We start from the raw sequence: 71208 nt of genomic DNA on the forward strand, positions 1-71208 counted from the left end.
ATTTTGAATGATGGCATAATTATGGTCAGTTTAATAAAATCTATATAAATAAAAATGGAATGGTGTTTGTATGTCACGAATAGGCTCGGAAACGAGCCAACGAATCTGCACCATTCTTTCAGTGTTTTATTCGTGCAGGGCTCCGACGTGTTCGTGCAAAAAAAGAATTAGAAAAATCGACCGGGAAAGCACCGAAAACGAGAAAGTTTGAAATTTTATTGTGCGGGGCATTTTTCTACTGAGCTGCATGTCAAAAAACGCAGTAGGCAGGCAGTACGACGTTTGCCGGGACAGCTAGTAGTTAATAAATAAAATTGTTATGGTCAGTATTCATGTGCAAAGGTGACGGAAATTATGAAAACTTTTCAGTTTGCTTTACGAACAGACGCGTTGCACCGCGTTCACTGTGGCCATCAAGCCGCGTTGGAAGCCGCGTCAAAAACGCGCCGCACCGCGTCGCGTCGCGTGACGCTTCCACTCTGGCCGCAGCCTAAGATGCAAATCTCAACTTCTACTTCATATTATTGACTAGAAATTTGATCGTTCATTTGCTCACTTGTGGTGCACAATCGACTAAAGTTTCAGTTACGTCAGTGCAGTGGAAATTGATATTTGCTTCTTCAAAATCGCGAGGCAAATTGTTAGAAAGAGAGGGAAGATAGGAAAAATTACACGTCGTCCCGTGCGGCCTTAAGCTGCGGTACAACATTCCGCTCAATGAAAAGCAGGGAAACCAATGTCGGCGTCGGTGGTGTAGTGGTAAGCGTGGTTGCCTCTCACCCCAGTCGGTCGGGGTTCAATTCCCGTCGACGCCGATGGGATTTTCTGAGACATAAAATCCGTGATCACGCCTTCCCTTATATAGGAAGTAAAGCCGTAGGTCCCGGCCCATGTGTTGATGGGTTCGATATGTAGGGTCCTCAGGTGTGGTGGCTGTCTCCCTGGGGCGTCGGAATTTAAGGCTTAGCTCCTAGACCCAGCCGACGTAAAACACAACTGGCGCCGAACGGTGCTAGTTGGCCAGAAAAAAGAAGAAGAAGGGAAACCAATCGCATTGAACGACTTCTGCTAATAAAAATCCACAAAATCTACAAAACCTATTTGATGTTGAAATATTGTTTGGACCAGTCTAATGTATATTACGAGTGTATAATATGAAAATAATAAATTCCATAGTCCATTTTACGAGCCGATTTAATGAATGAAACTTTAACAGGAGGTAGCGTCCTAGCCCGTGAAAATCAATATCAACATCAACATTGCTGTCACTTCGTAAAATGGCTCTTTGCTATTCTGCTGTTAATAAAGGTACCATTAGACTGTTTGCTATTGTTAGAATAATATAATTATAGCAGGCGTTCAGACCGAACGCCAATCGTAGTAGCCTAGATTTAAATTTAAATAAAATTTTCACTTCTGTTTCTACCACTGCACAGAGTAGTTCGTTTTACTGCCTACCTACTCCAATAGGTTATTGGCCCAAGTATTTTTTCAAAAGAAGATTCCAGAAGCAGTTTAGAAAATGTCTCTCGGAGCTGGTGACCACCGGGCGGAACGGGTTCCGCAAGCCCCGCAACAGATCCAGAACCTTTCAAGCCTTCCCCCCATCGAGCGGCTGAGCGGCCGCGAAAATTGGCCCACGTGGAAGTTTGCGGTGGAAACGTATCTGGAGCTGGAGGAGCTGTGGGAAGCAGTCAAGCCGATTCCCGACGCGGATGGGACGCTACCGGCGGTCGACGAGAGGAAATGCAGAAGAGCACGTGCGAAGATCATTCTCCTGTTGGATCCCATCAACTACGTGCACGTAAAGGACGCGAAAACGGCTCGTGAGGTTTGGGCGAAGCTTGTGGCAGCGTTCGAAGACACCGGCCTAACGCGCCGGGTGGCGTTACTCAGGAAGCTCATCACGACGACGCTTTCGGCGTGCGGCAACGTGGACACGTACGTAACGGAAATCATTTCCACCGCTCATAACCTTCGAGGCGTTGGTTTCGAAATTTCCGAAGAGTGGATTGGTTCCCTTCTACTGGCTGGCCTTCCGGAGGCAGTCTTCCCAAAAACACGAGCCGCGTTGAGCCTGAGCTCAATTTTGCAAGTGCGCGTTCATCCCGAGCGCGCATTCTCTCTCATGTTCGTGTTTGTCGAGAGCATCGAGCAGGCAAGGAAAAAATGAACACGGCGCGCTCGAGCTCAGGCTCGAGCTCAAGCGCAAAACTCAGGCTCAAGCCTAGTGTTTAAGCTGTGTGTGCGAGCCTACTAGCCAGCTTGTGTTTGTCGTTCTTCGGCAGGCGGTGCGCGGTGACAAAGCTAGGTGGGTTGCCGTTGCCTGCGTGACACCGGTGTGCGGTTTCTCAAGTGATCGAGAACAATGTTTACTATTTTTTAGTGACTAAATTTGATATGCCGCAGTTGATTCCTGGATTTGTTGCTGTTGTTCTTTAGCCGCATGGTTTTCACGCTGCCGCCGATTACCATGCCGACACATTACCATGCTTACAATATCATCACCATGATCTTATCTAAATACACCAGTACATGGACACAATATTCCTTTACAGATCCCCGATTTAAAAATATAGTATGTATACTAGGGTGTCCCAAAATAGAAAAAGTGTCAAAAAGTTAACTTGCTCACCCTTAGAATGATAGATTAGGGTCCTAACAACTATAGTTCCATACATGAAAACTCAATCAAAAAATATTTAGAGGTTGCACGCATTGATTTTATGAAAAATGGACGATTTTTGGTATTTTTACCAAAAAAATGCTAATATGAGTTGAAAAATAAAAAAATAAAAGTCATCAATGAAAGTAAATCATAGTTCTGGGTCCCGCAAACATAGTTTGGAGGGAGTTTAGGTCATCAAAACTGATTTTATATATTTGGCAAAGGTTAAAATATCAAAAAACCGCGATTTTTTTCACCAAATTTTTCAAAAATACTCAATTTATAAGGATTTTGAAATTTTTCCTGCGATTCACAGTTTCCCTATTTTATAGAAAATTTTGTGAAGATTATTTCGGCTGAAGACAGTTTTGAGCTATCTCCTTCATGAGTTGAGATATCGGTATAATAATGATAACACAATCAATGAAAAAAATCTTATGTTATTTGTTTTTGTTCTATTATTATGCCGATATCTCAACTCATGAAGGAGATAGCTCAAAACTGTCTTCAGCCGAAATAATCTACACAAAATTTGCTATAAAATAAGGGAATAGTGAATCGCAGGAAAAATTTCAAAATCCTTATAAATTGAGCATTTTTGAAAAATTTGGTGAAAAAAATCGCGATTTTTTGATATTTTAACCTTTGCCAAATCAGCTTTGATGACCTAAACTCCCTCCAAACTTTGTATGCAGGACCCAGAACTATGATTTACTTTGATTGATGACTTTTATTTATTTTATTTTTCAACTCATATTAGCATTTTTTTGGTAAAACTACCAAAAATCGTCCATTTTTCATAAAATCGATGCGTGCAACCTCTAAATATTTTTTGATTGAGTTTTCATGTATGGAACTATTATTGTTAGGACCCTAATCTATCATTCTAATGGTGAGCAAGTTAACTTTTTGACACTTTTGCTATTTTGGGACACCCTAATGTATACCCATTTTGTTATTGATAACTAAGTTGCTCGTCGACTATTCGTTAGGATCGTTAGGATCCGTATGGTTCAATTTGAGATTATTCTGATTATTGTTGGTAATAGCCGGAACTCTTTTTTTAACGTATCTGCTGGAACAATGCCTGCTTCTCAGCCAGTTCAATGAGGCTGAATTCCCACGCCTTCATAGCTGTGGCTAAATGTCCCCCTAATTAATTAACTTATCCTTCCGTAACTCGCGCGGCTTGCCACCACTGTTAGGTGAGTGCAAAAAGCGAGGTTTTTCAATGTGTTGTACAAAATACAACACCGCGATCGCATGAGGGTTAAGCTCTTAAATCATATCTATATGAATATCACACCCATCCAAGATTTGTGCAAGTATTCATGCTATGCTATGCTATGCTATGCTATGCTATCTATATGAATATCACATCCCAAGTGTTTGCGTATGCAACAGAAAAATAGATAAGATCTTCGATCGCAGTGTCATACAGTGGTGACCAGATTTTGTAAATCCCCGATTTTGTCTACTCCCGGTTTTGCTGGCTTTTTTATCCGATTTTACCGTGAAGACATAAAAATTTGCACTCATGTTTTGCATGTTGGTGATTTCAGAGACCCCTCCTCCCCCCGTCGACTTTTGATCACACAAACACTTGAAAATTTATTGAATTAAGCGTACTTTGGCTAGTCCCCTGTCCCTCCCCTCTTATCTAGAAGTTCACGTGCTTTATGAACGCCCCTCCCCCACGGTTATTTTGGAACGCTAAGAAGGACCGAAATGCTCCGTAAGTGTAGAATTAGCCTAAGTTAAAATACACGTAAATAATAATTCAAAAAAAAAACGAAGTGTTCCCGAGTTGATGCGACAAATTGTAATTTTCCTAAAACAACTCTAGTACGTACTATCGACAGCGACCTTCAGCACTACAAATGTTGCTTATAAAAATTCGGTAGCTTTTTTTTACCCAACTGAAGAACTTACAATATTTTAACCCAGCCACCCTTTGGAGGCCTAAAATACGTCATGGCGACCAGCAATGTGTTTATTAAATATAAAAAAAAACAACCCATACTTAATCGAAGTGGATCACCGGTGAATCACGCCATCAACAACTGTGACGACAGCGACTGCAAATGTGGCATTGAACCGTTAGAACATTTCTCAGCTTCTTGACCGCAGTGCAAAACCGAAACGAGTGCGAAGCTGCAAACACCGATGTTTTCAGCGCGGCTGCGAGCGCCGCTGCGAGCGCGGTGCAAAACATGAGCATTGAGCTTGAGCTCGAGTGCATGTTCATCCCGACGTGTGCATGCATGAACTCGAAGCTAATCTTCATTGGAGAGTGTGAGCACGGCTACACATCCGCGCGGGGCTGCACCTTGAAGACTGTCCGGAAGTGTACAAGCCAATGATAATGGCGCTGGAAAACTCCGGCACCCCCATCACCGGCGACAGTATCAAGACGAAGCTGCTCCAGGAAGTGCAATTCTCATCGGACAAGACGGCGTTCGTTGGAAGGAAACCATTTCCAGCGAAACCGAAGCAAGGCGTACCCGAAACCCGGTCAGCTGCGCAGTCAAAAGGTCCGAAGTGCAAACGTTGCCACAAGTACGGGCACATTGCGAGGGAATGCCAGGTAAGAAGCGAGACGAGGAAAGGATCGGCATTTTGCACGGTGCTGAACACAACTGGTTGCCATAGCAACGACGGTTGGGTTTTCGATTCGGGCGCATCGGACCACTTCACCATGAATCGCAGTATGTTGGTCGACCCAAGGCCCGCGAGCGGCGTTGTCATGGCAGCGGATAAAGGTGTGATGGAGATTGCTGCGAACGGCACCGTCAAGCTTTTTCCGAAATGTTGCCCGGAAAATCCACCGATAGACGTGCACAACGTCAAGTTCATCCCAACGATGTCCAACAATTTGCTGTCGGTGAGCCAAATCGTGCGACGAGGTCACGTGGTGCAATTTTGCAATCGGGCGTGAAGGTAATCGACCCCGCTGGTGACGTCATCGCAACCGGTACCCACGATGTGACGAATGGCCTATTTCGTTTCGAAGAGTCCGAGGAGCAAACCGCTCTGTCGCTCGCAGCTACGCCAGTCAACTTGGACGTCTGGCATCGGAGAATGGGACACCTCAACGTCCGAAGTCTGAAGCTTCTGAAGAACGGTCTTGCATCCGGGATCGAATTCAAGGAGTCAGCGATGGAAAATTGCACGGTGTGCGCCATGGGTAAGCAAACTCGGCTCCCATTTTCAAGCGGCGGTCATCGTGCCACCGGCGTATTGGAGCTTGTCCACACGGACATTTGCGGACCAATGGAAGAAACCTCGTTAGGTGGAAGCCGGTACTACGTGTCGTTTGTAGACGATTGGACGCGGCGCATATTCGTCTAATTCCTGGAGACGAAATCCGAAGCTGAGGTGCTACACGCATTCGACCAGTTTCGCGCCCTAGCGGAAAAGCAAACCGGAGCCTAGGGGCAAGACACTGTGCAAACGAGAGCAACTCTGAGAAATTCTGAGTTACTCTTTTTGCCGATAATCGACGAAATTTGTTGAAAGACATCCCCAAAACAGCAATTTTCATTCAGCACACGCAACACTTTGCAGTTTAACATTGGTGCCAGATCACACATTGGCATAAATCGGAGAAATTCTGAGGAACTGTGAGGAATTCTGAACAACATTTCGAGCACAGATTTTCTCTCGTTAGATCTGTCCTGCCCCTAGACCGGAGCCAAGCTGAAGGTCATTAGGAGCGATAACGGTAAGGAATATTGTAACAAATCGTTTCAGAAGCGCCTTGCCGAGGCCGGAATCATCCATCAAAAACTTGGGGCAAGACACTGAGCTGGAGAGTACATTTTCCTTCACAGAGTTGCTCAGAATTTCTCCGGTTTGCTCCCGTTTTGACTTATGTGTTGCCTGATTTATCGCAAAATCAAAACAATATTGCCCGATGTCTCGCTTTTCTTGCAGTTTTAGGGGTGCTTTTCAACAAATTTCGTCGATCATTGGTAAAATGAGTTACTCAGAATTTCTCAGAGTTACTCTCGTTTGCACAGTGTCTTGCCCCTAGATCAAAAATCAACCGAGTACACACCGGAGCAAAATGGGTTGGCCGAGCGTGTCAATCGAACCGTCGTCGAGCGTGCAAGGTGCATGCTATTTGAGGCGAAACTACCGAAGTCTTTCTGGGCGGAAGCGGTGGCGTGATCAATCGGTCCCCCACCAAAAGTCACGAATTGACACCAGAGGAAGCCTGGAGCGGAAGGAAGCCCGATCTTTCCCATGTGAGAGTTTTCGGTACGAAGACGATGGCATTCCCAAGCAAAAGCGGAAGAAGTGGGACGCGAAATCGAAGGAGTGCATCCTGGTCGGTTTCGACGAGCTGACTAAAGCCTACCGCCTTTACGACCCAGTGAAGAAGGACGTCTTCAAGAGCCGTGACGTAGTGTTCATGGACGAACTGTCTCAATCCGGGACGCGGGCGCAACCAGTCGCCATGGAGAGCAAGCCAACTCGAGTGCGGACGTTTGTTAATCTGGACTTCGACGTCAGTCCGATAGAAGCGAATCCACCAGCTGAACCACCGCGGCCTACAGTTGAAGATATTCCCGATGACGAGGCATCTGGATCCGATGAAGATTTCTATTCGCAAGCAGAATCAAGCGCAGGCGAATATTCAGATGGTGCTGAGGGTGACGTGACAATTACGGCGCTCCCACCGCGACAATCTTCATATCCACCGGAGTCACAGGTGTTGAGGCGCAGCGGTCGGGAGCGCGCAATTCCAGGCAAGTACAAAGATTATGTATTTCCGAACAAAGGCTATCCGTTTCCCCCTCCTACAGGACAGTCTGACCAAGCCGGTCGGAGCGGTCTGCAACAAGGACTGAAGGCCAGCAAACATCCGGCGAGGAAGTCGGGTGATCCCCAAACGCGAACGGAGGCGCTGCGAAGCGGCGACGCGTCTCGATGGCAATCCGCCATGGACGAGGAGTTTCGAGCGCTGATCGACAACGACACGTGGGAGTTGGAGCAGCTTCCGGCTGACAAGAAGGCTGTCGGCTGCAAATGGCTCTTCAAGACCAAGCAGGACGAGAATGGCAACGTAGAACGTCACAAAGCGAGAATCGTCGCTCAAGGCTTTTCGCAGCGCTACGGGACGGACTACGATGAGGTCTTCGCACCGGTGGCAAAGCAGACGACGTTTCGGACACTGCTGACCGTTGCCAGCCGGAAAGGGTCCATCGTAAGGCACGTCGATGTCAAAACGGCGTATTTGAACGGTGTGCTTGAAGAAACCGTTTACATGCGCCAACCCGAAGGATACCACGTCGGGGACGAGAGGACGGTTTGCCGATTGAGGAGGAGTTTGTACGGCCTGAAACAGTCAGCGCGCGTATGGAACCGTAAAGTGGATGCTGTCTTCAAGTCCATGGGATTCCAGCCGACCGAATCGGATCCGTGTTTGTACGTGCGACGTACGAATGGTTCGGTAGCGTACATTCTGCTATACGTTGATGACATGATCATCGTAACGCAGACGGCGAAAGAATTCCAGTCCATTTTGAATAAGCTGCAACAACAGTTTTCCGTAGCGGACCTCGGAGACATCAGTCATTTTCTTGGCGTGCAAGTCGAGAGAAGCGCATCCGGGTTCAAGCTCAACCAGGAATCGTATATCCGCACGATAGTTGAACGGTTTGGCATGGAGCAGGCGAAACCCTCGAAGGTGCCGCTCGATCCGAGCTACCTACAGAAGAAGGAGGAGATGGATCAGCTGCCGAATAACCACGACTACATGAGCTTGATTGGTGGTCTCCTGTATGTAGCTGTACACACGCGGCCCGACATTTCCGTGAGCGTGTCCATTCTGGCGCAAAAATCCAGCTGCCCAAATGCGTAAGACTGGGCCGAGGCCAAGAGGATTCTGCGCTACTTGAATGCCACCAGCAACCATAAGCTGCAGCTTGGAGCCTCCAGTGAAGGTTTGCGAATGTTCGTCGACGCAGACTGGGCCGGTAATGCTCACGATAGGAAATCGAATTCCGGTATGATTCTTCGGTTCGGCGGAGGACTAATCTCGTGGTGCTCAAGGAAGCAAACGTGCGTTGCGTTGAGTTCGACCGAAGCTGAGTTCGTGGCACTCGCTGAAGGGTGTCAGGAGTTAGTCTGGACCAAACGGCTGCTGGAGGAGATAGGTGAAGCAACGAAGGAATCGGTCCCCGTGTTCGAGGACAACCAAAGTTGCATCAAACTGGTCGAAAGTGATCGCATCGAACGACGTAGCAAGCACATCGACACGAAGTTCTTCTTTGTACGGGACCTGCAAGAAAAAGGTGAAATTAGACTGCAGTACTGTCCGACGGAATCAATGTTGGCCGATTTGATGACGAAGCCACTGCAACGGGTTCGTCTGGAGAGATTACGATTGGCAATAGGAATCCGTCAGGATCTGCCCGAGGAGGAGTGTTAGAATAATATAATTATAGCAGGCGTTCAGACCGAACGCCAATCGTAGTAGCCTAGATTTAAATTTAAATAAAATTTTCACTTGTTTCTACCACTGCACAGAGTAGTTCGTTTTACTGCCTACCTACTCCAATAGCTATGATGACAAATATTTGGCCAAACAAGCCCAACAAATGACCAACACAACGCGAATCATGGCAACCTAGGGGGCTGTCCATAAACCACGTGGTCATTTTTTTGGGACTTTTCAACCCCCCCGCGTGGTCATTAGTCCATACAAAATTTTTTATTTGTCCTTACAAAATGGTCATTGGCCGAACCCCCCCCCCCCTTATGACCACGTGGTTTATGGACAGCCCCTAGGATAAATGTTTCTAATGGACTCCTAAGCACTGCGACTGCCCCCACTCGCATATCAGTCCCATTTAACTTTTCATCGCTTTTAAGTTTTGACCTAACAGTCCCATAATGGACTTGTGTACCCTGTAACACAAAATTGGACAATTTTGTAACATACGTAATATTTTTCAGTTATGTATTGAGGTACAAAGCAATCTGAGAAAGTTTCAAGATGATCAAAATATTTTTCAAATTCGAGTGATTTTCCAAAGTTTTGCATGGAAACGAGTTTTCAAACTTCAAGTGGCGTTTCCTCAATTCTAAAGGGCTGTTTGCAGTTCAGAAGGAATTTCTCGGTCTATCTTGTTGCATGGGAAATTCCTTGCCTGAATCGCCCAAGAAACCGTTGTTCTTCCATCGCAGTACGCAGTTGAAAAGAAATGACAATTCAAATGGCCGTCACCGTAGAAAGTTTCTGCCAGGAATCGCTCAAGAAGTTTCTTGAGCGATTCCTTTTGAACTTGAAACTACGCTTAACTACGGTAGCAATGTAAATTTTATCTTAATGAATAGCTAGGAACTAAATTAATATGATCATCCTCTCAGAATTAGCTATGTTGGTTGAAAGACAACTGAGAATTTATGATGGACATAAAGTGAGTGGCACCGTGTTATAGGAAACCTGAGTGTATTCTTGTCACGTGCACAGGTGCACCATTTTCTGCCTTTCACAATCAAACAACGCATGTCCGCCCAGTAGGAAGTTGGTTTCGGTTGCCGTAGTAACAGTGACACACGATGTAAACGTTCGATCAGGTTTGATCGAAACATCAAAACACTGATTAAAATAAAGTTAAAATCTATAAAAATGTCCAACAAAACGAAAAGATTGCTGGAAAAGTACAACATTCTGGTGGAGCATCTCGATTATGGTTACATTGGAAAGTGCTCTGACGGAAGCGAGTTGGAAAAGATCGTTAAAATTCTTCGCTCCGGGCAGGAGGGTCACTATCCAGATTTAACGGTATTCGCCATGCGTCAGCTGAAATCCGTGAAGCCTGATTCGAAATTGTTCCGCCAAGAAACCCCACTGGTCACACGGTATAGTACAACAAGCGAGCATTGGGATCGAATCAATCAGGACCTGACTAAGTGGGAAAATGACATGCAGAACCTACAAAATGATATGCTGAGCGTGAAGGAGCCTTCGCCTAGAGATTTGCCACCCATAAGAACGGCGTCGTTTAAAGATGGACAAAGTTCGGAAATTGCGATCAAGAAACAGGATATGCGAATCAAATCATGCGATTACGAAAATTGGGATCGATACGATCCTGACGCTGAAATTCTGAAGATGGATCTGGAAGAAGAACGCCACAAAGACCTTGTGCTAAAAGAAAATGAGCGGAACTTAAGCGACAAAATAATCCAAGAAATCCACCCAAATGATGTAACTGTACTAACCGAAGCCGAGAAGAAAATACTGGCACTAAAACATAAGGAAAAGGGTAACGATTACTTTCGAAGCAAAGAATACCAGCAAGCCCTCGTGGAATACAATAACAGCATTGCAATTTTCCCGTCAGCAGCTTGCTTCAACAACCGTGCTATTACAAGTTGGTATACTGTGAGCTCGACATTCAATCCAGTATACCAAAATGGTTCTATTTATTTTCAGAAATCAAGCTCATGCTGTACAAAGAAGCCATATCCGATTGCGAAGAATGTTTGAAGAAAGAACCAACCAATGTGAAGGCTTTATGTCGCAAGGCAGAAGCTCTTAAACTTGACGATAAACGCCGCGAGGTTCGTATCCTAAATTGGATTTCAATTTCTTCTACTATCTGTAACGTTTTGTAGGCTTATCAGACGTACTGTCAAATTTTACGGCTCGATTCAGAACACAAACTAGCAAAAGGCGCAATCGAGGACCTTCGTCGTCAACTTCCGGATCTACCTCCGGCGAATTCCTTTCAAGTGCAAATCGAGGAGGTTGTCAACGATGACGATGATTTTGCGGCTCTCGTTAAACCTAAAAAGATCGTTAAAGACAAACTTCCCGAAGCTGTGCAAAGTTTGAAAACAGAAACTGCCAAAATGGTACAGAAGGCTAAAACTGCAAATCTTCAGGAAAGTAAAGTCGAAATCTTACCGCAACGACCTACAAAGAAAGTTCTCATTGAAGAAATAAACTGAAATCATAGATGTAGTCCTAGAAATATATTAGACAATACAAAATAACGATTATAGAAATAAATTGATATAGTAAAAGACTGATCTGTGTTGCTTTCATTGTGGAATGGCGTTGCTTTACCATTTTCCGCTTTCTCCAATCGCTCATTCTTCGTGCGGTAGATTACGGTTGTAAATCAGACCCACTTCGCCATCGCCACCGCGACGTCCTAACGTGTTTAAAACGTAAATAATGCAAACGAATCCAATGCAACTGGCCAGCACGACGAACCACGTTCGTCTCCACAGTGGCTTCGAAGAGGGCGCGTAAAGTCTTCTGGACCAGCGCGAAAAAATCTCCTGGGGTGTTCTTCTTTTGTATTTGTTATCATCTCGGTCGGATGCCCCTATTGGGGACTCTCGAGCCAATAATGGTCGTCGACTGCTCGCTGTAAAGGGAATAAGATTTATTTGCAAGAGAGGTGATGGATGCAGATGGAAACTAGGTGACAACAGGAGTTTTATTATTCGGAAATCATCCAGAAAAAGTGAAGGTGATTTGAAGACGGACAAAAATGGGTTTAAAACATTTTATGAAATAAATAAATGTCTTTACCATGAAAATCCAAGGCTGGCGATGCGTTGTTAACGTACGAATCCATGTTGACAATCGAATGGGGACTTTCGGGTCGTTCGTTCGTTCTTGTTTGGGACATACTGGATGCGAAGGTACTTCCATTGTGAACACCGGTTGAAGTGGTCGCAGTGGCATAGTAAGCTGCGGACTTGTCCTCCGATAGCTGAAATTTGTATCGTTTCTCATCTGGCTATACCAATCTTGATTGAAAGCCTTACCAACGGAAGTTCGAGGACGTTCCTCGCCCAGTTCACCTGTCCTAATCTGGTTCGCAGAACATCGGCCACTGGTGAGACTAGATTGACTGGTGGAAAAATAGGATCACTACACGTGGGACAGGTGTGGCCTCCTGGCGCCGTATTCGCCGGTAAAGATTGTTGCTTCGCATTCAAACATTTCCAATGAAATACATCTGAAATTAGAAAAGCATGCACACTGAATGAGGTAATGTCCTCCCTATCCCTATGTTCGTCACTTACGGTAGCAGATGAGCCGCACACAATCTTCATCATCGAGAGGTTTCCTGCACAGCGTACAGGACGAATCGAAGTCACTATCCTTCAGCCACTGGATATAAGATTGAACCGTACACTGGAAAGAAACCGGAATTAATATGCGATTTTTTCTTTATTCACCATGACATCAGTGCTGCGGCCGCTCGATATTTACCTTGGTGTGATTTACAACCATGCAATTTTCGCAGACATTCACTCGATGTTCGAAGCAAAACTGCGTGGTTACTTGCCGTTTAGGACACTTGCACAGACCCATTTTGAAGCGATAAACTAAATCACGATATCCTCAAGTCGCGGGTCTTCGTTATCAATGTGAAATTACCAAAAAATAATCGATTTATTCAAAAACAATCGCCACGTCCGACGACCATCGAATGAAAATAATGAATTTTGACGTCTGTCAGGATTATTTATTTTCATCTTTCCCTGTGACTGACACGATACTATCGACATTAGGGTGGTTCCGTGTGAGGAACTCGGTGTTTGAAATGAATAAATAGGTCGAATCTGCAGAGGATTCACAGCAATTTGTTTATGTTTGAGCCGAGGTTTGAGCACAAATGAGTTTGCGGTTTGAATCGACATACATAGTTATTTATGTAACCAGTTGCAAGGATAACCTATTGGTTGTATCGTATATAAGGTCAAGGACGAGGTCAAGGAAGTTGTAGTTTGAGAATTAAAACAATAGACTTTTCGTTTAACAAAACTGCCAAACCACAGCTTTATAACAAGTTACAGTTTTATTTAACAGTATTCAGAAAAATACTATTTAAATTTGAGTTCAAATTCATGACAAATGTGACCATGTCTCAGATTTTACTCTGCTTGGCCTAATGAGATGCTCCTCACTCGATACCAATTGTTTTCTCGTATTGGTAAATGTGCTGGAATTGTCGCTGGAAATAATAAGATTGAGCTTTATCACACCCCCTAAAAATAAATGAATTGCACTTACTTACAACTAATTATCTTGAATAAGACGTTCATGCTTCGACTTCTTTACCTTGGCTTCCGATTCCGATGCGATTTTAGACAAAGTTAGCGGATCCTGGAAATGTCAGCTAAATCATTATACATTCTATTTGCTTCAAATGGTATTTATTGTGGATTTAGCACTAAATTGGTGTCGGAAGCTAGGGGCAAGACATTGTGCAAACGAGAGCAACTCTGAGAAATTCTGAGTTACTCTTTTTGTCGATAATCGACAAAATTTGTTGAAAGACATCCCCAAAACAGCAATTTTCATTCAGCACACACAACACTTTGCAGTTTGACATTGGTGCCAGATCACACTTTGGCATAAATGGGAGAAATTCTGAGGAACTGTGAGGAATTCTGAACAATATTTCGAGCACAGATTTTTCTCTCGTTAGATCTGTCCTGCCCCTAGGACCCAAGTAACAGAAGTAGCTGAATAAGGGCCGATTTCTTCACCATGGCTTAAGAGTTAAACCAGGTTTAACTATATGGGTAAGCCTGGCTTACCGGTTAAGCCGATGTGAAGAAATCGGCCTTAAGAGTTTCTTAAACTTCAATTTGCTTAAGAGCCGTTTGTTCGATTCTTGTTCAACAAAAATGTTTGTTGCGAGACACTTTGCAACTTGAATCTGGCACCAATTACACTTAGATATAAATCGGAGAAATACTGAGGAACTGCGAGGAATTCTGAACAGCACTTCGAATACACAGATTTTCTCTCGTTAGATCTGTTGTGTCTCTGGATTGTGCCCCATAGACGAGTGCACGAGGGGCGATTCACTCATGTATTTTCGATTCAGCCCGGTGTATTGGAAATCGAATTTGTGCATTAATGGCGTACTAGGGGCAGGACAGATCTAACGAGAGAAAATCTGTGCTCGAAATGTTGTTCAGAATGCCTCACAGTTCCTCAGAATTTCTCCCATTTATGCCAAAGTGTGATCTGGCACCAATGTCAAACTGCAAAGTGTTGCGTGTGCTGAATGAAAATTGCTGTTTTGGGGATGTCTTTCAACAAATTTTGTCGATTATCGACAAAAAGAGTAACTCAGAATTTCTCAGAGTTGCTCTCGTTTGCACAGTGTCTTGCCCCTAGATGGCGTATTAACGTGTATTTTTTGTATTGGTGTACTGTTTTGCACTTTTGCGAATAAAATCGAATCGATGTGTATTGATGTAATTATTGAGTATTTTTCAAATAAATGAGTATTTTTAAAATCGATTGAAGCATTTCGAATTTGGAACTTTTGTTTGTAAACAAACTGAAATTCGTCCAAGTTTTGCATTTAATCAAAACCACAAATTACATTATTCTGCAAATCCTATACCGAAGGCTCCACCGAATGCTGTGTTGGAAACGGAGAAACTAAGGAGGTGGTTGCATTTTTTCGTTCTGGATCATGATAAAATTCGGATAAAATTAGATTTTCATCGTCCCTGGGAAAATACATCTGGGAAAATTTTCCCTCCAATTTATCTTATGTGAAACCATGTTAGTAGCGAAGCCAAGAGCAAAGTAGTGGAAATGTTAACTCAGGAACTGTTGTATAGGTATTGGGAGAGGAAGCGTATGGTATTATTTCAAAGGAAGAGTCGGATAATTTCATGAAGAAAATTGTGTAACTGTTGAAGCAATCTGGGGATTAAAAAACAACTCAGAATTCCGGAAGCTTGCATTGTGAGTAAAAAATTTGGGATTCTGAAGAGGTATCTGACATCCTCGCTGACATCTCGTTTCATTAGAATTCTGTTGTGGACAACCCGATTGCGGTGTACCGCGCCGCTGAGCTCGCACAAGACAGAGCACTACTGTCATGCGCGATGCAATGGAAGCGCATTAATGTATTTTAATTTGGTTGTCGTTTGTGCTCTATGTCTGTGTATTGTTGTCCATTAAGATTAGTTATTGTTTACGTCTCGCGAATAAATGTTGTACCTTTTAACGTGTCGCGAATAAAGTAGTTTTTATCCGTACATTCGTGCGCGTTTTATTCCCCAATGTAGGGACACCGGATTCCGAACACCGTCCGGTTACCGCGGTACAAAAGTGGCGACGAGAATTCGCGAGTGAGAGTGTTTCCCCGCAGTGCAAAATTCGTTCGCACAATTTCGTCACCGCCGCGGAAGAAACGTAAACGGAGTGCGATGGCTGACGACGATCGCGAAAGTGCGCGAAATGGTGTCGACCCCCCGGGAGTGAGTAATCATCGCCAGGCAATTAACCAGCCTATCATCCCGGCGGCGGCGGCGGTGGTCCATCAGCAGCAGCAGCAGCAGCATCCAATATACGTCCCCGTCGTGTCAACACACCAGCAGCAGCCGTTCATTCCTGTTTCTACCGCCCAGCATCAACAGTATGTACCCTTCCCACCCCACCAACCGCAACCGCAAGCCCCCCACACCGGTAATGAAGCTCTGCTCATTCAAATCGTGCAAATGATGCAGCAGCAGTTGTCGCAGCATAACGAGTTGATGGCCCAGCTCGTCCAGCGGCAAAATCATACCGACGACCAGCAGCAACAGCTCCTTCGTGGCATGACGTCACCTATCAACGTACAGGTACCACCGAACCCGGAACAAATCCTTGATTCCCTGGCGAGCAACATTAAGGAATTCCGGTACGAGGCCGAAAGCAACGTCACTTTCGCGGCGTGGTACTCGAGATACGACGATCTCTTCGAGAAGGATGCTGCTAGGCTCGACGACGAAGCGAAAGTACGCCTACTAATGCGTAAATTGGGCTTAGCGGAGCACGAAAGGTATGTGAGTTACATTTTACCAAAATTGCCGAAGGACTTCACCTTTGAGCAAACAGTGACCAAACTGAAGTGCCTTTTCGGTGCGAAAGAATCGGTAATCAGCCGACGATACCGATGCCTGCAAATTGCGAGAAATCCCACTGAGGATCACGTAGCTTTCGCATGCAGGGTCAACAAAGCTTGCGTTGAATTCGAGCTAGGCAAGCTCAGCGAGGAGCAATTCAAGTGCTTGGTCTACGTGTGCGGCCTGAAGTCGGAGAATGACGTCGAGATTCGAACGCGCCTCCTCACCAAGATTGAGGACAACAACGACGTCACCCTAGAGCAACTCTCCGAGGAGTGTCAGCGGCTTTTCAACCTGAAGCATGACAGCGCGATGATCGAATCGGCGACTCCTTACGGCCAAGTCCAAGCAGTGCGCAAGTTTGGTGGGAAGCGGTTCAACAAGCGTGACCGAGAAGTGAAGCGTCCTTCCAGCGACACCGGGAAGAAGCCAAATACTCCGTGCTGGCTTTGTGGTGCGCTCCATTACGTCCGGGACTGCAGTTACAGGAATCACAAGTGCTCCGATTGTGGCCAATTCGGACATCGTGAGGGATACTGCGAGAGCGCCAAGCCCCGGAAACCAGGACACCGACGCTTCAGGAAACCCGACGTGTCGAGCAAGGTGGTAGTCGTCGACGTATGCAGCGTGCAGCAGCGCCGCCGTTTCGTCTCCGTTGGCCTTTCAGGAACGGACATTCGGCTGCAACTAGACACCGCCTCCGACATCACCGTCATCAACCGAGAAACATGGCGGAAACTCGGCAGCCCGGCTCTAACGCCGGCCACAGTGAACGCGAGGACAGCCTCCGGCAACATCCTCTCGCTCGATGGAGAATTCGAGTGCGACGTCACCATCGGAGAAAGCACGCGGCGCGAAGTGATCCGCGTCACCGAGAAACAAATTCTTCTGCTCGGTTCCGATCTGGTGGACAGTTTCAACCTCTGGTCCGTTCCCATGGACACCTTCTGTTGCCACGTGTCAGGCTCTCCCACGTCAACCGCTGCACTCAAGTCGACCTTTCCCGAGGTTTTCAGCGACCAGCTCGGCTTGTGCAGTAAAACCAAAGTGAAGTTGGAGCTGAAAGAAAGCGTCCGACCCGTCTTCTGCCCGAAGCGTCCGGTGGCGTACGCAATGTACGATGCCGTCGACCAGGAGCTCGACCGACTGGAGAAACTCGACATCATCACTCCGGTCGACTATTCCGAGTGGGCAGCTCCAATCGTCGTAGTCCGCAAAGCCAACGGGTCGATCCGAATTTGCGGAGACTACTCCACGGGTTTGAACGCCGCTCTCCAACCAAACCAATACCCGCTTCCACTTCCGGACGATATCTTCGCCAAGCTTTCCGGCTGCACGGTCTTCAGCCAAATCGATTTGTCCGACGCTTTCTTGCAAGTGGAAGTCGATGAACAGCACCGCAAGTTGCTCACGATCAACACGCACCGTGGCCTCTACTCCTACAACCGCCTCCCGCCGGGTGTGAAAGTTGCACCTGGTGCTTTCCAGCAGCTCATCGACACCATGCTAGCCGGCCTGGAGTGTACTTCCGGCTATCTCGATGACGTCATCATCGGCGGTAAGACAGAGGAAGAGCACGATCGCAACCTGCGGGCCGCTTTGAAGCGAATCCAAGAGTTCGGCTTCACCATTCGAGAGGACAAGTGCACGTTTCGGAAGCAGCAAGTGCAGTACGTCGGGCATGTCGTGGACAGTCGCGGGCTCCGTCCGGATCCAGCCAAAATCGAGGCGATCACCAAGCTTCCGCCTCCCACCGACGTTTCCGGAGTACGGTCCTTCTTGGGGGCCATCAACTATTACGGCAAGTTCGTCCCCAACATGCGCAAGCTACGATACCCGCTCGACAATCTCCTCAAGGCAGACGCGAAGTTCAAGTGGACTCCGGAGTGCCAGCAAGCGTTCGAGCAGTTCAAGCGAATCCTCTCCTCGGATCTTCTCCTCACGCACTACGATCCGAAGCGGGAGATCATCGTTTCCGCCGACGCTTCTTCCGTTGGACTAGGGGCAACGATCAGCCACAAGTTCCCCGACGGCACCGTCAAGGTCGTCCAACACGCATCCCGAGCACTCACGAAAGCAGAGCAAGGCTACAGTCAGCCCGACCGTGAAGGTTTGGCCATCGTCTTCGCCGTTACGAAGTTCCATAAGATGCTCTTTGGCCGGCATTTCCGGCTGCAAACCGACCATCAGCCTCTGCTCCGGATCTTCGGGTCCAAGAAGGGAATACCAGTCTACACTGCCAACCGCCTTCAACGCTTCGCCCTCCATCTGCTGCTGTACGACTTCGACATCGAATACGTGCCCACCCACAAGTTCGGCAACGCGGACCTGCTTTCCCGGTTGATCAACCAACACGTGAAGCCCGACGAGGACTACGTTATCGCTAGCGTCAACCTAGAAGAGGATCTCAGGTCAGTTATTTCTAGTTCCCGCAAAATGTTGCCTCTCCATTTCAGAGCCGTCGCGCAAAGCACCCAAGCAGACCCACTGCTCCGCCAAGTCTACCACTACGTCCAAAACGGTTGGCCCCAGTCAAAACTAGCCGGGCCCGATCTCCAACGGTTCCAATCCAGGCAGGAATCGCTCTCCGTGGTAGATGGGTGTCTCATGTTTGCGGAACGGCTCGTCATCCCGTCGCTGCATCGTAAGCGCTGCTTGGAACAGTTCCATCGCGGCCATCCCGGAATGCAGCGAATGAAGGCCCTCGCTCGAAGCTACGCCTACTGGCCCAGCATGGATACCGACATCACCGACTTCGTCCGAGCATGCCAGCAGTGTGCGTCCGTAGCTAGATCGCCTCCTCACTCTCCACCGATGCCGTGGCCCAAACCGACCGCTCCGTGGCAACGCGTCCACGTCGACTACGCCGGTCCGATCGAAGGCGAGTACTACCTCCTCGCAGTCGACTCGTTCTCCAAATGGCCGGAGATCGTCCAGACAACCCGTATCACCTCAGCGGTGACAGTTTCAATTCTCCGTGGGTTGTTCGCTCGGCTGGGTATGCCCGCTACGTTGGTCAGCGACAACGGTACCCAATTCACCAGCGCTGAATTCGCCGAGTTCTGCACCTCCAACGGCATCGAGCATCTCACGACGGCCCCGTTCCATCCGCAATCGAACGGTCAAGCTGAACGTTTCGTGGACACCTTCAAGCGGGCCGTGAAGAAAATCCGAGAGGGGAGAGGATCGATGCAAGAGGCACTGGATACCTTCCTCCTGACGTACCGAAGCACGCCCAACCGGGCTCTTCCAGACCAGAAGTCGGCATCCGAGGTCATGTTCGGGCGCAAAATCCGCACGTGCCTCGAGCTTCTGCGTCCTCCGCCGGTACGGACACCGGTGCCCACATCGAACGACAGCAAGAAACCGAGATCCTTCCACCGAGACGACCCCGTTTACGCCAAACTCCACGTTCGTAACGATTGGAAGTGGGTTCCCGGTAAAATTGTCGAAAAGATTGGAGACGTGATGTACAACGTGTGGGTCGAGAACCGCCGAATGTTGCGCTCGCACATCAACCAGCTCCGGAGTCGTATGGCCACTGACTCGACGCCGAAGCAATCCGCTGGTCAGGTCACCTCTCGCCAGCATTCGCTACCACTCGACATCCTGTTGGGTGCCTGGAACTTGCCAAGCCATTCGCCAAGCACACCAACGTCAGCCGCACCACCGATCGCGCCAAGATCTGTGTCTGTCTCCAGTCCCGAGCCTACCCTGATAGGTTCCGAGCCGGCTTGTGCCTCGTCTACGCCACGGCACGAGCTCCCGGCAGTCCCGTCTACGTCTTCGTCATCGCCAACACCAACATCGACCGATTTCGAGTCCGCTATCGAAGTGGAACCAATGGTAGAGCTACCTAGGCGTTCTTCGCGTACCAGAAGGCCGCCAGTCAGGTTCGACCCCTACCAGCTCTATTAAGAGGGGAGATGTTGTGGACAACCCGATTGCGGTGTACCGCGCCGCTGAGCTCGCACAAGACAGAGCACTACTGTCATGCGCGATGCAATGGAAGCGCATTAATGTATTTTAATTTGGTTGTCGTTTGTGCTCTATGTCTGTGTATTGTTGTCCATTAAGATTAGTTATTGTTTACGTCTCGCGAATAAATGTTGTACCTTTTAACGTGTCGCGAATAAAGTAGTTTTTATCCGTACATTCGTGCGCGTTTTATTCCCCAATGTAGGGACACCGGATTCCGAACACCGTCCGGTTACCGCGGTACAAAAAATTCCTTTAGGAATGTCTCTAGGAGTTCCCTCTGGAACTCCTCCAGAAACTCCTGAAATTCTTCCGAAAGTGGATTTTGTGATTCCTGCAGGATTTCCTTCTGGATTTTCTAGAGAACTTTCGTTTGCGATTTCTACAGAATTTTTGGATGTCTTCAAAGGAATTCCTTCTGGAATCTCTTCACAACTTTCTTTTCGGACACTCCATGGTTTCCTTCACGGAATTCTTAGCTGAATTCCAGAAGGCATCTTTGAAGCAACTCTTGGAGGAGTTTCAGGAAGAAACTCCTAGAGGAATCTGAACAGAAGAATCTCAAAGAAGGAACTCGGGAAGGAATCTTAAAATGGAATTTCTGGAAGAATCGAAGAGGGAATAACTGGACGAATACCGAAGGTCACAGCTGATGGAATTCTGATTCGAACGAATGCCGGAAAGAATCCTAGGATCAGCCAAGTGGAGGGATTGCATGAAGAAATGTCAATGTGGTCGATCTGAATATTTCAATAAATTTCGGAAAGGATTCTTAGAGCAATCTCAGATAAATAATCTTTTTGGGGAATCATCGCAGAATACGCTTCGAAGAAATCAATTTTGCTGGAATATGCGAAGGATGTTCTCTTGGAAGAATCTCCGAAGGCATTCCGCTTAGAGGAATTACTCTTGGAGGTTTTTTTTTTTCTGAAATCAATTTCGGTGAAATCCGTAGATTTTTTTTTTTGGGAGAATCTCCGCACACTTCTCCAGGAGGATTTTCCGGATACATACTCGGCAATAGTAAAAAAATACGATGCTGTTTGTTGGCGGATTATGCGCAGGGAAGTATCCTCTTCCGGATATTTGGCTTCAATCCAGCTTGAGGTGGTTTGTAAGCGCCGGTGTCTGAAAATATTAAAATTTAACGTCTACGTTTTCTCGTTTTCTCTCACGATTCCAGAACTCGTGTATTGCACAATCAATCCCATCATATTTGTGAATTTTTGTCAAATTTGAACTACTATTGTATTTTTGGTGTACTGGAGCATTTTTGCATTTTATTTTGAATTGGTGTATATTTTTGAAAGTGGCGTATTTTTTATTCAATTTCGAATTTACCGTGTATTGATATATTTTTGTGTATTTTTTCGAATGTGGCGTATTTTTCATGCAATTTCGAACTTATTGTGTATTGATGTATTTTTGTGTATTATTTTCATTCGTGTATTTTCAATTCAGTAATGCAGTACAGTGAATCGCCCCTCGCGAGTGCATCGATGAACTGAATTCATCGCGGTCCGAGAATTTTGACACTAGAGCGGGGCCATTCCCAATACGAGTTGTTCAATTCTGATTGGAAATCGTTCACTTCTGATTAGAAGCGGCCCCGCTTTGCCTTTAACGCAATATTCATTTTTTTTTCAATAGAATTTAAGTCAAAAACGGCCTTATTTAAACATTGGCTTTTTATCAACATTAAATGGAGGAGAAGCAAAAAATATCTAACAAAAAAGCTCCTCCACACATTTAAGGACAAACGTCTTGACATCCCGCTTCAACAGTGCATCAAAACTTCAAATGCACAAATCTCAAGAAGCAAGCTTCACACAACAGTGCATTTTATTATTCTGTACTTGCTCACTTGTAATAAGCTTAAAATAAGAAGATCAGGTGCGCTGGTTTTGTTTATGAAGAGATTTGTGCCCTCGAAATCGTGAGTAGGTGCCAAAGTCGGCCATTGTGGCGGCCATTTTGGGATTCTAACAAGTCTGTCCTTAATATACAAAAATAAATATTGTTGGTTCTCCGTGTAGTGTTTATCTCGAATTTCAGCCACAGGGTATGCATTGTCCGCGGTCATCATCATCGTCCGACAAACGTCAAAGCAATCATCAGCAGCTCAGCTCCTCGCGAATCGTCTTCGTCTCTCGCAGTCGGAGCCGAGCCGAGTGGCAGTCAGTGAACGAGAAATCGTAGAAAACTGTAAACTCACGGAAGCATCTGGTGAAAATCTCTGTTTTTGACGGGAAATATTCCCATTTTTTGGAGCTAAAATGGTAAGTTAGTTATCTTCCAGATTTCTGTTATTCGATAAGCTATTAAGCTTGGTTAAAATGCTAGATGAAGGATAATTTTGTGTTGCTTACCCTTTGTTTCGCAATTGAAGAGGTTATGTTTTGCTAAATAATGACAGTCATCGCAAAGGAACGATCGATCGGAGGAAATCCGTTTCAAGTGTACATTTTTTATTTTAGGGACAAAACCAATCGGCCGGAGGAGGAGGCGATAAGAAGGATGATAAAGATAAGAAGAAGAAATATGAGCCCCCGATTCCGACGCGTGTCGGAAAGAAAAAGCGGAAGAACAAGGGACCGGACGCCGCTATGAAATTGCCGCAGGTCACTCCCCATACCCGATGCCGTCTGAAGTTGCTGAAATTGGAACGTATTAAGGATTATCTATTGATGGAAGAGGAATTCATCCGCAATCAGGAACGTCTGAAGCCCCAGGATGAGAAGAACGAAGAGGAACGTTCCAAGGTTGACGATCTACGAGGAACGCCAATGTCGGTGGGCAATTTGGAGGAAATCATCGACGATAATCATGCGATCGTGTCCACTTCGGTTGGAAGTGAGCATTATGTTAGCATCCTATCTTTTGTTGATAAGGATCAACTGGAACCGGGATGTTCGGTATTGCTAAACCATAAAGTCCATGCTGTGGTCGGAGTGCTGGGCGATGATACCGATCCGATGGTGACCGTTATGAAGCTGGAAAAGGCTCCACAGGAAACCTATGCCGATATTGGAGGGTTGGATACTCAGATTCAAGAAATCAAGGAATCTGTTGAATTGCCTCTGACTCATCCTGAATATTACGAAGAGATGGGTATTAAGCCTCCAAAAGGTGTTATCCTTTATGGTCCCCCGGGAACGGGCAAGACCTTGCTCGCTAAAGCCGTAGCCAATCAAACGTCGGCAACATTCTTGCGAGTGGTCGGATCGGAGCTGATTCAAAAGTACTTGGGTGATGGTCCTAAATTGGTCCGGGAGTTGTTCCGTGTCGCTGAGGAACATGCCCCGTCAATTGTCTTCATTGACGAAATCGATGCCGTTGGCACAAAACGTTACGATTCCAACTCCGGAGGCGAACGTGAGATCCAGAGAACCATGTTGGAACTGCTGAACCAGCTGGATGGTTTCGATTCACGTGGCGATGTAAAAGTCATTATGGCAACGAATCGTATCGAAACGCTCGATCCAGCTTTGATTCGTCCTGGTCGTATTGATCGTAAAATTGAGTTCCCGCTTCCGGATGAGAAAACCAAGCGTCGTATTTTCAACATTCACACCGCCCGGATGACGCTCGCGGATGATGTGAACCTTTCCGAGCTAATCATGGCGAAGGATGACCTTTCCGGTGCCGACATCAAAGCCATCTGCACTGAAGCTGGACTGATGGCTCTGCGTGAGCGCCGAATGAAGGTTACGAACGAAGACTTTAAAAAATCCAAGGAAAGTGTTCTTTACCGCAAGAAGGAAGGAACTCCGGAAGGATTGTATCTCTAGGCTGAATATTTCCTATTCATTAGCTGTATTACATTCGGATTTGCTTTGTGTAATCAGAATCACTTAATAAACTCAATAAAATTGATTTAGAACGAACGTTTTATTTCTCTGAACAGAAATGGCTTTTTAACATTATTCAGTACTTGTCACAAAACAGAATCAGATAAAAGCTGAAATAACAAATACAGTTTCATTGTACGTTCTGAATATACAATCAACACTATGGTTCGAATAACAAATTTCTTGTAAACAATATAACTGCAAAAAACATCGAAGATTTTCTTGCAAACACAGGCACAGAACGGTTACAGTACAATTCATAAAAATAACCAAAGTTAATTATCGAAGAACTTTGAATTCTGAAATAATCAGAAACATTTCATAAAAAAAAACAAGCAAGAAAAAAATAATTAAAATCGAAGAGATTTCTTTCCGCGTCCACGTCCGGCTGTCGCTGGCTGTCCGTCAAATGGCAGAACCATACTCTTTAGGTCGTCAGGAGTGATGATCGGCTTCTTCGGGCAGTACTTTTTGGTGTGAGCCAGCTGTCCAGTGGCCTGACAGTACGGGCACACGTACTTGCGCAGCTTTGGACATATGACGTAACCTTCCTCATCGCGACAGCAGTGGTCCAGGTAGATTTCCTGCTTCTCACGGTTGTTGTAGCAGAACACGCAATACTAAATGTTGAAAGGAGTTTTATGTTATGTCTAATTTCGTAAAAAATGTTCTTAAGTGGTTAGTGTTGACCTATTTAAGTTATTTGTCTACATCTAACAAATAGGGCTTGTTATAGATAGTCTATGACAAAAGGCATGTAGGATTTTGAACACTTGGGTAGCGATTGTATGTTGTACCATGTAGTGCTCTTACTCAGCCTTTTTCAAACGGTTTGATTTAGGTTTGGATTGCATACAGACGATTCAATATCTACTTGATTTTCGTCTACTTACGTTCGTTTATTTATTTAAGCAGTAAACATATTATGCATAGGTATTATCAGTTCATATTGATAGTTTCTGAAAGAAAGTTTTAAAATTTCTTTGGGACGAGGCCTTTCAAAATGAACAAAAATCGAATAAAATCATCTCAAATCACATTCACATAAAAAGCAGCAAAATAGGCTAGAAAAAGTTTCAATTTGTCCAATTTTGAAGAGCTTTGTCCCCTCTACTATGTACGTCGCAAGTTGGCGGCTATGTTAACAGAGGACATAAGGGCCTGTAAAAACGCTGTAGCCTCAGCCGAAAAAAAAAAAATGAACAGACATTTGATAGGCGGTAGTATAGTTCAATTTGGTTCCCCAAGTATACCTAGATCGACTCGGTCTCCCAGTTTTAAACCATCAGTGAATTTGACTTCATTGCACGAGTGGCAAGTTGTCGGAGTGATAGCTGATTGCAGTGTATCACAGAAAAGTATTCCCAGACGTGTGCCGGGCGTAATCATTATGCGCGACTGTAAAGACAACAGTTTTTTTTTTTGAGTAATTGTGTCTGACTTCACTGGTAGTTCTCTGAGAAAAATCCACCGTAAATCAGTTGCAGGAAAAGGTTCTGCTTACGCTGTTACTTTGAAGATTTTTTGAATGCAGTTTCTTGACGAATGGATGTCTGGGAGACGCAACAATTTCGTCTTAAGGGAACTGAAATTAGGTGAGAATGTTCCTGCACATCGTTTTGAATTGTTGGTATTTAAAAGTTAACTAAACAAATCCTTTGGCCTTTACCCTTCTAATAACAACAACAGTCAAATTCCCGTTACTCCTAGGCCTGAGAGAACGTAGATGTCTCTAAGCCTTTCTTAGGTGTCCAACTAATATTCCTGTCCCATATCTCACCTGTAGCAAAGACGTGGCCACAACAGTTTTCGACCGTTAGATCATTGAGTACCGTAATCCGGAGTCAACTTGATCACTTTAAAACAACTTTTGCGGATAACATCAGTAGCAATTCAAATATTGCCAAAAGAGTTTCTGTAAAACCAGTACCCAGTGGATCTCCATGGAACCATGTGACAGAATTTTGTTCAACAAATTTAAACTTTAAGTTAAATAACTCCAAAAATCAAAAAATTGGAAATGCCACTTTGGGGTGAAATTGATCAGTATACAAATAAGCATCGGTTGAAAAGGAAAATTTCCTTCTCCGCTTAATTTTGCTCTTCTAAAACCGAATAACGCGTTTAAAATCTTACAACTAGTGAATTTAAACTTGAAATGTAAAATTAAATTTTGAAATTTCTCCTTAAACGCCTAAAGGTAGGCAATTTCATTTGAAATAATGATGTCTATCGCAATAAATGACTATTTAATCATAAAAAAAACTTTTTTTAACTATGTCTTGTTCTGATTAGCTACATAACTTCCCAACCAAGGCTCCACAAAAATGTTAAAACAGAGAATTTACGGGAAGTCCTATTAGCAATCGATTGTTTAGTAGCAATGATTTCAGCTAAATGAGAAATATTTTGCAAATTCCTTAGAAAATACGGCAAAACTAACTATTTCTAAAAAATTAAAAGTCTACGCTCATCTCTAGACATCTACGAACCAGATGACGTTAAAGGTTTAAGATCATTACGACGCTTAAGAGTTCCTAGTATGGAATTACAATGTAGTATCCGAATGATCAATTGCACCCCGGTTTACGATATCAGGTATCAGATTCCGGCTCCAGAAGCCCGTTATCCTCCAATTGGGACATTTATTAGCCTATTTCATCATCTACCTGAGCTGCCGGTGGACGCAATGTCCCATGTGCAAAAACAGACAATCGAGAAAATCGCGTCCAAAGTTCGAAAAAATAATTTGTCTCAACTATGAAGTATAAGTGCTGAATCGTGTTCTAACATCAACCAATTTTTAATTTGAGCACTATTTTTTGTTTTGGAGCGATTTTATAGTTCCATAGGATTATCAATGAAACGTGACGCTTGTGCGTCCACTTTTATGAATGTTACAAATCGGCCATGCATTTTTTCAACAATTTTCGGAACAAACTACCTATTTTTATTTCTCCATATGATATTACCCCACGATACATGGTCATGGGCTGCAAAATCTCAATATTGCCAAAACTGCACATGGGACAATTATGCTTCCACCGGCAGTGAGGGAAAAGGAAGGAAATAAGGATAAGGATGGGTATAAGGACAGGTAGGGAAATAGGAAAAAAAATACCCTGGAAGAGAATACTAACGCATAAGCGTACCACAATGGGTTCAAATAGCGCCCTGAAAAGGGCACTGTAATAACGCATAAAGCGAAAGAGAGCCTTTAGCTCTATACCACAGCGGGTTAAAAACAACAGAATATCCTGGAGATTCAGGTTTCCGAAGTCAGTTTCACTTAATACAGTGTATCAAACAATTGTCCGTACAGCAACTTTTTGGTCAAAATGATTTTTCATTCAAATGTTTTTTATACGTCAATAAAAAAGGGTGAAATTTTGACCAATCATGAATCATATATTAAAGCTCCATTGGTTAAATTTTGAGCGAGAACGAATAAGTTTTCTGAAAGTTATAGAACTTTTAGAAAAACTTATGAGATTTTTTGTTGAGAACCACTGGATTGGCTCTCATGCTTTCGTCGTTCTGCGTGCTCGCCGATAGCATTTCGTTATGCCTCGGTCGATGCACAATTGCAGATGTTAGAATAGAAAAATTGTAATCGCCGTGTAGTGTAGTAACGTGTCGCCTTGTAATGTTATTTAAATGTAAATAAACTACAAAAAATATGAAAAATGTGCTTATGTAGTTGACGATGTTTAAAAATTTACCATATTTTGCACATATAATCTGCCAAACGTTTTACACCAATAAAAGTGCATTATTTGAACGAAAAATACATGGAACCTACTCTTTATATGTAGTTTAGTAGGTCCTGTATAAAAATATAACATTAAGAGAGTTTAAAAACGTTGAAAACACTTGGCACTTTTATTGATCAAAATATGATAAATTTCCAAATGACACTGACAACACAGACAAACAGACGTCTCACTCTACCAACTTCCCATCGTTTCCATTTTTAACGGACTATTCAAATATTCTGTAGTACGCAAATGTCTCGTCCATGGCGCTCGCATCGTTTTTGCTCATGTTTGACGTTTGCTCACTACCACCATCTACTCAGCGGGTTTGCGAAACATCGCATAATCAGCATTGGGCGATTGTCTTTTGTAACGATGATTTTAATTACACTTTGTTCCAAGTGATACGTCTGTTTGTCTGTGCCGAAAATATACAGATTTTTCATATATTTTGTATTAAATATAAAACCTCAAACGAAGCTGCACATGAAAGCCTTAGGTATAAGCTGTATCAGAAAAAAAATTGGAAAAGTTTCATCGAGTACACACTGAAATATAATGTTCTAAAAATGTGTTCAACAATCTTATAAGTTTTACTAAAAGTTTAATAACTTTCAGAAAACTTATTCGATCTCGCTCAAAATGTTACCTATGGAGCTTTAATATATGGTTCATGATAGATCAACATTTTAGCGTATTTGATTGATGTATAAAAAAGTTATGATCATTTGAATGAAAAATTATTTTGACCAAAAAATTGCTGTTCGGGCAATTGTTTGATACACTGTAAGTGTTTACCGAATACTCGGAAACGCAGTTGCGCAAAAACTGGACAATTACATATCAAATGATATGAAGTTCCATTATCGGATTCACAGCTATCACATGCAAATGAATCAGCTTGCTGAATATTCGCCATGTGATAGCTGAGTCGGCAGTGGCCAGTCAATGCTTTGACCAGAATGCTGCAATTCTGCTTAGACAGATTAGTTAGATACTTCGCCACCCGTAGAGATGGCTCAGCACTATACAATTTGGTTTGACGGCATGACTCCAAACTATTCCAATATTGTCTGTGTTGAGTGACAGCCAAGGTGTGAATCTGAAGCTTAATCCAACACTTCGATATCGCAATAGCTGGCTCAGGGCCAATGAAGTCATGTGATGCTCCAGTGCGAGCTAACTCATCAGCCAATTCATTTCCAGCGATGGAAGAATGGCCAGGTACCCTACAAGGTGAACAGCATTTGCTGAATTCAGCTCCTCGATTTGAGTTCGACAAGCGATAACTATCTTCGACCTGGAGTTGGCCGTAGCAAGTGCGTTAATAACAGCCTGGCTTTCTGAACAGAAGTATATTACTTTACGCATTACGTGCTGCTGAAGTGTCGATTGTACTCCGCACATAAGAGCAAAGATTTCGGCCTGAAAAACTCAATCGATTCTATAGTTACAATACTCCGAGTCGTGGCCAGGGAATCATAACTACAAGAAAAGACATCAGGTTCATCCGAAGATGTAATATCCACTCCATACATCCAGGGAAGTGTGTGCTGAATAAGCATTCCAAAACTTCCTCATCAGAGGAAGTCAGATCACCATTTGGCAAACGAAGTTCGTTCACTCGGAAATCCTTAGATTTCGCAAGGATTTTATTCAACCGACTGACTTCACTCAAACTGAAAACATTTGTACAAGGCAGAGATTAGTCCCAATCCCAAATCTTTGAACTTTGGTATGGACGGAAAAAGACAACCTTCAGAACGGCGGTCTAGGAATGTACCACCTACGAATTTGTGCGACTTGTTTCATTTGCTTTATGCCCGCTGGTGGTTGACCAATCTATCAGCTTTTCAACGCCAGTCGACATTCGGTTCTTCAGATTTGTGCTCTTGAAAATTCTAGGTGTGGCTTCGTCATATCTACATCAAACTAATGCTAATGAACAAATTGGAATGCACTTCCTCATACGAGCCAATCCAAAAAGCTCGTCACGATAACCCTCAAGGAAACCCAACAACTATTAGGTATAAACAAAAGGGATCTCAACCTTTACACCAGTCTAATAAGGCATAATCCATAAACTACACAGACTCAGTTTTGGTCATCTCAGACCCCTCTCCACACCAAGATTTTTTTCCATGTGGAATCACGAGCACTAGGCTGTAACTTTCCTTTATGTTTTGAACGCAGAATAAATTGTATTTCAATATTACTCCAAAACTATAATTAATAATTCAATAACGAATCATCACATTAATCTAAATCTGGATTACCACACAACATTTTCGAAATTTGTAGACTTTGACCTTCTCCTTCCCTACAAATATACGTAATTTATTAATTGAACTGCCCCTTTCCCCATGTATCAAATATCGGCGCAATCCAAACCTCAAACTGTCGCTTCTGTGACGAGTAGAAACACATACTCTGCTATTGCAGTGCACTCACCAAATTGTTGGTTCAAAGTTCTTGGCAAGCCTTTCTCAAGGCTTGCTGACATATGGATCATATACTCCAAGGGCGTGGTTGGCTTTATAAAGCTAGTGTCACAAGAATGGGGGAATCACACACTGTAACTCAGGATCTCTATTCATATATTTATATATTTAGTATATATTTCAGGACCGCCTTCAGAAATAGATAGGCTTATTGGGATGATCAACCAGGATCTTGCCACGATTGAGCAGTGGTCTAATGCAAACGGACTTTCGCCTAATCCCAAAAAGACTCAGGCCATAATATTTAGTAAAAGCAGAATTGTACCAGACCCGATGAATAGTGTAACGTTCTGCGGCGAAACTATTCAGTTTAGCCCCAAAGTTGTCAACCTCGGTTTGATCATGGATAGCAGTCTAAAATGGGATGAACATGTCAACGATACAGTGGCAAAAGTTTTCAACGTTCTTCGCACCTTTCGTCGCTTTGCACCAGTACTTGAAACCGAAGTGCGACTGAAATTAGTTCAGTCAGTAATTATGCCGATTTTCACGTACTGTGACATCGTCTACTTCCCGGGACTATCAGCAGCACAGAAAGAGAGACTTCACAGATGTTTCAAGGCCTCTCTGAGGTTTGTTTACAATCTGTCGCGTCGAACATCAACCGTGCCTGTTAGGAACACAGTAGTTGGACAAGACCTTCCCGATAATTACCACCATCGTAACTGCTGCTTCTTCCGACAAGTTTGGTTCAACACGGTACCGGAGTACATCCAGCAACATCTTCCCAGAAGCCAGATGGACCGTACACGAAATTTCGCGATGCCAGTCAACATTACCACCTCAAGGAAAAGCCTGCTAAACTACGGAGTAGCTGTTTGGAATCGTCTTCCAATTGATATTAAGATGAAACCTTCTGTTTCTACCTTCAAATCAGCTTTGCGAGTACCTCATCACTGAATCGATATAGAATAATTCTATATCATCTAATTATTAGCACCTTAGCACTGTTAATTGTTATCTATTAGTTATCCCATCAGTATTGTTTTTTCCCCTCAAAGTTTCCTTGACCCGATAAATGTACAAGATGGTTCACGTATGATTAATAAATTCAATTACAATTACAATTCTGTTATTCTGTTATTCTGTTATAATCAACGCACCCCCTGGCCGTGGCCAATCTGCGTTGTTTCGCTGGGCGATACGTCTACCAGTAGACTTGTATCTGCCCTATGCTAAACCGATTAGCATATCAAGTCCTTTCCACTGATGAGTAGGCTCGAATGTCCCGCCCCTCCCTATAACCCATAGGGGGAAATAAGGAGTTTCCAGTTTCAAGTATTGTATTGATTATGACACCAACTCTTTCTATTCCTTGGGAAAAAATCACTAGACTTGGATTATCAGACTACTATTAATAATGAACATAATTAAGATACAAGTTTACATACACAATTGTAATAGCAGTGTCAGATACTTTAAAGTGAATTGAAAAATGTGAATAAGATAAATTGTAAACTATTTCGCGGCGACACGAATGCTTCAATAGTGTCATAAATAAAGGCGCAAACAAACAAATAATTGATATTGAAGTATGCATATTGAAGTATTTATCTATTAGCAAAGTAGTAGAAAGAGTTGGGTGCCTGATTATAAAATTGTTGTACTTATCTTGTGTGTTTCGGACAAGTCCCGTTTGTGTTGGCCATTAGGACACTTCTTGCTTCAGAACGGTCGTTTCTGGAATGGAAAGAGAATAATTGGCCGCACAACTCCGCAAATGGGCGGCCCGCACATATTAGTATAATGTTGCAATGATTGAAAATAATAGAGTATAATTGTTAATCTATATGAATACTGCTACTAGTTCAGGTTTCTCACCCTCCACGATTCTCTAGATACTGTTATAGCATGTTTGTTGTAAATTTGTTAATAAGTGAAGCCTCCAAAACAGTTACGTAAAGTTGTATCAAAATTCTACAGAGTGTTGGGGAAGGGGAGGGGAAATAAACATACTTCTTCCTACACCTAGCAGTTCGGATCTTCTGTTCACACTGTCATTCCAACCTTCTTTCAGTGTGAAACGTTTCTGGATCTGGAACGGGTGGTATCACTTTACGCTACTCTTCTATCATGAACATAGATAACTACTTTTAAAAATAAAAGTTTTGTCCTACTACCTATTTTATACCTGAAAGATGTTAATTGGTCAAATGTTTCGTTCAGCAAGTCTATGTCCATATTGATGATACAACCTTTTATTAATGAGTAATAATGTTGCTCATAGTTGTGAGGCAATATAACATTCAACTCGAGGGCAAGTTATGAACCTACAGAAAATTTCTTATTAGGCTGTTACCTCTAAAACTACTAAACACATATTGAAACGTGAAATTGTATTGTAATAATTGATCCTAATCTTAACCCTATCACTGGAACGCGTTTGAAGCAAATTGATATTGCTAATGATTTGGTTGGGCATTAAAAGTTTTTTTGGTTTCGACAATAGTCACATACTATGCCCTACGACATTGACGATTCTATTGTCTATGGCTCACCTATTTCGTGCCACCCAGCAGGGACTTGGTCTGGTACCCAATTCAGTATATCCGCTCCACGTAATATACCGCACCTCTTTTGATTTGTGATATATTACGCGGAACATTACTCTCTTCATTCGGATAGCGGCTATGTAACCCATTGGATTAAAAGCCTCCATCAAACATGAAGCGATTAATCGGAGACTGAAGACTCTATACCAAATTTGGCTCAGAGACAGGTAATCAGTGAGGTCAGTTTTTCTCGTTTGTCAGAGACGATTGATACGTATTAAGACAAACTTTCCACTGCATCTGCCAGCAATAATCGGTGATCGATCAACATTCCGAGTACCCCAATTTACACAAGAATGCCAAGGATCACCGCTCATGCTTTACAATACAGTTGGAAAAACTAGAACAACACCTGGCCACAATGATGCATAAAGCACTAAAGCGGACCGGAAGTGTTGGTGAGCCAGCCCCCACCAAATTCAATTACAATTCAATTACAATTACAATTCATCAATAATAGTTGGTCAGTTGATACCAAGGTATGTCCGTGATAACTTGGGTACTTCATAGCCAAAGGTTATACCGCATTAGTCCTAAAACCTCGACGCAGTGATCTTCACCCTCTTCATCAGACAAACGAGAAAGAGAGAAAAGCGTACGATTCAAACAATAGTGTCCAAGTATTATAGAAGGTGTTACTATTCGCCACGATAATGTATGGACGATACCCTAAAATTATGTTTGGTCCAAACAACAGCTTAAATACTTACGTCTTCATTCTCTTTGGACCTTTTGCGCCTGTTCGATTGATATGTGCTCTTGTTAGCCTTCCTTTCCGGCTCGTCCATCTTATTATCCTTAAGATTTGTACCGGCGGTTGACGAGTTGTTCTCGCATGCAGATAGAGGCCATTTGGAGAGCGCACCAAACCCCGGCGGAGGCAACCGTCTCGTGGGAACGCATTCCGCAATTGACGAATCTATGCCATTCCGGATGAAATCCTGCCGAATTGAATCCGTGTCCCGTTTGTTCCTCTCGAACAGCTCCTGTACCATTCCATCAACATCAATCGTCAACTCCTGGAAGGTTGCCGAAAGATCGTTCACGCCCGAGTCCGGCGAACCATAAAACAGGAACGCAGGATCGGATTCGCACGATTCAGCACCGCTGCTGCTGCTGAATGACGTCGCCGCAGATCCGAGATAGAAATAGGGCTTGATGTTCTCCATTTTGTTTGTTGATTTCGGGCGGGGAGAGGTTGGGATCATGTTTTACAAAAAGATTACATCCTGAAATACGAAGCAAGTTGTTAGTTAGGCCGAAACAAATTATGGGGAATTGATCTACACATTATACCGTTAATTTTACCGGTGCACCGGGTAATGGATACGCAACTTATTTACGGCTAGCAAACACAAAACACAGCACTATCTTCCCGTTTCTCCAAAACCATCAGCTGCTGATGAGAATTTTGACACTGCCGCCGCCGCAGCCGCCGACGCGCCGACACGATTCGTACACGCTAAAAAGCATCCAAATATTTGTTTTAAAACTGATGTCACCGAGAAAAATAACAGCTCAGTGACTGAGTAGAAATTTTTATCGGTGTTGAGTAAACAATTGTAGTGCTCAGTATAGTTACACCGAGAAAAAATTCTACTCAGTCACTGAGTTGGTCTTATTCAGAAAATCGAAAAAAACCCTTCGTTTTCTTACTCAGTTTCAGCCAAAAGTGGGACAACTTATTATGCCATTAGATTGTCCCACTTTTAAGAAACTGTGCAAGAAAACAAAGGATTTATAATCGAAATATCGATTTCTGAGTAAGACCAACTCAGCCACTGAGTAGAAATTTGTGTCGGTGTAGAATCCCATTCACGTTGCACCGAGAAAAATTTCTACTCAGTGACTGGGTTGGTCTTATACTCTGAAATTGATACACCGAGAAATATTTCTACTCAGTGGCTGAGTTAAGGCTCAGAAATCAAAAAATTCTTTGTTTTCTTACACAGTTTTAGTCAAAAGTGGGACAACCCATTGCTAATGAGTTGTCCCACTTTTAACGGAAACTGAGCAAGTAAACAAAGGATTTATCGATTTCTGAGTATAAGACCAACTCAGTCACTGAGTAGAATTTTTTCTCGGTGTAGGAAAACAAAAGATTTTTCGATTTGAGTAGATTTTTTTCACAGTGAAACGTTAGCTCCAGTGATCGCCAAACTGTAGTCCGCGGGCCGCATGCGGCCCTTAATAATTATTTATGCAACAAGTTGCAAAATGATTATTTTTTCAGCACGAGTCGTACATTTATCCAACGAGGCTTGCCGAGTTGGATAAATACGACGAGTGCTGAAAAAATCGAGTTTTGCAACGAGTTGCATACAAAGTTTTTTGTAATTACGAAAAACACCCATTTAGTGCAATCTTTTCTAGCTACACAAACATGTATCAGTAGAAACCACGTGCGCGCGCTCATGCTTGTCGGCGTAGTTTTTCGTTTGATCAGGTAGGCGCTGGTATACTAGGCGTCTCCAATGATCAAGCTCCCGTTGTCAAACAGTTGTGCGCGGGCAAAAGCAAAAGTAGATTCAGCAGCTGCCTCTACACTTGATTTGTAGTTCGAATCCGGATTGAAATCGTCCTGATTCGGATTTGAGCTCCTCAGTAGATGTAGAGGCAGAGACTGAATCTACGGAAGGCATGGTGGTAAGTAAAAAGTGCATACGAGCAAAAGTGCCGAAAAGTGCTACTTTTCAGCACTCTTAAGAGTGCCGAAAAGTAGTACTTTTCGGCACACTTGCATTAGGGGTGAAAAGTAGGCCATTTCAGCATACTTCAGCCAACTGAAATGTTCAACTTTTCACAACGTAATTACAAAAAAAGATTTTTTGAGATCAATCTATTAGCACGGATCAAGAAGGCGAGGGCTACTTTTGCGAGTTTAAGAAATGTATGGGAAAACAACGAGATTGGTCGACGCACAAAAATCCGAATTTTCAACTCGAAAGTGAAATCTGTGCTGCTATACGCCAGTGAAACCTGGTGTGTATCAGTAGAGAACATTCAACGGCTGCAGGTCTTCATCAATAGATGTCTGCGGTATGTAATGTTGAAATTAGCATTTCTTAATTTCAAAACCATTTTACTCTCAGTGTAGGAAAATGCTGTCAGTGCCATGCTGGCAGTGACCACGTGGCCCGAGTTGTTTACAAGAGTTATAGGGTCAACTGTCAGAGAGGTGGCAGGAGTAGGAGTGCTGACGCAATAGAAATACACTAGAACTCCAATGGCGCTGTAGTCAGTTTTCCTATTTAATTATTTTAATAACTTTAATTGCAATAATTTACTATTTTAAAGTGCCCGTCTTGTAGAGGACCTTTTGTTATGGTAAACAAAATTGACTTGACACTTCTAGTACCGCTGCTGACGCTGTAAGGGCGAGGCAAACTAGATGTTAGTCACACGAACAGTCGCGACATTGGACTTCTGCACTGAGAAAAAATTCTACTCAGTCGATGAGTTACGACAACTCAGTTTCGTCGACCTCGAAGAGTTGGCGGAAGCTGAGTAAGCTTGTTGGAGGAAAATGAGGTGCTTCTACTCAGTTAGTCGCGTTTCCCATCGGTTACTCGAATCTGAGTAAAATTGGAGCAAATCGATATTCCGAACTGTCAGATTAGGAGTTAGCTAAAAAAGCAAAACAGAAGTTTGTTCGTGGCGGACTACAGCGGCTGCATTGAATCCGGCAAAACGACCCCATCAAAGGCTATTTTACGTGATTTGAGTGATTTATGACTTCGGCAGACAGTGATTCTTCTAGTTGCAACGAGGTATCCGATCAAATTTACTAGAATCCAATCATTATTGACTTGCATCGTAAATTCTTCTCAGTAAATAGTTGTACTTCAAAACGCGCATCATAGTATCAATAATTAAAAGTTTAGAGAATTTGATCAGTGAAAACATGTTGCTGAAATTGAATCACTCGCTGCTGAAGCTGTAAATTATCAAATTTAGAAAACAGTAAATCAACAACATTATTAGAATTGCTTCAAATCTACACTGAGAAAAAATTCTACTCAAAATTGAGTCGGATCCGACTCAGTTTCGTTAAAAGTGGGACAACCCTAAAACTGAGTAAGGTGTAGGTTACTCAATTTTGAGTAGTTACTCTAGTCGATGAAGACTGAGTAAAGTTAACTCACGGCATTTAACATCGACCGTGAGTTGCTTCTACTCAGTTTTTGAGTAGATTTGAAGCAATTCTAATAATGTTGTTGATTTACTGTTTTCTAAATTTGATAATTTACAGCTTCAGCAGCGAGTGATTCAATTTCAGCAACATGTTTTCACTGATCAAATTCTCTAAACTTTTAATTATTGATACTATGATGCGCGTTTTGAAGTACAACTATTTACTGAGAAGAATTTACGATGCAAGTCAATAATGATTGGATTCTAGTAAATTTGATCGGATACCTCGTTGCAACTAGAAGAATCACTGTCTGCCGAAGTCATAAATCACTCAAATCACGTAAAATAGCCTTTGATGGGGTCGTTTTGCCGGATTCAATGCAGCCGCTGTAGTCCGCCACGAACAAACTTCTGTTTTGCTTTTTTAGCTAACTCCTAATCTGACAGTTCGGAATATCGATTTGCTCCAATTTTACTCAGATTCGAGTAACCGATGGGAAACGCGACTAACTGAGTAGAAGCACCTCATTTTCCTCCAACAAGCTTACTCAGCTTCCGCCAACTCTTCGAGGTCGACGAAACTGAGTTGTCGTAACTCATCGACTGAGTAGAATTTTTTCTCAGTGTACTCAAAAACTGAGTAGAAGCAACTCACGGTCGATGTTAAATGCCGTGAGTTAACTTTACTCAGTCTTCATCGACTAGAGTAACTACTCAAAATTGAGTAACCTACACCTTACTCAGTTTTAGGGTTGTCCCACTTTTAACGAAACTGAGTCGGATCCGACTCAATTTTGAGTAGAATTTTTTCTCAGTGTGTGGCTAGTTATTCTACTGCTGACGCACACAAATGCACTGATGTGCGACCAGGCTTATGCATCGATAGAGTAGTTAGATCGCCATGCATTTAGTGGTAGGGCATGGCTCATCCAGCTTTCAGATCGATCGATTGATAGGGGCATCTGGGGTAATACGCACTGTCGAGGCAAAACGCACCCCCTTTGTTTTTCAGGGATTATCGGTTGGAGCTTTGAAACCTTATGGGGTGATACTCACCTCGTAAGTACTGTGTAAAAAGATAGGACAAGAAACGGTCAAGAAACGATTTTCTGTCGAAATTTCTTGAGCGGTACTCAGCTGGAACGGAAAAATCGATGAACTTGATGATCAATGATGATGGTGACAAGGGTGGTGATGATTGTGTCGATCAAGCCAGCTGTCAATTTTTCTTTTGGGAAAAATACCCTGACCAATTATTCCGCAAGGAAATTTTTTTCTCGCGCTGTTCGGATTTTGTGCGAGGTGCGAGATGTAAACAACATAGAGCGGCTGCTGGGGCTGGTGTGAGTTTAGATGATGTTCCTGCCGGATTCTAATGCCTACATTTCTATGGAACCATCACCGGAACACTGCGGTTAGCTGTTGCTAGAATGGACCACTGGATGAGACGCCGGAACTTGTTACAAATCATACAAATTGAGTGTGGGGAGCAACTATTTTCAAAATGAAGTGGTGTTGATTAGTGATTAGTACGGGAATTCCTCCGGGAGCTCTTTCTGGCAAACCTCCAAGAGTTCCTCCGGAGTTTCTTTCTGGGATTCTTCCTCATTTTTTTCCGGAAGCTGTTGTGAATTCAAAGCAAACCGCCTAAAAGTTCTTTCTGAGATTTCGTCCTAATTTTTCTTCTAGGATTTCAAAACCAGTATTTGAGTTTGTGATTTTTCCAAGATTTCTATCTGTGATTCCCCAAATTCTCCTCCTGAAATTCGATTTCACCATGAATTCTTGAGAGGATTCCACCAGGGATTCCTCCAGAGATTCTTCCAGGAATTCCTCCAGGGATTCCTCCAGAAATTCCTCCCGGGAATTCTCCAGGAATTCACCCGAGGATTCCTCCAGCAATCCCTCCAAAAATTCATCCTGGAATTCCTCCGGGCATTCTTCCAGGAATGCCTCCGGAGACTCTTTCTGAAATTCCTCCACGAACTCCTCCAGAGATTGCTTCAGGAATTTCTCTAGGGATTACACCAGGAATTCCTCCAGAGATTCTTCCAAGAATTTCTCCAGGGATTCCTCCAGGGGTTTCTCCGGGAATTCCTCCAGGAATTCATCCATAGATTCCTCCAGGAATTCCTCTGAAAATTCTTCCAAGAATTCCTCCGGGCATTCTTCCAATAATTTCTCCTGAGATTCCTCCGGGCATTCTTCCAAGAATTCCTCGGGGATTCCTACTGAAATTCCTTCAGGGATATCTCCAGAAATTCCTTTCGGGGATTCCTGTAGAAGTTCCCATGTGGGTTTCTCCAGGAATTCCTTCGGAGATTCCTCCAGGAATTCCTTCGGAGATTCCTCCAGGAATACCTTCGGAGATTCCTCCAGGAATACCTTCGGAGATTCCTCCAGGAATACCTTCGGAGATTCCTCCAGAAATTCCTTCGGGGATTCCTCCAGAAATTCCTTCGGGGAGTCCTCCAGGAATTCCTTCGGGGATTCCTTCGGGGATTCCTCCAGGAATTCCTTCGGGGATTCTTCCAGGAATTCCTTCGGGGATTCTTCCAGGAATTCCTTCGGGGATTCTTCCAGGAATTCCTTCGGGGATTCTTCCAGGAATTCCTTCGGGGATTCTTCCAGGAATTCCTTCGGGGATTCCTCCAGGAATTCCTCCGGGGATTCTTCCAGGAATTCCTTCGGGGATTCTTCCAGGAATTCCTTCGAGGATTCCTCCAGGAATTCCTCCAGGGATTCTTCCAGGAATTCCTTCGGGGATTCTTCCAGGAAGTCCTTCGGGGATTCTTCCAGGAATTCCTTCGGGGATTCTTCCAGGAATTCCTTCGGGGATTCTTCCAGGAATTCTTTCGGGGATTCTTCCAGGAATTCCTTCGGGGATTCCTCCTGGAATTCCTTCGGGGATTCCTCCAGGAATTCCTTCGGGGATTTCCTTCGGGGATTCCTCCAGGGATTCCTTCGGGGATTCCTCCAGGAATTCCATCGGGGGTTCCTCCAGGGATTCCTCCGGGAATTTGTTCAGGAACTCCTCCAGGAATTCTTCCAGCAATTCCTCCAGGAATTCCTCCAGCAATTCCTCCTGGAATTCCTCAAGGAATTGTTCCAGGTATTCTTCCAGGAGTTCCTTCAGGAATTCTTCCAGGAGTTCCTCCAGGAATTCTTCCAGGAGTTCCTCCAGGAATTCTTCCAGGAGTTCCTCCAGGAATTCTTCCAGGAGTTCCTCCAGGAATTCTTCCAGGAGTTCCTCCAGGAATTCTTCCAGGAGTTCCTCCAGGAATTCTTCCAGGAGTTCCTCCAGGAATTCTTCCAGGAGTTCCTCCAGGAATTCTTCCAGGAGTTCCTCCAGGAATTCTTCCAGGAGTTCCTCCAGGAATTCTTCCAGGAGTTCCTCCAGGAATTCTTCCAGGAGTTCCTCCAGGAATTCTTCCAGGAGTTCCTCCAGGAATTCTTCCAGGAGTTCCTCCAGGAATTCTTCCAGGAGTTCCTCCAGGAATTCTTCCAGGAGTTCCTCCAGGAATTCTTCCAGGAGTTCCTCCAGGAATTCTTCCAGGAGTTCCTCCAGGAATTCTTCCAGGAGTTCCTCCAGGAATTCTTCCAGGAGTTCCTCCAGGAATTCTTCCAGGAGTTCCTCCAGGAATTCTTCCAGGAGTTCCTCCAGGAATTCTTCCAGGAGTTCCTCCAGGAATTCTTCCAGGAGTTCCTCCAGGAATTCTTCCAGGAGTTCCTCCAGGAATTCTTCCAGGAGTTCCTCCAGGAATTCTTCCAGGAGTTCCTCCAGGAATTCTTCCAGGAGTTCCTCCAGGAATTCTTCCAGGAGTTCCTCCAGGAATTCTTCCAGGAGTTCCTCCAGGAATTCTTCCAGGAGTTCCTCCAGGAATTCTTCCAGGAGTTCCTCCAGGAATTCTTCCAGGAGTTCCTCCAGGAATTCTTCCAGGAGTTCCTCCAGGAATTCTTCCAGGAGTTCCTCCAGGAATTCTTCCAGGAATTCCTCCAGGAATTCTTCCAGGAATTCCTCCAGGAATTCTTCCAGGAATTCCTCCAGGAATTCTTCCAGGAATTCCTCCAGGAATTCTTCCAGGAATTCCTCCAGGAATTCTTCCAGGAATTCCTCCAGGAATTCTTCCAGGAATTCCTCCAGGAATTCTTCCAGGAATTCCTCCAGGAATTCTTCCAGGAATTCCTCCAGGAATTCTTCCAGGAATTCCTCCAGGAATTCTTCCAGGAATTCCTCCAGAAAATCTTCCAGGAATTCTTCCAGGAATTCCTCCAGGAATTCTTCCAGGAATTCCTCCAGGAATTCTTCCAGGAATTCCTCCAGGAATTCTTCCAGGAATTCTTCCAGGAATTCCTCCAGGAATTCTTCCAGGAATTCCTCCAGGAATTCTTCCAGGAATTCCTCCAGGAATTCCTCCAGGAATTCTTCCAGGAATTCCTCCAGGAATTCTTCCAGGAATTCCTCCAGGAATTCTTCCAGGAATTCCTCCAGGAATTCTTCCAGGAATTCCTCCAGGAATTCTTCCAGGAATTCCTCCAGGAATTCTTCCAGGAATTCCTCCAGGAATTCTTCCAGGAATTCCTCCAGGAATTCTTCCAGGAATTCCTCCAGGAATTCTTCCAGGAATTCCTCCAGGAATTCTTCCAGGAATTCCTCCAGGAATTCTTCCAGGAATTCCTCCAGGAATTCTTCCAGGAATTCCTCCAGGAATTCTTCCAGGAATTCCTCCAGGAATTCTTCCAGGAATTCCTCCAGGAATTCTTCCAGGAATTCCTCCAGGAATTCTTCCAGGAATTCCTCCAGGAATTCTTCCAGGAATTCCTCCAGGAATTCTTCCAGGAATTCCTCCAGGAATTCTTCCAGGAATTCCTCCAGGAATTCTTCCAGGAATTCCTCCAGGAATTCTTCCAGGAATTCCTCCAGGAATTCTTCCAGGAATTCCTCCAGGAATTCTTCCAGGAATTCCTCCAGGAATTCTTTCAGGAATTCCTCCAGGAATTCTTCCAGGAATTCCTGCAGGAATTCTTCCAGGAATTCCTGCAGGAATTCTTCCAGGAATTCCTGCAGGAATTCTTCCAGGAATTCCTCCAGGAATTCTTCCAGGAATTCCTCCAGGAATTCTTCCAGGAATTCCTCCAGGAATTCTTCCAGGAATTCCTCCAGGAATTCTTCCAGGAATTCCTCCAGGAATTCTTACAGGAATTCCTTCAGGAATTCTTCCAGGAATTCCTCCAAGAATTCTTCCAGGAATTCCTCCAAGAATTCTTCCAGGAATTCCTCCAAGAATTCTTCCAGGAATTCCTCCAAGAATACTTCCAGGAATTCCTCCAGGAATTCTTTCAGGAATTCCTCCAGGAATTCTTTCAGGAATTCCTCCAGGAATTCTTCCAGGAATTCCTCCAGGAATTCTTCCAGGAATTGCTCCAGGAATTCTTCCAGGAATTCCTCCAGGAATTCTTCCAGGAATTTCTCCAGGAATTCTCACAGGAATTCCTTCAGGAATTCTCACAGGAATTCCTTCAGGAATTCTTCCAGGAATTCTTCCAGGAATTCCTCCAGGAATTCTTCCAGGAATTCCTCCAGGAATTCTTCCAGGAATTCCTCCAGGAATTCTTCCAGGAATTCCTCCAGGAATTCTTCCAGGAATTCCTCCAGGAATTCTTCCAGGAATTCCTCCAGGAATTCTTCCAGGAATTCCTCCAGGAATTCTTCCAGGAATTCCTCCAGGAACTCCTCCAGAAATTCCTCCAGGAATTCTTCCAGGAATTCCTTCGGGGATTTCTCCAGGAATTCCTTCGGGGATTTTTCCAGGAGTTCCTGCGGAGATTCCTCCAGAAATTCCTTCGGGGATTCTCCAGGAATTCCTTCGGGGGTTGCTTCAGGAATTCCTTCGGGGATTCCTCCAGGAATTCCTCCAGGAATTCTTCCAGGAATTCCTCCAGGAATTCTTCCAGGAATTCCTCCAGGAATTCTTCCAGGAATTCCTCCAGGAATTCTTCCAGGAATTCCTCCAGGAATTCTTCCAGGAATTCCTCCAGGAATTCTTCCAGGAATTCCTCCAGGAATTCTTCCAGGAATTCCTCCAGGAATTCTTCCAGGAATTCCTCCAGGAATTCTTCCAGGAATTCCTCCAGGAATTTTTCCAGGAATTCCTCCAGGAATTCTTCATGGAATTCCTCCAGGAATTCTTCATGGAATTCCTCCAGGAATTCTTCATGGAATTCCTCCAGGAATTCTCCCAGGAATTCCTCCAGGAATTTCTTCAGGAATTCTTCCAGGAGTTCCTTCAGAAATTCTTCCTGGAATTCTTCCAAGAATTCCTCCAGGAGTTCTTCCAGGAATTCCTCCAGGAGTTCTTCCAAGAATTCTTCCAGGAATTCATCCAGGAATTTCTCCGGGGATTCCTCCAGTAATTCCATCGGAGATTCCTCCGGAGTTTCTTCCAGAGATTTATCTATGGAAACCTTCTAGGATTCCTCCAGGACTTCTGCCGGGGATTCCTTCAGAAATTCTTCTGGGAATGCCTTCAGAAATTCTTCCAGGATCCCTTCGGAGATTCCTCCGAAAATTGCATCGGAGATTCTTCCGGGAATTCCACCGGAGATTCCTCCGGGGTTTCATCCAGGAATTCCTCCGGGGATTCCTCTAGGAATTCTTTCGAGTATTCCCCCAGGAATTCCTTTAGGGATTTCTCAACGAATTTCTCAAAATCCAATTCCTTCGGAGGTTTCTCCAGGAATTCCTTCGAGTATTCCTCCAGGAATTCCTTTCGGGATTTCTAAACGAATTTCTTTGGAGACGCCTTAAATAATTCTTCCGTTGCTCAGGGAATTCCATCGGAAATATCTCAAGTAATTTCTTCTGGGAATCCTCCAGAAATTCCTTCTGCGAATCCTCCAGGAATTCCGGCGGGGATTGTTCCAGAAATTCCTTCGGGGATTCTTCCAGAAATCTCTTCTAGGGTGTTTTTAGGAATTCCTTTTGGGATTTCTCCAGAAATCGCTTCTGGGATTTCTCCAGAAATTGCTTCTGGAGTTTTTAAAGAAATTTCTTTCTGGATTTCTTTAGTTACTCCTTTCGGGATTTCTTCAGAAATTTCTTCAAGGATTTCCATCGGAGAATTTTACAAATACTTTGGAATGCCAGGATGACATACTGGAAAAATCCCACGCAGAAATCATGGAGAAATATCAGGCAGAAGTCTTGGTAGAATTCAGGCCCGGATTAAGGATTGTAGGGGTCCGGGGCAGGAGCGGATGTGGAGGCCCGGATGTGGGGCCCGGCCCCTTCTTAGATCCAGCCCTGAGGAATCCCAGGAGAAATACCAGGATAAATTCCTGAAGGAATTTATAGATGATTGCCTTGAGGAATTTCTGGAGAATTCCCTGGAGAACTTCCCGAGAGAATGCAATTAGGGATTCTTTAAGGAATCTCTGGAGGAATAATCCTGGAAAAATCCTTGGAGGTATTCCCTTAAGCATCCCCGGAGAAATTCCTACGAAATCCCTGGAGGAATTGAGGGAGGAATCCCTGGAGGAATTCCGGGAGGAATCCCTTGAGGACTTCCTGAAAGAATCCCATGAGGGATTTCTTATGGAATACCTGGAGGAATCTCTTGAAGAATCCGTAGAGGAATTCCTTGACGAATCCCTGGAAGAATTAATGGAGGATTCCCTGGAGAAATTCCGGAAGGAATTTCTGGAAGACTTCCTCGAGGAATTCCATGAGGGATTTCTTCAAGAATTCCTGGAGGAATTCCTGAAGAAATCCTTAGAGGAATTCCTGGAGAAATCCCAAAAGAAATTCCTGGAGAAATCTCTGGAGAAATTCCTGGAGAACTCCCTAGAGGAATTCCTGGAGAAATCCCGAGAAGAATTCCTAGAGAAATCTCTAAAGGAACTTGGAGAAATTCTTGGAAGAATCTCTGTAGGATATCCTGGAGAAATTTCTGGAGGAATCTCTGGAGAAATTCCCGAAAGAATTCCTGGTGAAATTCCGAATGAATTCATGGAGAATTTACTTAATGAATTCCTGGAGGAATCCCCGAAGAAATTCTTGGGAGAAACCCTGCAGGAATTCATGGAGGGATCCCTGGAAGAATTCTCGAAGGAATTCCTGGAGAAATTACCGGAAGAAATCGTGGTGAAATTCCTGAAGGAATTCATGGAGGAACTACCTAAGGAATCCTTGGAGGAATCCCTGGAGGCATTCCTGGAGGAATTCCTGGACGAATCCCTGGAGGAATTCCTGGACGAATCCCTGGAGGAATCCCTGGAGGAATTCCTGGAGGAACCCCTGGAGGAATTCCTGGAAGAATCCCTGGAGGAATTCCTGGAGAAATCCCTGGAGGAATCCCTGGAGGAATTCCTGGAGAAATTCCTGGAGGAATCCTTGGAGGAATTCCTGGTAGAATCCCTGGAGGAATTCCTGGAAGAATTTCTGGAGGAATTCCTGGAAGAATTCTTGGAGGAATTCCTGGAAGAATTCTTGGAGGAATTCTTGGAAGAATTCCTGGAGGAATTTCTGGGAGAATTCCTGGAGGAATTTCTGGGAGAATTCCTGGAGGAATTCCTGGTGGAATTCCTTGAGGAATTCCTGGAGGAATTCCTTGAGGAATTCCTGGACGAATTCCTGGAGGAATTCCTGGAAGAATTCCTGGAGGAATTCCTGGAAGAATTCCTGGAGGAATTCCTGGAAGAATTCCTGGAGGAATTCCTGGAAGAATTCCTGGAGGAATTCCTGGAAGAATTCCTGGAGGAATTCCTGGAAGAATTCCTGGAGGAATTCCTGGAAGAATTCCTGGAGGAATTCCTGGAAGAATTCCTGGAGGAATTCCTGGAAGAATTCCTGGAGGAATTCCTGGAAGAATTCCTGGAGGAATTCCTGGAAGAATTCCTGGAGGAATTCCTGGAAGAATTCCTGGAAGAATTCCTGGAGGAATTCCTGGAAGAATTCCTGGAGGAATTCCTGGAAGAATTCCTGGAGGAATTCCTGGAAGAGTTCCTGGAGGAATTCCTGGAAGAATTCCTGGAGGAATTCCTGGAAGAATTCCTGGAGGAATTCCTGGAAGAATTCCTGGAGGAATTCCTGGAAGAGTTCCTGGAGGAATTCCTGGAAGAACTCCTGGAGGAATTCTTGGAAGAATTCCTGGAGGAATTTCTGGAGGAATCCCCGGAGGAATTCCTGGAGGAATCCCCGGAGGAATTCCTGGAGGAATCCCCGGAGGAATTCCTGGAGGAATCCCCGGAGGAATTCCTGGAGGAATCCCCGGAGGAATTCCTGGAGGAATCCCCGGAGGAATTCCTGGAGGAATCCCCGGAGGAATTCCTGGAGGAATCCCCGGAGGAATTCCTGGAGGAATCCCCGGAGGAATTCCTGGAGGAATCCCCGGAGGAATTCCTGGAGGAATCCCCGGAGGAATTCCTGGAGGAATCCCCGGAGGAATTCCTGGAGGAATCCCCGGAGGAATTCCTGGAGGAATCCCCGGAGGAATTCCTGGAGGAATCCCCGGAGGAATTCCTGGAGGAATCCCCGGAGGAATTCCTGGAGGAATCCCCGGAGGAATTCCTGGAGGAATCCCCGGAGGAATTCCTGGAGGAATCCCCGGAGGAATTCCTGGAGGAATCCCCGGAGGAATTCCTGGAGGAATCCCCGGAGAAATTCCTGGAGGAATCCCCGGAGGAATTCCTGGAGGAATCCCCGGAGGAATTCCTGGAGGAATCCCCGGAGGAATTCCTGGAGGAATCCCCGGAGGAATTCCTGGAGGAATCCCCGGAGGAATTCCTGGAGGAATCCCCGGAGGAATTCCTGGAGGAATCCCCGGAGGAATTCCTGGAGGAATCCCCGGAGGAATTTCTGGAGGAATTCCTGGAGGAATCCCCGGAGGAATTCCTGGAGGAATCCCCGGAGGAATTCCTGGAGGAATCCCCGGAGGAATTCCTGGAGGAATCCCCGGAGGAATTCCTGGAGGAATCCCCGGAGGAATTCCTGGAGGAATCCCCGGAGGAATTCCTGGAGGAATCCCCGGAGGAATTCCTGGAGGAATCCCCGGAGGAATTCCTGGAGGAATCCCCGGAGGAATTCCTGGAGGAATCCCCGGAGGAATTCCTGGAGGAATCCCCGGAGGAATTCCTGGAGGAATCCCCGGAGGAATTCCTGGAGGAATCCCCGGAGGAATTCCTGGAGGAATCCCCGGAGGAATTCCTGGAGGAATCCCCGGAGGAATTCCTGGAGGAATCCCCGGAGGAATTCCTGGAGGAATCCCCGGAGGAATTCCTGGAGGAATCCCCGGAGGAATTCCTGGAGGAATCCCCGGAGGAATTCCTGGAGGAATCCCCGGAGGAATTCCTGGAGGAATCCCCGGAGGAATTCCTGGAGGAATCCCCGGAGGAATTCCTGGAGGAATCCCCGGAGGAATTCCTGGAGGAATCCCCGGAGGAATTCCTGGAGGAATCCCCGGAGGAATTCCTGGAGGAATCCCCGGAGGAATTCCTGGAGGAATCCCCGGAGGAATTCCTGGAGGAATCCCCGGAGGAATTCCTGGAGGAATCCCCGGAGGAATTCCTGGAGGAATCCCCGGAGGAATTCCTGGAGGAATCCCCGGAGGAATTCCTGGAGGAATCCCCGGAGGAATTCCTGGAGGAATCCCCGGAGGGATTCCTGGAGGAATTCCTGGAGGAATCCCCGGAGGGATTCCTGGAGGAATTCCTGGAGGAGTCCCCGGAGGAATCCCCGGAGGAATTCCTGGAGGAATCCCCGGAGGAATTCCTGGAGGAATCCCCGGAGGAATTCCTGGAGGAGTCCCCGGAGGGATCCCCGGAGGAATTCCTGGAAGAGTCCCCGGAGGAATTCCTGGAGGAGTCCCCGGAGGAATTCTTGGAGGAGTCCCCGGAGGAATTCCTGGAGGAGTCCTCGGAGGAATTCCTGGAGGAGTCCCCGGAGGAATTCTTGGAGGAGTCCTCGGAGGAATTCCTGGAGGAGTCCCCGGAGGAATTCCTGGAGGAGTCCCCGGAGGAATCCCCGGAGGAATTCCTGGAGGAATCCCCGGAGGAATTCCTGGAGGAATCCCCGGAGGAATTCCTGGAGGAATCCCCGGAGGAATTCCTGGAGGAATCCCCGGAGGAATTCCTGGAGGAATCCCCGGAGGAATTCCTGGAGGAATCCCCGGAGGAATTCCTGGAGGAATCCCCGGAGGAATTCCTGGAGGAATCCCCGGAGGAATTCCTGGAGGAATCCCCGGAGGAATTCCTGGAGGAATCCCCGGAGGAATTCCTGGAGGAATCCCCGGAGGAATTCCTGGAGGAATCCCCGGAGGAATTCCTGGAGGAATCCCCGGAGGAATTCCTGGAGGAATCCCCGGAGGAATTCCTGGAGGAATCCCCGGAGGAATTCCTGGAGGAATCCCCGGAGGAATTCCTGGAGGAATCCCCGGAGGAATTCCTGGAGGAATCCCCGGAGGAATTCCTGGAGGAATCCCCGGAGGAATTCCTGGAGGAATCCCCGGAGGAATTCCTGGAGGAATTCCTGGAGGAGTCCCCGGAGGAATCCCCGGAGGAATTCCTGGAGGAATCCCCGGAGGAATTCCTGGAGGAATCCCCGGAGGAATTCCTGGAGGAATCCCCGGAGGAATTCCTGGAGGAGTCCCCGGAGGGATCCCCGGAGGAATTCCTGGAAGAGTCCCCGGAGGAATTCCTGGAGGAGTCCCCGGAGGAATTCTTGGAGGAGTCCCCGGAGGAATTCCTGGAGGAGTCCTCGGAGGAATTCCTGGAGGAGTCCCCGGAGGAATTCTTGGAGGAGTCCTCGGAGGAATTCCTGGAGGAGTCCCCGGAGGAATTCCTGGAGGAGTCCCCGGAGGAATCCCCGGAGGAATTCCTGGAGGAATCCCCGGAGGAATTCCTGGAGGAATCCCCGGAGGAATTCCTGGAGGAATCCCCGGAGGAATTCCTGGAGGAATCCCCGGAGGAATTCCTGGAGGAATCCCCGGAGGAATTCCTGGAGGAATCCCCGGAGGAATTCCTGGAGGAATCCCCGGAGGAATTCCTGGAGGAATCCCCGGAGGAATTCCTGGAGGAATCCCCGGAGGAATTCCTGGAGGAATCCCCGGAGGAATTCCTGGAGGAATCCCCGGAGGAATTCCTGGAGGAATCCCCGGAGGAATTCCTGGAGGAATCCCCGGAGGAATTCCTGGAGGAATCCCCGGAGGAATTCCTGGAGGAATCCCCGGAGGAATTCCTGGAGGAATCCCCGGAGGAATTCCTGGAGGAATCCCCGGAGGAATTCCTGGAGGAATCCCCGGAGGAATTCCTGGAGGAATCCCCGGAGGAATTCCTGGAGGAATTCCTGGAGGAGTCCCCGGAGGAATCCCCGGAGGAATTCCTGGAGGAATCCCCGGAGGAATTCCTGGAGGAATCCCCGGAGGAATTCCTGGAGGAATCCCCGGAGGAATTCCTGGAGGAGTCCCCGGAGGAATCCCCGGAGGAATTCCTGGAAGAGTCCCCGGAGGAATTCCTGGAGGAGTCCCCGGAGGAATTCTTGGAGGAGTCCCCGGAGGAATTCCTGGAGGAGTCCTCGGAGGAATTCCTGGAGGAGTCCCCGGAGGAATTCTTGGAGGAGTCCTCGGAGGAATTCCTAGAGGAGTCCCCGGAGGAATTCCTGGAGGAGTCCCCGGAGGAATCCCCGGAGGAATTCCTGGAGGAATCCCTGGAGGAATTCCTGGAGGAATCCCCGGAGGAATTCCTGGAGGAGTCCCCGGAGGAATTCCTAGAGGAATCCCCGGAGGAATTCCTGGAAGAGTCCCCGGAGGAATTCCTGGAGGAGTCCCCGGAGGAATTCTTGGAGGAGTCCCCGGAGGAATTCCTGGAGGAGTCCTCGGAGGAATTCCTGGAGGAATCCCCGGAGGAATTTCTGGAGGAATCCCCGGAGGAATTCCTGGGAGAATCCCCGGAGGAATTCCTGGAGGAATCCCCGAAGGAATTCCTGGAGGAATCCCCGGAGGAATTCCTGGAAGAATCTCCGATGCAATTTTCGGAGGAATCTCCGAAGGGATCCCTGGAAGAATTTCTAAAGGCATCCCATTTCTGAAGGAATCCCCGGAAGAAGTCCTGGAGGAATTCTAGAAGGTTTCCATGGATGAATCTCTGGAAGAAACCCCAGGAGGAATCTCCGATAGAATTCCTGAAGGAATCTCCGAAGAAATTCACGGATGAATCTCCGAAGGAATTCCTGGATGAATCTCCGAAGGAATTCCTAGAGGAATCCTTGAAAAAATTCCTGAAGGAATCCCCGGAAGAATCCCAGGAGGAATCTTAGAAGGATTTCATGGATGAATCCTCGGGGAATTCCTGGAGGAATCCCCGGATGAATCACCGATGAAATTCCTGGAGGAATCTTCTAAGGAATTTCCGGATGAATCACCGATGGAATTTCTGAAGGAGTCGTCAGATAAATTTCAGAAGGAATCCTCGGAGGAATTCCCGAAAGAACCCCTGGAGGAATTGTAGAAGGATTTTAAGGATGAATCCCCGGAGGAATTCCTGGAGTTATATCTGCCCAAATTGCTGGAGAAATCACCGAAGGAATTTCTGGAGGAATCCTGGACGGAATTCCTGGAGGAATCCCTGGAGGAAGCTCCGGTGGATTTTCCGAATACCCGAAGCAATTCCTTTTCGAAATCACATTTTTCCAGCAACGCGATATTTTCATAAACAAATCGTGTCCGGTTGCAGCAAACAGCCAGTTGGCCCGCTCAGAATATCACCGGTCAAATAGAGCTGGAGCGCTTCGAATTGCTGGTCAATCTTCCTGTTTGCTGCGGTCCAGATCAGTAGATTCATGCCTGCTCCTGGGAGGGGAGTTCACTTGTTCTTGCCGATTGTCCCGGTTCCATTCCAAGTCATTCAGATTGGTAAACAAAGAGTTTCGTCGATTTTTTTTTCTTTTTTCTCTCTCAAGATCGACTGTCAAAATTACTTTGGTAAAAATATACTTTTTTCCTTGACCTCATTTCTTACGATCTGAGTACTAAGCTTATCAGTCTAATAGAACGTCTTAATAAATGAGCATCTGGAAAATTTACATATCTGCGTTACTGCGTTACGTAATTAGTGAGAAAAATGAATAAAATTGAAAAGCACGATTCTGATGTAATTTTCCCGATCGTTTGTCGAATGATTTGATGGTGAAAACCGACCAAACATCTAATGCTGTTGTGTTTATTCAGTTCATTGAGGGCAATGCTAAGCATAGGAAAAATAACTTAAACAGTAATCTACGTAAATTATATGTTTAAAACTATTTTATTTTTTGCTATTGATTGGGGCAATATGCACTCCATTGGTTGGGGCATAACGCACCTATTCGTTTTGACGGAGGCTCTCTGAGAGAATTGCGCTGTGCGTGAAATCAATTTTTTTTAACATGGGAAAGGATAGGAGTTGCATTTTCAAATGCTTCTAAAATATTTTAGGGACTTCAGATTGAAAAAAGTGTTAATGTTTTGCAATATACTTTCAATTAGCTACATTATAACTGGTTTTAGACAAAAGTTTTTAAATCACAATGTTATGTCTATAATATAGCGTATCAAAATCTCATTCGATAACATTAAGAACGTTTTGCTTGAAAAAATTTCTATAAAGAATTAGAAGCATTTGAAAATGCAGCTCCTATCCTTTCCCATGTTAAAAAAAATTGTTTTCACGCAAGCGCAATTCTCTCAGAGAGCCTCCGTCAAGGCGAATAGAAAACAAGCTGTAATAATATCTATGAGTGCTCTGTAAGTAATCGCAAACAAAATTGAGCTATTGTTTGTCTTAAAACCTTATAAAACATGCATTTTGTCTAAGAAGTAAAAAGATTTCTAAACTCGACGGTGCATCTTGCCTCAATATTGTGGTGCGTCTTGCCCCTTTGTTTGAGTGCATCCTGCCCCATTGTTGTAGTGCATTTTACCCCGAGCAAGGGTGCATACTGCCCCGCATAAACATACGAAGCCGTAATGTTAGTCTTTACAAAAAACGTTATTTTCGAGAGCTGAACTGTATTAAGGCTGAAATTTTGTTTGGTTTCTCTTAGAATGAAAGTATATGCAATGAATGCATGCATTAAACCAATAAATTATTGCCTTTTTATATGCATTTGGACGCATCTTCCTTAAGTGGTGCGTATTACCCTAGAATCCCCTACATCTCGAGCCTCTGTTCACCAAGAAGGTGCGGCTCAAACAGCGTCTGTTCTGGTATCCAGTGGCTGAAATGCTCCTCCACCGGAAGCTATACATACCTAAGGTGGCAGCCCCACCACGGTTGATAGGAGACCTTAGGCCAACAAGATACTGTTTCCGAAACTCAAAAAAAAACCCTTACTGAAACCGAAAATGAAAGATTACGAACTGATTCAATGGCAACAATTTTAGCGCGAAACAACGGACAAGAATTGGAACTAGGAACATGTATTAACCCTTGTCCAGCAGGGTAAAGTTGATTTGATTGATTTGACTTTATTAAAGAGACTTTCAGCCTTCAGGGTAAAGTGGCACAACTAGCCAATGACGCATGCCCGGTGTAATACGCTAAATACAATTCATACACGGTAATGAATATTATTGGGCACTGGACTGGACACACAAAATTTAATGGTTTTCTTTGGTACATCGAGGAGAAACTTCAGAGAATACAAATATGGCTGCCACAATGGCCAACTTGGACCCCTACTCACGTTTTCAAAAGCACCAATCTTAAAAAATTCGATAACTACCCAAGTAACCATGACCATGACGCTGCATTAGCGCATTAATTTTGCTTTTTTGTGTATTATATGACATGCAATGTAAAGTTGTTTTGTCATTTAGGTACCATTAAAGTAGGTTTAAAGTCGAAAGTGGCGCTACTATTGTTGATTTAAAGCAAGCTTCACTGTGGCGATTGCTAAAGCATATAAAATGCTTGTGCCATATAGCTAATGCAATGAAATAGTATGGAATGCATAATGACTGTATCGGAAATTAACTATAAACATTCAAAATGCTCTATCTCGACGCACGGTTGGTCTTTTCATTCCGGTTCTTCTATAAAATCTTCACAATATAGTTAAGTTTAGAACAGATCGAAGAAATTTGGAAAATGTTTAGTATTATTCAAAATATGGTTCTATGAGTATACCACACAAAATAACAATCTGTACAAACTGCATTTTTTTTAAAATTTTTTTAACGTTTCAAACATTTGTAGCGAAAAAAAATCTACGGGGAAAAATCTGGAAAATAATGATTATTACTAGCAGTTATGTACACATAACATATCACTCAAACCCGACTTTTAAAATTCTTATTTTGGATAGAAAAACCTCCAACATTAAGAAATCCCAAAAAACACCTATTTTTTGGTCGAACTTTGACGCTCTGTTTTAAATATCTTCAGAGGTTATAAAATTCCGTTCTCTCGTAGAACTACCTCTTCAATAGATTTAAATACATACCCAATCGAAAAAAATGCAAATTTTCAACTTTATGTATTTTTTATTTGCGTAATCGTTCTTTGAAGACGCATAAAAAAAGAGTTTCTCGAAAAATGGCCTATAATTTTTAAGAATTGCCCTAATCTGCTGAGGGAATTTTTCTTGATTATTTTTTTTTCCTATATCATGAGCATTCTGGAAAAGAATATATTTGCGCAAAAAAAGAGAAAAAATTGATTATTTTCTCACAATTTTTGAAATTTTAAATTTTTAGGAGGTGTCCAAAATTTTAAAAACATATGTGCAACCTTTGAGATAAAAGTCCAAGTTAAATGATTATTTTTTGAAAATCAGAACTGCATTCTTTATTTAAGAGATTTATATAGTATCTCCAAAAATAAAGTTATGTTTATTTCGAACTGATTATTTTTCAGGCAATTATGAACGTTTATAGTTAATTTCCGATACAGTCCTTACTTAAGGCATCATGTCAACAAAAGAAAAAATTTTTTTTTTTCATTTTTCTGTCTATTTTTATCTACTCATACCTGTTCCGATACTCTCACTCTGACGTTTTTTATTCTGTTTCGGGAATTGAACGTAGACTGCTGTAACTGGACCGCGATGGAACTCGGACGCGCTAACGCTGTGCTACGACTACCATGTATTTTGCACCTGAAAAAATGTGCAACGTAAAGTAACGTATACTCAGTTCATGCTTTATTGAGTTGTGTTTTCAGCAGATCAAAAAAGTTGTGCTAGGGTCTGAATGCCATCAGTTATCTTACTCTCCCAAATCCATTCGAAAGCAAGCGATTACAGAATCGATTGATTCCACAAACGAAGATAATATGAAGATATAAATTAGTCTGTGTTGATTATGTTATTATTGTTTTCATACGTGCAAGGATGGGAACACTCACTTGCAAAGAGTTACACTCACTTGCAGTTTTCTCAGCTCAGAAGCATGCAATCAAACGATGTATGGACGACTTTTGCCAGATGATATTGTCTGAAAGTTTGCCGAATAGAGTAGAGGTCGCACACGCATACCGAAGTCGTGAGGGAGCTGCGAACCCTGATAAAAAATATCATAAAAATACGATAAATTTTATTGTTACAACACCATTTTTTCGAAAAATATTCACCATTAAACGTATTGTAATTTACACGGTACACTCACCATCACCCCTATTGTTCTATACCATTCGGCGAATGGTAAATGGCACTTTTACAATAAAAAATGGTGGTCGTTATGTATCTTACCCATAAAATTTTGAGAAAATTTTCATACACTTTTTCGCGAAAAACAATAGAATGTATTGTGTTTTAATGAGACATTTTTAGGGCAATTTTCAAAAGAAAACAATATATCTTAATGATTTTTTATTGTTTTTACAATACAAATACAATTAATTGAATGGCGTCAAATGAATTGTTGTTACAATAAAAATACAATAATATTTGTTGTTATTTGTAAGCAGTTTTCGCTTTTGAAAATCCATAGAATTTAAATTTCCCGCTAACATTTATATCCAGCATTTGCGAGCACTAACGGCCGCCAGAATGATATGCACATTTTATGATAAGTGTCAAACATTCTGATGTCTGTCTGGTATGTGTTGCTTGGCAGCTGTTGATAAGATCTATCATCAATCTTTTCAAATAACTGCCAAATATCACAAGTCAGACCTCAGGTCGTATGATCCATACCATAAATCGTTCACAATTCATGTGGCCATTAGTAGGGTAAGAAATCAAACTTTGAACTTGTTGAAGGTGCGACTGCAAACCCCAGCATGCCATGACTTTTATATGTAATTTGAATTTTTGAATAAAATTATTAGTTGTTATTTGACCGTCTAGCAATCAAGTTGTTTTATTGCATTCGGTCCGACCTACGGCCACATCCCATAGGTTATGGGCCATTTGGAAGAAAATTCCAAAAATTTTCAAGTTTAGTTTCCTCAAGATTTTTTCACGATCCCGATATGGACGGAAGCAAATTCGGCCTGGAGAAGCTGAAGAGCGGCGGCTACGAATGCTGGCAATTCAAGGTGGAGATGCTGCTGGTGCGCGAAAACCTTTGGAAACACGTGACGGAGGCCGCCCCAGAACCTCTGACGGACGCGTGGAAGGACGGAGACGCCAAAGCACGGGCCACCATCGTTTTGCTGGTCGACGACAGCCAACACCCGCTAATCCGGAACTGCAAGACCGCCAAGGAGACCTGGGAAGAGTTGCGGAAACACCACCAGAAGACGACGATGTGCACCCGCGTGTCGTACCTGAAAAAGCTTTGCAAAGCTGAGTACGCCGACGACGGGGACATGGAGGGCCATCTGTTCCGCATGGAGGAGCTGTTCGCTAGCCTCACAAACGCCGGACAGGAGCTGGAGCCCAGTTTGAAGGTGGCGATGGTGCTGAAGAGCATGCCGGATTCGTTCGACATCCTGACGACAGCGTTGGAAAGCCGTTCCGACGACGAGCTCACCATGGAGCTGGTGAAGCGAAAGCTGCTGGATGAAGCGCAGAAGCGAGCCGAAAAAAGCCACCGAGGTGAGTCGATTCTGCGTGCTGGTGGGGACAAAAAGCCCATTGTCTGCCACAATTGCCACAAGCCCGGACATTTCAAGCGCGAATGCCCAGCGTCAAGAGCTGGACGGGAATCCACAAATGGGGGTGCTAGCCAGAGCCACGTGTCGAAGAAAAAACCGAAACCGAAGGCGACGGTTGGCATGGCAACGCCATTCGCATTCATGGTTGCTGCGACCGAGAGAGCATCGAACGTGTGGATTGTCGACTCTGGAGCAACATCGCACATGTGCTGTGACCGTGCATTTTTCGACGAGTTGAAACCAAGCACGGGGATTTCCATCACGCTGGCCGATGGAAACGAGACGTTGGTGATGTTGCCGGCGGAGGAACCAGTGGAGCCTTGTGGACCAGAATCGAACGGAATCGGATTATGTAAAAATATACGGAACAGCTTTTCACACGTCTGTATTTATTCGCGCTTCGTTTTGGAATGATGAAACAAAAGATACAATGGGAAATCAATATTTAAAGAAAAGACAAACGTTTATCGGATGCGGGTAGTGTTGCCAGTTTGATTAGTTTAGTACTTACAACGAGGGATAGGTTACTTATCCCAACACTCCTCCTTAACCTTCACTCGTTGATCTAGTTGACCTCCTATGCTAGTCCCATAGCCGTCGAAAACTTGATCATCTTCGTTGGTCCGATGGGCTTGGTTAGTACGTCTGCAATCATTTCCTCCGTACACATATACTGCAGCTGGACGATCCCTTTATCGCACGAATCCTTCACGAACATCTCTCGAACGCTGATGTGTTTTGTACGTTTACTGATTCGTTGTGAACGTACGAAAGCAATACACGATTGATTATCTTCAAATAGTACAGTTGGATTCAGCTGAGGTACACCAAGATCTAGTAATAACTGCCGCAACCATATTGCTTCTCTTGTAGCCTCACAGAGTGCGATATATTCGGATTCCATAGAGGAAAGAGCGACGAGAGTTTGCTGCTGACTTTTCCATGAAATAGCCGCTCCACACATTAGAAAAACATATCCCGAATTCGACTTGCGTGTTGCGTGATCGCCGGCCCAATCGGCATCGACGAAGCCGATCAACTCCAACGATGTTCCAGAAAATTCGATTCTTCTTTCCGCTGTACCTCGAAGATAACGCACTACTCTTTTGGCGGCCACCCAATCAGCTTGTGATGGATGGTTAACTTTCCGGCCTAAAACCTTGGGGCAAGACACTGTGCTGGAGAGTACATTTTCCTTCACAGAGTTGCTCAGAATTCCTCCGGATTGCTCCCGTTTCTGTTTGGGTGTTGCCTGATTCATCGCAAAATCAAAACAATATTGCCCGATATCTCGCCTTTCTTGCAGTTTTAGGGGTGTTTTTCAACAAATTTTGTCGATCATTGGTGAAAAGAGTTACTCAGAATTTCTCAGAGTTACTCTCGTTTGCACAGTGTCTTGCCCCTAGCCTAAAACCGAAACCGCAGCAGCGATATCAGGGCGCGCGTTCACTGCAATATAGAGGAGAGCCCCGACCAGACTACGGTAATCGATGTTATTGGGTAGTAGTCCCTCTTCCGAATCGCCATGAGCGTATTGTTCATCCATAGGCGTGCGCACAGGCTTGCTGTCACCTAGGCCGAAGCGTTCGGCTGTTTGTTGTATGTATCCTTGCAAACTAACGCTGTAGACTCCGTTTTTGTCTCTTTCCACTTCTAATCCCAGAAAGTACTTGAGCTGTCCGAGTTCTGTTGTTTCGAAGTGCTTGCTGAATTCGTGGTATACTGATTCAAGTTCACTTTCGTCTTCACTCGCGACTACTACATCATCTACGTACACCACAATATAAACCCTCTTCTTATTCCGCTCACGGGTATACAAACACGGGTCAGCAACAGTTGGGTGGAATCCCATCTCCTTCAGCGCCTCATCAAAACGATCATTCCAGCACTTTGCCGACTGACGAAGCCCGTAAATGCTCTTTCGTAGACGGCATACCAAAGCTTCATTTCCCGGTTCGCTAAATCCGGGCGGTTGTCGCATATACACCACTTCCTTAAGGCTTCCGTTCAAATATGCGGTTTTGATGTCCAAATGTTTGAGTACCATTTTCCGTTCGCTCGCAATGGCCAGCAGTGCTTTAAGAGTGGCTTGTTTAGCCACTGGTGCATACGCGTCGACAAAATCAATGCCTGGTTGTTGATTGAAGCCTTGGGCTACCAATCGGGCCTTTCGCTTGACGATCTGGCCGCTTGCGTCCTTCTTAATTTTATAGATCCAACGACTACCTACCAATTTTTGCCCGGCAGGTAGTTCTGTCAGCTCCCATGTACGCAGTTCATGATGCGAGTTCAGCTCCTCCTTCATTGCCTTTAACCACTGATCCTTCATTTCGCAATTCGCAGCTTCATTGTACGTTGATGGCTCAAACTCCTCCTGACCACTCATTGCGTTGACCTCTTCAATTAAACGAACAGGTGCCTTTCCCTTGTTAGAACGTTTAGAACGCCGCACGGTGCATTCTCTCTCTTCGATGTCCTCAACATGAGATTCAGCACTACCATATTCCAGTGAACTATCCAAGACAGGTACCGTATCTTCACGTTGCAATGGACCTCCTACATACGACTGCGGAACCTCTACGGGTTCTTCCGTTCCTGGTACTACTTCCTCCCTAGACCCGTTGTTCTCTCGACTGATGCTGACAGCTCCCACAGGCACCACGTTACGAATCGTTTCTTGACCAGTAAGCTCCTCGCAAAACTTTGCATCTCTGCTGATGATTACTGTATCTGTTTCAGGATTGAGAAAACGGTAAGCTTTTCTGCCTTCTGCATAACCGACGAAGACTAATCGTGCACTCTTTTCATCAAGTTTACGGCGACGTTCTTTTGGCAAATGAACGTAAGCGGGTGATCCAAAAACTTTTAGATGGGAATAACTGGGTTTTTTACCATACCAAACTTCATAAGGTGTACGACCAGTCGCTGCCGCTGGCAAGCGATTTAGCAAATAATTGGCCGTGCTTACTGCTTCACCCCAATAGCGCTTGTTCATGTTGGCCTCGATCAACATGCACCGCGACATTTCAATTAGTGAACGGTTCTTTCGTTCAGCCTGCCCGTTCTGTTGGGGACTATATGGAGCCGTCTGCTGCAGTTCGACCCCATAACTCCTAAGCATGTTCTTAAAGGCATATCCCGAATACTCCCCGCCTCCATCTGTACGAATGGCTTTCGGTACTTTGCCAAACTGCGTCTGCATCAGCTTAATAAACTGTTCAATACATTCGGCAGTTTGAGATTTTTGTTCTAACAGATACACAGTACAGTAGCGGGAATAATCATCAATTAGGGTCAAAACGTAACGTTTACCGCCTGGAGTGGTTACTTCCATTTGGCCGCATAAGTCAGAGTGCACGAGATCGAGTTTCTCTTTTGTCTTCGACACAGAATGTTTTGGAAAAGGCACACGAGTGAGCTTACCTTGGTAACATGTAGTGCAAACGGATCGGATGCCGCAGTCCCGGATTATTAGGTCTTCTCCCAAATCCTCTCGAATGATGCGGTTGATATCTTCGTGGTTTCGATGGCCAAGGCGTCGATGCCAAATATGTTGGCAACCGTCCCGATGACAAGCGTCCGCCAACATGGAACGCTCCCTTTGCTTCTTCAACCGATACAGATTTCCATACCTTTCACCTGATACAATCACTTTTTCTTCTTTCATAATGCTGCAGCCAGATTTACGAAACACGACCTCGAAACCTTCGTCGGTTATTTTACTGACCGACAACAAGTTGTTCTTCAGGGCAGGTACGTGTAGAACATGATGCACCGTTAAGTTCACTGACTTTCCATCACCATTTTCAGCATCGATCTTCACCTCACCAATTCCTTCTGATAACACTTGATTTCCGTCAGCAAGGCAAATCATTTCACGCCGCGTCGTGTCCTCAAAACTCAGGTTGGTGGCATCTCCGGTCATATGGGAAGTGCAACCAGAATCCAAATACCAAACGTCACCGACAGCCTTATCGAACAACCCAAAACAAACTTCTTCATTCACAGACTCCACTTTATTTGCTTTCTGTCGATAATCACTTCTTCTGGCATTCGATTCTTCATACCCTTCATCACTTCTTCTTTTCTCCTGATCCTGCTTCAACTTTCGACAGTCGCGTCGAAAGTGTCCCTCTTTTCCACAATAGTGGCACTTTTGTTTCGGCTTCCCACTCAACAGCACTTTCTGAGATTGCTCCGGCAATCGATTTTCTTCACACCGCCTTCGCCACTCGTCGAGAAGTCGTCCTTTCACAAAATCCAGAGTGAGCTCGTCCTCCGCACGCGATTCGAACGACATAATCAACATATTATAGGACTCTGGTAGGCTAGATAGTATAATTGCCACCAACCAGTGGTCCGCCATCTTCTCGCCAATGCTGACTAGCCGACTAATGAGCATCGCTATCTGACTCAAATGATCAGCCATACTGCCGTCCTCTGCCAAACGCAACGACAACACACGTCGCAATAAGAACACTTTACCACACATCGATCGTCGCTCGTGGTATTGCTGTAAAGAGTCCCACATTTCTTTGGCAGATCCTTTCTCCATAACGTGACACAGTTGCGAATCTTCTAGAGCCAACCCGATTACAGACTGCGCCATGCCATCGCGTTGCAGCCAGTCTTTCGTCGGCGCAACGGGAACATTTCCTTTCACGACGTCCGATAATCCCTTTTCACCAAGCACCAAACCGATCTTATATTTCCAGAGCGGCCAATTATGGTCGCCGAGTTTTTCGAACACGACTTTTTCCGCCATTTTGACCGTCGCTCACCAACGCCGAGGAAACTTCCGAACGCGTCACCGACGTACGAAACCGCGATGCAAACACCAGCTTAAATCCGTAAAATACACGATTCTTTCACGCCACCCGTGCCTGGGACCATAACCTGTTGCCGGCGGAGGAACCAGTGGAGCCTTGTGGACCAGAATCGAACGGAATCGGATTATGTAAAAATATACGGAACAGCTTTTCACACGTCTGTATTTATTCGCGCTTCGTTTTGGAATGATGAAACAAAAGATACAATGGGAAATCAATATTTAAAGAAAAGACAAACGTTTATCGGATGCGGGTAGTGTTGCCAGTTTGATTAGTTTAGTACTTACAACGAGGGATAGGTTACTTATCCCAACAGGTGAGAGGTGTCGGTACGGGGCGCCTATTCTGCCAGGATGAAGAAGGTAAGCCACAAGAAATTATTCTTTCCGAAGTGTTCTACGTCCCGGATTTGGAGTCGAACCTGATATCGGTCGGAAGGCTGGTAGCGAAAGGAGCCGAGGTAATATTTTCTGGTCGCCGGGGGTGTGTCATCCAACGTGACGGGATTGTCGCAGCAGTAGCGAAGAAAATCGGCGGGCTCTACCAGTTGAAGACGGCTAAGGAGTGCGGTATGGTTGCGTCCCTCCACAGTAAAAATTGCATCCACCACTGGCACCGCAAATTAGGCCACCGTGATCCTGATGCAATACATCGAGCGGCGCATGACGGTTTGGCTACTGGCGTGAACATCCAAAAATGTAGCGTGTTCCAAACGTGCGAGTGCTGCGTCGAAGGTAAGATTTCTCGGCTGCCATTTCCGAGGAAGGAGGACCGACAATCTGCGAAGGTGCTGGACATTATCCACACGGACATCTGTGGGCCGATGAACACCGTGTCGCCTGGTGGTTCGCGATATTTCCTCACGATGATTGACGACCACAGCCGGTACACCGTCGTGTATTTCCTCAAGAAGAAGTCGGAGGCTGCGGATGTAATAGAGGATTACGTGAGTATGGTTAAAAATCGATTTGGAAGATGTCCGACTGTTATTCGTTTCGACCAGGGAGGCGAATACAAATCGAAGCGTTTGGGACGATTCTATCGTGTCAATGGGATCGCTCCCCAGTACACGGCTGGCTACGCACCGGAGCAAAACGGTGTCGCGGAGAGGAAAAACCGTTCGATCGTCGAAATGGCTCGATGTATGCTGATCGACGCGAAGATGGGCTACGAGTTCTGGGCGGAAGCGGTCAACACGGCCGTGCATCTGCAGAATATGCTACCATCGAGGTCCGTCAAGAGGACACCCTTCGAGCTCTGGTTTGGGAAGAAACCGGATTACGGACGATTGCACATTTTTGGGTGCACTGCGTTCGTTCACATTCCTCAAGAGAAGCGAAGCAAGTTGGCACCGAAGGCGCAAAAGTTGACGTTCGTCGGCTACTCGGACTGCCACAAGGCGTTCCGCTTCATCGACAAAGCGACAAAGAAGGTAGTCATCAGTCGTGATGTACGTTTCGTGGAAATGGAGGGCGAAGTCGAAAACGAGGGTTCGACGCACCGGTCACCGTCAGCGACGATGGTGGAGTACGAGTCAGTGCTTTCACGACCAGCTGTGGAAGACGAATCCGACGATGATGATGCCTCGGTTCAGGAGGAGTACGAGTCCGATTCCTCATCTTACGACTCACCGTGTGAAGATGTGCTCGACGACGATGATTGCCATGGCAACGGGAATGAAGAAGAAGAAGAGATGCCACTCCGGCGTTCTACTAGAAGCACGATGGGACAGAAACCAGTTCGATTCCGGGAGACCACCGGCATGGCGCGCAAGCTTGTGGCGGAACCGAGAAGTTTCGCTGAAGCAGTCAACGGTCCAGAGGCGGCGCAGTGGCGTGCTGCAATGGATGATGAAATCAAGTCACTGAAGATGCATGGTACCTGGAAGCTGGCGAATCTGCCCGCTGATCGCAAACCCGTAGGCAGCAAGTGGATTTTCAAGCGCAAGGTCAACGAGAATGGCAACGTTGCGCAGTACAAGGCCAGGCTGGTTGCGCAAGGATTCTCCCAGAAGTTCGGGACGGACTTCGACGAGGTGTTCGCCCCGGTAGTGCGACAGGTAACGTTCAGGGCGTTGCTCACAGTTGCCAGTGCGAAGAACATGCTGGTGAAACATGCAGACGTCAAGACGGCCTACCTCAACGGCGACCTGAATGAGACGGTCTACATGCGGCAACCGCCCGGCTACGAGGTGGGTGACAAGAGCTCCGTATGTTTGCTGCAGAAGAGTCTGTACGGTCTCAAGCAAGCGGGACACGTGTGGAACCGGAAATTTGATGGCGTCCTGAAGCAACTAGGCTTCACGCAGTCAGCCAACGATCCGTGCTTGTACGTTCGACGACGAGGCAACCAGTGTACGTATCTGGTCGTGTATGTGGACGATATGGTCATCGCTTGCCACACCGAAGAAGAGTACGCCGAACTGATGACAGCTCTAAACCGCAGCTTTACGGTAAAATCGTTGGGGGATATTAGCCATTTCCTGGGCATCCAAGTCCGACGCAGCGAGGAGCAGTTTTCCCTCAATCAACGGATCTACATCCAGACGTTGTTGGAGCGTTTTGGGTTAACCGAAGCGAAGTCGTCGAAGATTCCTTTGGACCCTGGCCACCTGCAACAAAAGGAGGAGAGTGAGAAGCTGCCGAACAATCACCAGTACTCAAGCTTGATTGGTGGTTTGTTGTATGTGGCAGTGAACACCCGACCGGACATCGCGGTCAGCGTATCGATCCTTGGCCGATCAGTGAGCAACCCGTCACAGGCGGATTGGATGGAGGCGAAACGAATCCTCCGGTACCTCAAGCTCACCCAGGATCACGAGCTTGTACTGGGGCCAGGACAAGCGAGCATGGAGGTCTACGTCGACGCCGACTGGGCCGGTGATACGAAAACCCGGAAGTCGAATTCCGGATTCCTGGTGAAGTTCGGTGGTGGACCAATCCACTGGGCATCCCGGAAACAAACATGTGTTGCGTTAAGCAGCACCGAAGCGGAATTTGTAGCGCTCGCCGAGTGCTGCCAAGAGGTGCAGTGGATCGACCGGTTGCTGAGCGATTTCGACGCGAACGTAGCGAAGCCGATTCGTATTCACGAGGACAACCAATCGTGTATTAAGCAGCTGGAATCCGGTAAGGTGAACAACCGATCAAAACACATCGACACGAAGTACCATTTCGTCCGCCAGATGTACCAAGAAGGCAAAATCTCGGTGCAGTACTGTCCAACCGACAGCATGGTTGCCGATATGCTTACGAAGCCATTGACCAACCAGAAGATGACGAGATTCCGCGTGGCAGCTGGTGTTCTTCCGTCGAGGAGGAGTGTTGAAGGTGCGACTGCAAACCCCAGCATGCCATGACTTTTATATGTAATTTGAATTTTTGAATAAAATTATTAGTTGTTATTTGACCGTCTAGCAATCAAGTTGTTTTATTGCATTCGGTCCGACCTACGGCCACATCCCATAGAACTAGTCAAATTGTAATCTTAATTTGAACCATTTCAAAATTCAGTAAAACGACGTACTTTTCAGGCAAACATTGTCCCGAAAAAGATGTTAAACAGCTTTCCGTAATATAACCTGATAACATGGACTGTAAAAGCATTGAAAAAAGCGTTTTTGTCATGGAAAACAGGCAATTGAAAAATCACTGTGATTTCACCCATTTCCCCCAAGAGAAAGCACATTTTCGGTGCACTCGTACAGCTCATGCATTGTATCACACGCAATATGTGAACACGTCAAATGAAAGCCTATTTATCGTAGAATCGACCAACCGAATAATATTCCGCATTATTTGTCATAAAATTATCAAATTTAAGTGATTCTTACTTGGAGAATGTTATCTTAAGTTGAACCATTTGTAATCTAAATTTGAACTAGTAAACGGGAGTGAGCTTCTAGTGTTGGCCTGTAGATTGCGCTAGTGGTTGCTTTGTTTACTCTTGGGGGATGAAAAAATCCAAATTTAGTTTCCAAATTCCTAAAGAATTTCGAACATTCTGAGTTGAGATTCCACTGCCTAATGAAAAATAGGTATGAGAATTAGCAGATTCATGTGATTTTTCATTGTTTAGCATGGAATTGGCTGTTTTGTGAGTTGCTCGAGCTGCTGCCGCCAGTAGTTCAAATTAAGATTAAAATTAGTTCAAATTATGATTACGATGGTTCAAATTAAGATTAAAATCATTGTTGATGAAAAATCAAATATTTCAATGAAATTCGGTGCAAATACCAACTTTTTACCATTTAACAGATAGCTTATACCCGTGGCTTTCATGTACATACAATTTTGCCGTAGTAAATTATTTCCATGTGGGAGAAAAAATCACTTAAAATTTGCACTGCTTCAGAAAGCCGCAATTTGGTTCAAATTTTGATTAACTACCCTATCTGTAAATGCTGAAGAAAAATGTTACCAAGAAATATGAATTCTTTGGTTTTTCAACAAATATTATTGCATGTTCATTTTAACATCGGTTCAATTGACCCCATTACACAAATTGTATTTGTATTGTTATCAATGGTAGTTTACTGTTTACTAGATTCCTTTAATTTATTGGAAAACATTAGTAAAATCATTGTTCATCTTTTTCTCGTCTTAACGTCCTCACTTGGCTAAAACCTGCTTTTCAGCTAGTTTTTTATAAGTACTTCTTCAGTTATTCATTGAGAGCTTCCTCTGCCAACAGGGCTTGACGTCTGTCAGTCGTTGAAGTTTCAGCGAATAACATTCGATAACCGAAACATCTACTGTACTCAAATTTAAAACGAAAACGCGAAAACTTAAAAAAAATATGTCAAGTGATTTTGTATTTGATTATACAAACCTGATCCAAGCAACAATAATATTTATTGTTATTTATTTGTTACTAATTGTTTTTAAGTGTAATTGAGAAATAAACTCTATTTTAATAAAAGGTCCATGAGAACTTTGCAGGCAACTTTGCAACTATATAAAAACCAATTAAATTAATGTTTACTGATAATAACTTTAAATGATAAGACCGTTCGCAATGCTGTTTTATTTTGTATGGCGAGTTTTAAAATTTTTAAAACTCGCCATACAAAATAAAACAGCATTGCGAACGGCCTTATAGAACTATTGAAAAACAATCGAATCAATTAGTCACTAATAAAGCTAATGTTCACTTATTGTACGAACTATATGGGCTTGATTTCTATTGTAAAAAGTAACAATATATCTACTATGAGTTTTGTTGTGAACAATAAAACCAGTCATATATTAATAATATTTACCATGTAATGAATGGTCATTTTTTATCCGGGAAGGCAACTCTCCACGAGGTGAGTGTAATTTACACTCACCTCGTGGAGAGTAGCTTTCACAGCTCTGTCACGACTTTGGGATTCGTGTGCGACCCCTACTCTATTCGGCAAAGTTTTAGACAAAACCACAAGGCAAAAGCCGTCAAACCATCGTTTTTTGATTGCATGCTTATGAGCTGAGAAAACTGCAAGTGAGTGTTCCCATCCCTGCATACGTGCTCACTTCTATCATTTCTTTTATGAAATCGGGGCACTATGTTAAATAAGGAAACCGAAATACACGTTAATAAAAACGAAAAAAAAAAAAATAAAAAAATAATAATGTCAATGGGTGGCTTACGAGTTTCCTAGAGATTCACGAATTACAGCATAATTCAATGCATAATCTAATGTTGCAATTTATTGGTAAAAAGAACAAAATTTCTCCTGTACGGTTATATTTTGAGGTAGATGTTATACCTTGTAATGCAATTTGGACTCCCGAAATGCATTTCTACAGCGCTGATGCGACGGCGGAACAGGTGCTTGATTTTTTTCCGAGTAGACTTGTGAATTGCGCCCATTATGAATTTCCTGGTTCTTCAGGATGATCTTGATGGTCAAGGAAATGCAAAGACGACGCCAATAATTCTTCTAACATGCCATTTCAACTATGGTGATGCTTGAGGTGGGAAGACTGGGCGATTGTGCAGTATTGAAGGTGATGAGAGACGCTTAAGGTGAAACGGGACGCCGTGTTATTTTTCCTATCTTGCCTCTCTTTCTAACAATTTGCCTCGCGATTTTGAAGATGGTAATCTCGAGTTCTATCGCACTGAAGATGCTGAAAAACAATCAGCATATGCACTGCAAGTGAGCATACACAGTGATAGGTTTTTGTTGTAAAATATGAAGTAGAATCTGAGATTACCATCTTAGTAGCAACAGAGCAATGGCGGATATTTCCCCGACCGTCCCGTCCGCCCTTAATCTCTTACTGGTCACTGGTTAGACGTTTCCAAATACTGTAAAAACCAATTTAAAAAATGATTGCTTCTATGATTTGAAGGCTTAATTTTTTCAAAAAAGTTTGCTAAAAAGTGATGTGCTTTCTCCGGTTCTATCGCTGCTGCAGTTTCCACAAGTTTCTCGGGGTCATATTTGACCTCGTCCATCGACTTTCGTAGTCGCAACAGAGCCGTTTTAAGGTTTGCTTCGTGCTGGACTTCGTGTTGTTGCAATTGTGGTTTGTTGTGATAATAGCCACATCCAACCCAGGATGAGGATGAACTTAATTTCTGTAAATCATGATACGAATTCTAAAATTATCATTTTCAATTTATCTGCCATGTGTATTTGTAGAAATTTACCTATTTTAGTGTTTATTTTTCTGTACCTCCGGGGAAGGGAACATTATATTTCTTTTCTCGTTTCAGAGAGCGAGTAATGGCGCTTAAGCCTAGGCTATGAAGCCAGGACATATGGAGAAATGCCTGTGTCCCATCCCAGGAGAAGAGACGCCAAAGGAGTGTGCATTAACCTTCTTAGCAGCACCACTCCCAACGATTTTATATTCAAACACCATTCCCCTAAAACGAAACGGTTGGTACGGTTGTCCCCGTTTCTTCCTTCATTCAATTCAAAAAGTTTGTCAATCATGTTATTCATAAGTGGATAACCTGATTGCCTTAAGTTTTTGAATTATCTCCCAATCCATTAGTCTGCACAGTGGGCCTGGCCGTTTTAATATTTGTGTCACATCCTCTCTGATATGCTGCAAATATTAATGCTGACAAGAAAATATCGGAAGAAATTTTGGTATTTCCAGGATGCTTTTCAATACTGGCTGTGCAAGCACTAGAATAGAATAGAATAGAAAAAGAACAAAATTTCTCCTGTAGAATGGAAAGACTGAACTTCAGAACAGTTTGGAGCACCTAGAATATCCCAAAATCAATTACTTTGCCGAAAATTTCATCCAGTTTTTATATCGCTTTTAATATCCAGGATTTTGTATCGCCGTGTTTCATTTGGGGTCATTTATAAACCCAGCGGGTCAAAGTATTATGAACAATTTAAAATTCGTGGTGTAAGTAAAAAAAAAAACCTGCATACATTTACCATTTCATGGTTGTGAATGAAGAGTAATCAATTTCCAAATTCCAAAAATTCAATACAGTGGTTAATAAGAAGTCCCCATGGCTGGCCAGCATTAACTACAAAAAAGATAGATAATTATAATTAACTTTACTGCTTTAACTTCTCGAACAGATATTCAATTTTTGTACAATTTTGATTAGAACTGCTAGGCATTGTTCTAACCTCACTAGATTGAGTTTCAAATCATTCAACAGTCGCTGTTCTATATGTATACCTCCGCGTGGTGGACTGCGAGAGGTGTTATGGCTCGCCTCGCGGTTGCCTGGAAGATGGTGAGAAACCTTGCGATATAAAAGACGCCGGCATTTCCCGAGCCGAGTTAGTCTCTCTTCACTTTTGTTGCCTTGCAGACAAATCAGTGGACTAGCTAGCATTTTGCTTGCTCTCTAATACATAGTTGTCGTTACTTGCTGTAAGCTTTCCACGTGCGCCCAAAGTGCCTAAAACAATTTTAAAAGAAACTTAAGTGATTTTACTGACTAACAGAATGGTGAGTAATATACATCAGCTTTGGAATATGTCTGGAACATTTTTTGTATCTGTACTATTCGTGTTTTGATACAACTTGATAGTGATCACCAGGATATCGATTACCTTAGAAGTGAAATTGGAACATTCGTCGAAAATGATTTGACAAACGTCCTTTTCCCACGCTATATGGCAGTGTCATTGTTCTCTCCTAGAAAATTTTCGACTATTTTCCGTTTCTTCAGCCACGCACAAGAATGTGGAGCAACATGCAACCTCATATCGGTGCTGCTTGATATGTAATTACTCCATTCAACAAAATAATAGGCATTCGGCATAGGTAATGGTTTTTGGATATAGGTGATGTGAGTTATCCGAAATAAAAAAAACAGCTTATCTATTGTCGTTTTCGTTTTTGATTCAGTTCCAACCTGGGTTGGAACTGGATCAGATCACAGTTTCAACCCCAACCCGACTTCGGTTTCGCTTGTACTAAAGTTTGTTTGACGTTGCTTTTTTACACATTTTCCGCCGATCCAGTTCCAACCCAGGTTCAAAAACGAATTCGACATATGTTTTGTTACACATAACGGATTGTTTGAAGCACGCTTCCTTCCAACTGCTTATAATCGATAACTTCAAACGGTTATTAAATTCAAAATGCTGTGCGTTGGAGGACATACATGTTTCCATTGACCAAATGTCACAGTCATTACTATACAGATAATTAATAATAATATATTTAATTGATATTTCCATTCTTGAGAAGCCACGGTACATTAAAAACGTGTGATTAAATAATACTTGGATCTGAATTGACTGTTTCTACAAGGAAAATTTGCTAGTGCAGCTAAAAATCACAAAATATAAGATTTTTGCTCATAACATTTATTTAAATCCTCCAAAATTGACAAAAATGAAAATGTCACAAAAGTGATTAAGATCGTCCTACATATTGTTACGCGTAGTAGATAGAAATATTTGCCTTTGCAATACAATTATTTCATTGTTTTACTTGAATGATTTCATGTGTCCCACACCCAAACCGATAAAAAATGCCACTCCTTCAAGCGATAGTAAGATTAACGTTGCCATTCTTCACCATTTTCATGTTTGTTACTGGGGCTACATTGATGAATGTACCTATAATTGATTGTGGAGCGATGTGCTGCGAATTGAGCCGCATTTCTTTGGTAGCTCTCTTCTACCGGCAATGATGCATTAATGTGTGCCTGAACCATAAATTTTAATTTCTGGAATTGCGAATTTCTCTTAATTTCCTGTCGTACACTATTTCTGGCAGCAACAGTCAGCGCACTCGAGCGCGCGCGCATCGTCATCCAGAGCAACGATCAGGCATTCAAGCGTGCAGCTCAATTAGAGTTTTATGAGGTTAAAAACCAAAGAGTGATGTCTTCGAAACGGATTGGATAAACAGTACTTTTGGAGCGTTCTCAATATGATACTGTTGTGATGTACTGCTGGCGTTATGGTTCATTGAGCATGACACATCTCATAGGCGGATTTCATAAATAGACCAGCTTGCCTCACCCATTTGCATTTTAAGTGAGGAATTCACTAGATTCTGTTCCCTGATATAACATCTTCAAGGGGACAAACACTGTGTATGAGCATGGCATTCTGCAAATGCTTTCACACTTCAGTGACAGAAACTGAGAAAGAAAAACCAGAAAATTTATACTCAGCAATCGCAAAGCAGTCAAATACCGTCGTGCGGGGTTACTTTTGAAATGCGGGGCTACTTTGGACACTTTTGAATATGGATTTTTTTTAATTCAAAATAGGGTTCAAATCTGTTTGATGTCCTTGAGACTGATATGAAGCAATATTTTCCCCTTCATTTGGTTGAAATTGTTTTTCAACTATCCTTACCGATAAGGCTAAGGCCGGGGTGGCCTCAGCTGTACATAGTAGTCGTATTCATTCCACTCGGTCCATGGCTGTTTGTCTCCAGTTCCGCACTCTGCGTAAGGTCCGCAGATCATCCTCCACTTGGTCGACCCACCTAGCTCGTTGCGCACCACGTCTTCTTGTACCTGTCGGATGACT

The 71208-nt window shown here is 44.4% G+C and overlaps 5 protein-coding genes across 5 annotated transcripts; 3 read left to right on the forward strand and 2 right to left on the reverse strand.

Annotated features, from left to right (window-relative positions):
* Window positions 1-10255: 10255 nt before the first annotated feature.
* On the forward strand, window positions 10256-11716 carry LOC109413228 (sperm-associated antigen 1). Its single transcript, XM_019686955.3, has 3 exons — window positions 10256-11058; window positions 11121-11248; window positions 11303-11716. The coding sequence occupies exons 1-3, from the start codon at window positions 10311-10313 to the stop codon at window positions 11636-11638; spliced, it is 1212 nt and encodes a 403-aa protein (XP_019542500.3). The 5' UTR covers window positions 10256-10310; the 3' UTR covers window positions 11639-11716.
* Window positions 11644-13160, reverse strand: LOC115267166 (zinc finger protein-like 1 homolog). Its single transcript, XM_029874008.2, has 5 exons — window positions 12921-13160; window positions 12731-12842; window positions 12470-12663; window positions 12231-12414; window positions 11644-12063 (listed from the first exon to the last, which is right to left on the reverse strand). Exons 1-5 carry the CDS (start codon window positions 13020-13022, stop codon window positions 11780-11782), a joined length of 876 nt encoding a protein of 291 aa, XP_029729868.2. The 5' UTR covers window positions 13023-13160; the 3' UTR covers window positions 11644-11779.
* A 2341-nt stretch (window positions 13161-15501) lies between these two features.
* LOC115255407 (uncharacterized protein K02A2.6-like) lies at window positions 15502-20790 on the forward strand. Its single transcript, XM_062842958.1, has one exon. The coding sequence runs from the start codon at window positions 15893-15895 to the stop codon at window positions 20486-20488; it is 4596 nt and encodes a 1531-aa protein (XP_062698942.1). The 5' UTR covers window positions 15502-15892; the 3' UTR covers window positions 20489-20790.
* A 1893-nt stretch (window positions 20791-22683) lies between these two features.
* On the forward strand, window positions 22684-24431 carry LOC109402168 (26S proteasome regulatory subunit 4). Its single transcript, XM_019674798.3, has 2 exons — window positions 22684-22827; window positions 23026-24431. Exons 1-2 carry the CDS (start codon window positions 22825-22827, stop codon window positions 24337-24339), a joined length of 1317 nt encoding a protein of 438 aa, XP_019530343.3. The 5' UTR covers window positions 22684-22824; the 3' UTR covers window positions 24340-24431.
* LOC115254181 (uncharacterized) lies at window positions 24421-34644 on the reverse strand. The gene is made up of 3 exons (XM_029874009.2): window positions 34504-34644; window positions 33918-34436; window positions 24421-25019 (listed from the first exon to the last, which is right to left on the reverse strand). Exons 2-3 carry the CDS (start codon window positions 34413-34415, stop codon window positions 24750-24752), a joined length of 768 nt encoding a protein of 255 aa, XP_029729869.2. The 5' UTR covers window positions 34416-34436; window positions 34504-34644; the 3' UTR covers window positions 24421-24749.
* Window positions 34645-71208: the final 36564 nt, after the last annotated feature.

The sequence above is a fragment of the Aedes albopictus genome, chromosome 1 (genome assembly GCF_035046485.1).
Source record: "Aedes albopictus strain Foshan chromosome 1, AalbF5, whole genome shotgun sequence".
In the NCBI taxonomy this organism is placed as follows: Eukaryota; Metazoa; Arthropoda; class Insecta; order Diptera; family Culicidae; genus Aedes; species Aedes albopictus.

Excerpts from the sequence above, each read along its gene's own strand:
- LOC109413228 (XM_019686955.3), top strand. The coding sequence starts at position 10,311 with ATGTCCAACAAAACGAAAAGATTGCTGGAAAAGTACAACATTCTGGTG. Across the intron at positions 11,059-11,120 it reads CAACAACCGTGCTATTACAA|AAATCAAGCTCATGCTGTAC; the intron begins GTTGGTATACTG and ends ATTTATTTTCAG. Across the intron at positions 11,249-11,302 it reads TTGACGATAAACGCCGCGAG|GCTTATCAGACGTACTGTCA; the intron begins GTTCGTATCCTA and ends AACGTTTTGTAG.
- LOC115267166 (XM_029874008.2), bottom strand. The coding sequence starts at position 13,022 with ATGGGTCTGTGCAAGTGTCCTAAACGGCAAGTAACCACGCAGTTTTGC. Across the intron at positions 12,415-12,469 it reads ACGTCCTCGAACTTCCGTTG|CTATCGGAGGACAAGTCCGC; the intron begins GTAAGGCTTTCA and ends TACAAATTTCAG. Across the intron at positions 12,064-12,230 it reads GCCAGCCTTGGATTTTCATG|CGAGCAGTCGACGACCATTA; the intron begins GTAAAGACATTT and ends TTCCCTTTACAG.
- LOC115255407 (XM_062842958.1), top strand. The coding sequence starts at position 15,893 with ATGGCTGACGACGATCGCGAAAGTGCGCGAAATGGTGTCGACCCCCCG.
- LOC115254181 (XM_029874009.2), bottom strand. The coding sequence starts at position 34,415 with ATGATCCCAACCTCTCCCCGCCCGAAATCAACAAACAAAATGGAGAAC. Across the intron at positions 25,020-33,917 it reads GGTCCAAAGAGAATGAAGAC|TATTGCGTGTTCTGCTACAA; the intron begins GTAAGTATTTAA and ends TTCAACATTTAG.